This window comes from Polyodon spathula, chromosome 12, assembly GCF_017654505.1.
Source record: "Polyodon spathula isolate WHYD16114869_AA chromosome 12, ASM1765450v1, whole genome shotgun sequence".
Taxonomy (NCBI): domain Eukaryota; kingdom Metazoa; phylum Chordata; class Actinopteri; order Acipenseriformes; family Polyodontidae; genus Polyodon; species Polyodon spathula.
The window spans coordinates 11,468,091-11,540,179 of NC_054545.1; the positions used below are offsets into that span (position 1 = coordinate 11,468,091).

At 37.2% G+C, this 72,089-nt stretch overlaps 2 protein-coding genes across 2 annotated transcripts in view; one reads left to right on the forward strand and one right to left on the reverse strand.

Annotated features, from left to right (window-relative positions):
* Positions 1–7,635: 7,635 nt before the first annotated feature.
* Positions 7,636–41,473, reverse strand: LOC121324085 (neuroblast differentiation-associated protein AHNAK-like). The gene is made up of 7 exons (XM_041265548.1): positions 41,102–41,473; positions 30,361–30,413; positions 29,497–29,601; positions 29,222–29,341; positions 28,241–28,397; positions 27,854–28,026; positions 7,636–27,334 (listed from the first exon to the last, which is right to left on the reverse strand). Exons 4-7 carry the CDS (start codon positions 29,234–29,236, stop codon positions 8,636–8,638), a joined length of 19,044 nt encoding a protein of 6,347 aa, XP_041121482.1. The 5' UTR covers positions 29,237–29,341; positions 29,497–29,601; positions 30,361–30,413; positions 41,102–41,473; the 3' UTR covers positions 7,636–8,635.
* A 29,643-nt stretch (positions 41,474–71,116) lies between these two features.
* Positions 71,117–72,089, forward strand: part of LOC121324959 (uncharacterized protein CLBA1-like) — a 10,577-nt gene continuing 9,604 nt past the window's right edge. Inside the window, exon 1 of the mRNA XM_041267200.1 lies at positions 71,117–71,326. The gene's annotated coding sequence lies outside the window, so the exon portion shown is untranslated. The remainder of the gene's footprint in view (positions 71,327–72,089) is intronic.

Genomic DNA, 72,089 nt, shown 5'->3' on the forward strand with positions numbered 1-72,089 from the left:
TATATATATATATATATATATATATATATATATATATATATATATATATATATATACACACATATGTGTGTGTGTGTGTGTATGTGGCATGTAAATGTGACATACCCTTCAGCTGCATCCCTGCAGTAGTTAAACTGGTTAAAAATACACAAGGTGTAGGTACCTATGATTGGTTACTAATGTGTCAACCAATTCATTTCATAAGACCTGTTCTACAAGGAAACGAGTAAATGCTTTCTCTGCTTGACTGGAGCTGGTCTGACCGGTTAGGATTCTAGCATTTTAATGTCAATGGAAAGAGCTCAGCTGACTGGCTGGTTTAAGTTAGGCAGAATTATGGGATTGCTCAGAACCTCCAAACTTCAAATAGTCTATTTGTTTCTTTGAGAGGAAGAATGGGTGGTATTAACTAACCAGACTGCTTAACAATGAATGGCTATCAATTTAATACTCATTATCCTCTTAGGCTGAAAACAGCGAAACAGCCTCTTTACTATATATCAGCAGGAGAAAAATGCTTGGCAATTTCTGATTACCTCATGGGATGAGACTTGCTGTACCTGCTACTACAGACGTAAATCACCTGAAAGCGGTACTTTGAATGTTCTTTTGCCACCCCTGCTCCTCCACACTCCCCAAGCCATTCATAAACTTAAATAGCCATTAGAACTCTTGCAATTTAAAAAGGCAGTGTCCCACAATGAATTTCAATCATATATGATTATATGATGTCTACTACTGTACATACTTCCATAGTTTCATTTACTGTGTGCTCAAAAGACAGAGCTGGTTTCCATTCCAGTTTGTTATACACCACCCAAAGCTAACCTCTTAAAAACCTGCTTGCCATTTTGCCATTCCAGAAGAAGCCAAACATATGTGTTAGGAGAGAGCCTTCACCACAAAGACAATGGACTCACCATTAGTTTAAAATCAATGGCTTGTCTAGGTTACACATGTACCATTGTTTAGACGCGGGACAGAAGTAAACATATAGTTAACCTTCTTGAGTATACAGGATATCTTTTTTTTAACTATTTATTAAGTCATTTTTTTGGTTAGGAGTGGTTGGGAGTAAACCAGAATAAGTGTTTAAAACAACTCCTTTCCTGTTGTTCTTGTTGATCAGTTTCTAGCAGGCACAGATGTGCATGTTAAACATGAAATCAATCAATAGGTTTTAAAAGACACATCTGTGACTCTTTAGAGAATGACTGATCCATACCCTTATGATTATGAAGTCTATTATATTTATATAAACCCATAATTACAATTTAAGAAATTAAAATAAATTATCTGATGTTTTTCATACTTCTAAGCAACAAGAAGAAAACATTTTAAGTTAACTGTGAGATGTTGTACTCTTACCAAGTGGCTCTTTAAGTGGTAAAATCTCTGGGAATAAATAGTGGAATTAGCTGAAAAGTCCCCTCTCTTCTTTTATCACTGCCAAAGCTTAATTCCCTAAAAGCAGTAGGCCAGGCAAATTAAATACCGAAGCAATTTGTTGAAAGTACAACTGTTATGGAAAATGTTGGGTTTAATTGAAATGGATCTTATTCAACGTTCTGTGTTATTGATGTAGTGGTGATGTTTATGGTTTGCCTGCAGGGGTTACTTGCAAATGAGGCACGTCACCTTCATTTTCTACGGAAATTCATTCAAATAAGTACTTGTACGTGCTTTAGTAAGCACAGTAAAAAAAATAACATAAAAAAAAAAAATCCCCTAACTCTACATTGACTGAAATTTGACCAGTATTCTTGTGCTTCAAAGCTAAACCTACATGTACTTCTACACTGTAGGAGGTGTGAATAAACTGGCAGAGGATCCTGTTTACTGTAGGTGAGAGTTCATACAGGTGTGGAAAGCCAAAAGGCAGCACTGAAGTAACATTACCACCAGTTACACTCAAGGTTGTCAAACCATTTCAAAATAAAAGGTGGGGGTTACAAAATATAAAAACCAATTTGTTGAATGGAAGAGACTTGATTTATGGCAATCTCTTTGGCAGTTTAGATCTCTTGCCAAAGGGAAAGTTGCAGCTGCCAGGAATATAAGAACAGTTAGGAAATATATTTCACATGCCAAAAATAAATGAACAGATTCCATCTTCTGCTTGGGCTTTGTAATAAACAACACAACCAGACTTTTTATTTGCACATGTGTTTTTTTTAATGGATATACCATACTTTATCTCACTTATTTTACCTCAATGCAGTAACTTCTATAGGGGACTTCTTTAAGAAGCTGATACAATTAATCACACTAACAGATGGATGTGATGTGTGGTTATATACTATTGTCTTGGGAACCAAACCAGAGACCAGAATTACACTTTCACCTTTTTGCTTATCCCTACTCCTAAGCCTATTATATTGTTTCTGAATGAGGGTCAAAACTATTTTCTTGAATGTTTTTTTTGTTTATTGTGTGTGTGTGTGTGTGTGTGTGTGTGTGTGTGTGTGTGTGTGTGTGTGTGTGTGTGTGTGTGTGTGTGTGCAAGGTGATGGACTCAGACCCTGCTGGTTATTACAATAGTAAAATTGGGGGTCAACAGCCAGGAAAAGGAGATCCACCCCTTTCAGAGACACAATAGAAAACTCACTCCAATAAGCTACTCCCACTCCACCAGTTTGACAAGTACAAACAGATACTAATTGGACAGAATTACCTTCTGTAAGCTTGCAATGCTCACAACCTGACCAAATGACCACCAGATTAATAGCAATGGCACAAAAATAGAGTTTAATGGTAGGAGGCCTTGTTGTTAAATATGAGAATGATACTAACAATCTGCTGGGACTGTAGCCTGCTTTACTGCTATGTTACATTATTTGTCAGTTGAGTAGCTGTATTGGCAGTGTGGGTTATTAACATGCTATTGTCAGACCTAAATCTTTCACACTCAGTTACATCAGGTGAATTGAGATGACAGCACACATGTTAAATGCTGACTGTTTTGAAGGGTAATATTTTCAAATACACAGTAGACAATGGGACTGAAAAGAACAATTCCAAGTGATTTTACTTAGTGGCTCTGCTCTAATTACCTGTCAAATGAAAATATCTTAACTGTTCTTTGTGCAGGTACTGACCACCTGCACACACCAACCAGCATATTTGGTTATGTAGAGCCCTTTAGAACTGAAGCCATCAAAAGACAGTTCACAAGAAATCAATTGCAGTCCACACAGAGAAATCTATGTTATACCAGGTTTATAGCCCTACACTGCTCTCAGTTTTCATTTTCCATTTTTTTATTAAAATCTGTATGCCCTTGCAGCACCAAGGGAACAGCATACCTGAATTTAAGGAACATGTAGAACAAAAGCAATTAATCCTCTTCTTTGGGCCTGGTTAAAAAAAATAAAGTAATAAAAATACTGCTATTGCCTACATTCTACCTTTTCTTTATAGATGATTATTTTTTAATATTATGGTTTTATTGTGTAAGTGTATGCAAGAATACATGAAAATTAAACTATGTACTGGTATATATAATGCTGAATGTTAGATGTTGCAGCTCAATCATCTAACCTGGTGTAATGAATAAATGAAATACAATTCTAAAAAAACAATTTCAGCACTATTTCTAATAGTAATATAATACAAATACATAAATAAAATAGTAAATAACATACTTCCCCTACTGTAAATCAATATGACCTATATCCACAGTATATACATGTAGAAGTATAACTTTGGCCCCCCTTGTTACTGAAGTACTTTGCACCATGTTTACAATGTCATGGGGTCACACTTTCTATTCATAGGCCCTATGGAAATCTATAACAGATTTGTCGGAGATGCACTTCAAAAGTAGCGTGAGCATCTGCACTTCGATTGTTGTATTCAAGTACTGTATGAGTGAATTAGTATTGGACAGTTAGTCATGTAACTTCCCATATTATTTTTTAGAATTATATTGTAAAATGCTACAATTCTTCTTTATTGTTCTCATTTTGGACCTCATTTGCACAATTTTAACCCAACCACATTAATGGTAGTTAAAAAAAAAAAATATATATATATATATGTATCATTTTAGATGTAGGATCCGACAGGTGCGCAGGTGTATAAAATGTATTTTCAAAATAGCTTCCTCAGACCAGTAAATAACCCTTTTTTAATATAGGATGTTTAGGGTTTTTAGTGATGCAGACTTGAGCAGAATCATTTTCCTGATGTGTATAAGAGTGCAAGTTGTTGAACTTTAGATCACACCTCGAGTGTTGCTTATTAATTTGCCAGCAACCAGTCCACACCGTGGCAATGGAAAGTGTGAAGCGGCCCCGAGAAAAGTCACTCCTGTGGCTTCTGAGAAACATCCCACGAGAGGCGGGCACAGGCTGAAGATAACAAATGGTCTATTGTAAATTTTGGAGAGGACAGTCTGAGTATATAGGTCTGGTCCATCACCACCTAAATAAACAAAAGTAAGTTTAAATAAACAAAATGTTGTTGACAAGGAAACTTGCTGATACCCATAAACTTTAACAATATAATTAAATAAGAAACAGGCCAAATATACTGTATCATGCACTACAGAAAAAAAAAAAACAAAGCTTACCAATAATTTACCCTGAAGCGCATTTTAAGTATTAACAGGACAGGGAAATGTTTCTTCAGAAAAAAGGCCATGTTTGTTCATAATGAGTAATTTATTTATTTTAAACCTTTTGTCCTGCTGTCGACTGGTCATGTCACACTTCCGGGATTTTGTAATCGTCAAGCATGAATTTCACTGATTAAAAGGAGGACAACACAATAGTGATCTCAGACATTCATTCAGTGCAATGACCTCAGCCTGCTTTGCACCAGTGCAGGATAAGGAGTCAAGATTCATGATAAGCAGCACAGTTCTAAATGCACAGGGTGTGCCAGAAATTCCAGATACTAAAATGATTCAGTATTAGATGGCAAGCCACAGTTTTGCAATACTGCTCCTCAGCTGTATTGACTCAGTTTCATATGCATTAACTATAACCCTTGCGAATGAAGGTTAAGTATTTCCATTACAATTAACAAGAGTTTAATAATGCTAACCATCAAGAGTAAGAAAAAAAAAAGGATTTGGGAAAGACAAAGCATTGAGGGAAGTTTCCTGGTCTAGTTCTTGGGTTTAACAGTATTGTGAAGCTATTTTAGCATTAGACAACATATACACCTGTACACCTTCAATGTTAATCAAGCATTTTAAAAGGGAAACCATTATTGTTTAATTTACTTTTTTTTTAACCACTAATTACATTTACAGTTTGTAATTAAAGGTGGCTACAGGAATAACAAATTAAAAAAAACACAACTTTCAAATCTGTAAACTAAAGACACATGTAAATTACAATTTTGCTGTCAAAAAGAATACTTGAATATAAAATTACAGACACAGATACCCAATACAAAATGATTTGTTCTAAATTGATATATTAGAAGTTTAAATTAGCACACTACTATGTTCCTCTTAAACACATTTATGTAATTAAAACCACCATGCTGTGTAGAATTTACTGTAGTGAATACATGATATGCCAATATGGAAACCACTCACTGGTAATGTGTGAAGTCTATTGGAGTAGGTTTCATTGGATACACTAAGATTGTCCATGGGATGTATTTTTCCCCACACACATCCACAATTTGATGCTGCACTTTGTAGCATCCTGTACACAGTGCCATCTGCTGCTGCAGTCCATTATAAGTATTCCTAAGTTTATTTGCAGCAGGGTGACCTCTTGTGGTTTTCCAACCACAAAACCGAAAACTATTTTGGAATAGAAATATATATATATATATATATATATATATATATATATATATATATATATATATATATATATATATATATATATATATATATACACACACACACACACACACACTACATTTACAGGGCACTGCAGTTCTAAAAAAGGGGTATAAAATGGCACAGTTTTAATAATCATGATGAGGTATTTCAAAGGCGGTGCTACGTCATAGTAGCAGCCTAATGCAAGGTTCAAAAGCATAATCCTGATTCACCTTTTTCTAACCTAAACTGTGATTTACTGTGTGCATAGCCTAACCCTACCAGCACTGCATTCATTAAGAACACTGCATATTTGGAAAGGGTTTACTTCACTTAGAGTTTATAAATTGTAGTATTCTGGTTAGGACCCTCAGTGTGTCATTGGTGTCATCCAGAATATACTTTTACTACTGATGTACTACTCTATAATTATTTGTCTTCGGCTGGATATTCCTCTAGGCACACATACCTTCAGTTTTCATCCTTCCCCTGAAAATGATGCAACATGGTTTGTTTTAAGAAGAACTGAATACTCATCAGAAGACATTTTATGGTGTCTAAATCTACATTTAAAAAATAAATCTATAAAATGTACATTATGTAGTTTATTTTAAACGATCTAGACTGGCATGGATCTCCATAACACTGCAGTATGAATACAGCATGATTGAACAGGTACGTGTGTCTCCCAGGATCTCACCCCTCAAATCCTTTAACAGCTTCCAGAGGTCAATCAAGCCAAGAGATGCAACCTGTCTACCCCTGGAAGGTTGATGTAGCTGCAAATGAGGCACGGAGGTGGACAAGGCAAGAAACTTCACAATGGAGGGAAAGAGATAAGTCTCAGCTTAATACCACAGGGGCTGGCCTCCAGAATAACAGCAGTGTATAAAAAGTAGCAAGCGTGCTCTCTCCTGGACCTCACAGTCTTTTAAAAAAAATTACATTTAATGAAACACAAAAAATTGCCTAGCAGGAAACAATCAGCAGGGGTAATACAGAGTAAAAGGAAAAAGTTTAAATCAAAATGAAACAGCTATTTAAACCATTAATGTATTGGTTATGAAAGCAAAGCATGACAACAGAGCTAACGTTCACACAGCAGATGAACTACTACAACTCCCTCTAATACTACAACAACTACTCCTCCTCTATTTTTAAGGCTTTTCACGTGGTATATAAAATACTTTTTCTAGTAAACTAAGGTGAAACAGATGATGCCACTTACCTTTATATTGATGCTCTTAACTTTGCCCCAGAATGTCTTGACAACTTTTATAGACTTCTTCCTCCTTCAGTGGCGAGTCTAATCACATATCCTCCAATCCGTGTCTGACACATTCCCTACTGCATTAAGGGTATGACTTCTGGTATGGTGGCTCCACCCCCTTTCTGGATGGTCGAATTCCAGCTGACCTTGGAATGAACTGTCAAACCATCCAGTCCGAGGCACACTGTTCCTGTTATACCATGCACTCACAGGTCGGGAGGGAGATTGTTGACTAGGATTCATTCTCTCTCTGTCACATCAGTATATATGTAAAAATGCAATGCTAAACATTTCAGTACCATCATCAGCAGTACACAGTACAGTGTTTCAATCACCTAAGTGACTGCCCTAGAAAACAAAAATGTGGTGATAATTTAGAATAAAATCATAATATATTTTGTAATAATTCATATGTAAGTGTATTATGTGACAATATGATCTTTCAACTCTGCTGGCCTCATTTAGTGGACATGCTTTTATGCACTTATAAAAAAGAGCTGACAAGAAATTAATAGATTTATTAGGAATTCATAGACTTTAATATCTTTTTTTGTATCAATTTTACAAGCTATGCTGTTCTATAGTGATGCAACTTTGTAAACCTCTTAGCTCCCACATCTTGGGTTAACATACAAAACCAAACAAGTACGGTAATTGCATTTTCACAGAAAAAAACAGAGTATACCCAAATATAAGCCCATATACCTTGTTGTGCAATTATATGGTACATATATATATATTTATTCAGTTCTGAAATGAATAACTGTTACAGCTTAAAATGCATTCACATGGTCCACAGTCTTATGCAATAAGCCCACAGATTACTATTTTAGTTTTTTTTTAATATATATTTTATTGAATATTCATTTTCAAATATATTGATTGCATTAATACAGATAAAGCAGAAAAATAAACTTGTGATTCTATCAATAAAGTAAACCCAAGAAATAACGCATACAGTATATTTACACCAAATCTTTCCACACTTTATACATTTGAAAAGAATTTCATAGCCAGCCTCATAAACCATTGCTTTTGATTTTTTTAAATCCTCAAATAAAATTTGAATGTCATTTATCTAAACTGATTATATGAACTGAATCTTTTAACTCCATGATAATATACTGTATATTAATGTTTGTTTTTTTGTTTTTTGTTTTTTTTATTTATAAAAGTCTTAAGCCCTACACCGAATGAACTTCCTTACCTGTTGTGTTGTATTGTTCACAATACAATATTGCATGATTCATGTTAGGGTACAGGTCTTTACATGTTTGCAAGGAGTGTATGTTTAACATTATCATATGTGTAATTTATAGTGTAGTAGCTCAGGTCAGCGATATTGTACTAGATGTAGAACAGGTATAGCATTGTCAATCATACCTAATAAACAAACGTATAGTATGTGTTAATCTGGAGTATGTTAAATGTATATTACTAGACATTTTATAACATAGCTCTAGCCTTAAATACGTACACGTATGCAGAGATGAATCCATAAGACAATTTAACAGTAATAGAGATGCAATAAGTCCAAAGCAATGGCAGGTGGAAACAATAACATTTTAAACATGTGCCTACATCTCTTTGCTTGTAACACTCTTTTGAGATTCTTTTTTTACTGTTGCATCACTGCTTGATGCTGCTGTAGGCAGTTCTGAAGTTTCAAAGAACTTCATTTTTTCAGAGTGCATTGTGTCTTTTAACTTTTGGATTGACGAAATTGCCTCCGCTGATAGCACCTTTCCTGAAGCTGTACACCCTTGCTCTGACGGAATTCTTTTGGTTATCACAACTGTTTCCTTCTCCTCACCAAATCTTTGTTTCACAACATGCTTTTCAACTGAGACACGCTTTCCTGTGGGCACATTAAAACTTGTTTTAGTTGTTTCTTCAGACAACCAAGGTGCATAGCCCAGTTTCACAGTAACTTTTTCGACAGGTAATTTGCATTCTGTTTGAGATTTAGTGATAACTGTTGAATGTTCAATGGTAGGTGTGCCTTTTTGTGTGGAAGACTTAAAGGTTGTGATTTTTCCCGGTGTTGTTATATCCCCTTTCACAGTTGTGGCACTGGTCACAGCACACTGTTGGGATTCATCTCCTGATGAGGGAACAGCGTCGGTATTTATTTTTTCAGGTAATTTTGGTTCTAGTAGAATTAACTCTGTTCTGGCTGTTGATGTAATAATATCACTGGGAACCTTCACATCACGGTCAGCTAGCAAGATGTCTGGTTTTGTGTATCTCACTGTAACTTTTGAAGGAGTAGCAACTGATTCAATAACCATGCTGGAACCAACACCCTGCAGGCTTTCAGTTGATTTGACATCTCCTTGAACAACATCAACATCAGCAGAAAAGCTTCCACTTAACTCTTCAGTAGGGGTGTCAAGCTTCTCTTTATCAGAATCCTTTGTCTTTTTTGAAGGAGAGGAATGCCCTAGTTTTGGAAAAGTAAACCAACCACTTTTTTCACTTTTTGCCGTGGTTTCATTTTTTTCAGTAGTTTCAGAAGTCTTTAATTCATCAGCAGCACTTATTGTTTCTGTCTTGTTGCTTTCTTCAGAAGAATCAGTAAACTTCGGAAACCTAAACGTAAATTTACCAGACTTCTCCTTATTTTTTGTGCTGTGCTTATTTTTTGTGCTGTGCTGAGAAATTTGAACTATAGGTGTTCCAACAATCACCTCTCCAAGGACATTGGATGTACCATCATTTACCTCAACGTGAGCAGTTCTGGCTGCTGATCCTGGCAAAGTTACTTCCTCTATTTCTGGTGAAGAAGCATCAGGATCTAAACCAGGCAAATGAAATTCAAGATCTAGCCCTTTAAACAATTCTCCAAACCCTGGCAGGCGTATTTTGGATAATGTATGCTTCCCGCCTGAGTCCATTTTGATGTCTGATGTTTGATGAGAATCTTTTTTATCAGCCTCAACATTTTCTGGTAAAAGTTCACATGTCTTTAACTGTGGTCCTTTGGCGCCTGCATCTGATTTTGGCAAAGTTGTATCAAAGTCTGGTTTTGATATGCTGCACTCTATTTCAGAACCCTTGTCCTTTGAGAGTGGAACATCAATTTTAAAGTCACAGTCTGTGGTTTCTTCTTTTGCCTTATCAATTGGCTCTTGAATGTTCATTTTAAGGGATTCAGCTTCTGGTTTGCCTAATGAAACATCTATTTCAGGGACTGTGATTTCTGCATCTGTATTAGGAGTCCCTGATTTAACTATAGGACCAGGAAAACCAAACTTAGGCATTTTGAACATTGGTAGTTTAAATGGGCTATGAGACCCTTGAACATCAATCTCTTTGTCTTTAAGTGGAGTTTGCATTTTTTGATCTTTCATTTCCATCACATACCCTTTAACATCTAATTCCACTTTTGGAATCGATATATCTCCTTCAGGTAAATTCACATCTGAATCTAATTCAGTAAATTTGACATTTGTCTTTGAAAGTCCAAACTTGACTCCTTTATGTTTGATGTCACCCCCTAAAGCTGGTGCTTCGATATTTACATCCGGACCTTTAAGATCAACAGCAGGTTGAGTTAGTGACATATTTATCTCAGGTTTAGGCAGGTTCAGATCGATGTCAGTTCCACCTGATGTGAGCTGTGATCCTTTTAATTTGATGTCTGTTTTTTGCAAGCTTACACCAGCTTCAGTTTTAGGAGCCTTAACCCCAGATGGTGACACTGAAAATGTAGGCATTTTAAATCGTGGCATTTTGAATTTTCCTTTTCCTCCGTCTGTTTCAATTTTAGGAATGCCCACAGCTCCTTCTACAGATGGACCTTCAATATTTATCTCCGGTCCCTTAAGCTCAACTTCTGTTTTTGGTGCAGAGACATCATTTTCTCCTTTGGGCATAGTAAATTTAAAATCAGGACTTTTGACTTTGGGGAGAGAAATATTAAACTCTGGCATTTTGGGCGTTTTAAATTTGCTATCTTTCCCTTTTATGTCGACATTACCCGTGACACCAAAGGCTGATTCAGATGTTTTGATGTCTACATCTGGACCATCAAGATCAACAGCAGGTTGTGATGCAGACACATTTATTTCAGGTTTAGGAAGGTTAAGATCTATATCAGTTTCACCTGACGTTAGCTGTGGTCCTTTTAAGTCAATGTCTGTCTTTGGAATAGAGATGTCTGCTTTTGGTAACTTTACTTCGCCTTCTACTTTAGGAGTCTTCACCGCAGATGTTGACATGACAAATGTAGGCATTTTAAAGAGTGGCATTTTGAATTTTCCTTTTCCTCCCTCTGTTTCAATTTTAGGGATGTCCACAGCTGCTTCTACAGATGGACCTTCAAAATCTATCTCTGGTCCCTTAAGCTCAACTTCTGTTTTTGGTGCAGAGGCATCAATTTCTTTTTTGGGCAGATTGAATTTAATGTCAGGTCCTTTGACTTTGGGAAGAGAAATATCAAACTTTGGCATTTTGGGCATTACAAATTTACTATCTTTCCCTTCTACATCGACATTACCTGTGACACCAAAGGCTAATTCAGGTGTTTTGATGTCTATATCTGGACCTGTAAGATCAACAGCAGGTTGTGCTGCAGACACATTTATTTCAGGTTTAGGAAGGTTCAAATCCATGTCAGTTTCACCTGATGTTTGCTGTGGTCCTTTTAAGTCAAGGCCTGCCTTTGGAAAACAGATGTCTGCTTTTGGCAACTTTACTTCACCTTCTACTTTAGGAGTCTTCACCCCAGATGTTGACATGCCAAATGTAGGCATTTTAAAGTGTGGCATTTTGAATTTTCCTTTTCCTCCCTCTGTTTCAATTTTAGGGATGTCCACAGCTCCTTCTACAGATGGACCTTCAAAATCTATCTCTGGTCCCTTAAGCTCAACTTCTCTTTTTGGTGCAGAGGCATCAATTTCTTTTTTGGGCAGATTGAATTTAATGTCAGGTCCTTTGACTTTGGGAAGAGAAATATCAAACTTTGGCATTTTGGGCATTACAAATTTACTATCTTTCCCTTCTACATCGACATTACCCGTGACACCAAAGGCTAATTCAGGTGTTTTGATGTCTATATCTGGACCTGTAAGATCAACAGCAGGTTGTGCTGCAGACACATTTATTTCAGGTTTAGGAAGGTTCAAATCCATGTCAGTTTCACCTGATGTTTGCTGTGGTCCTTTTAAGTCAAGGCCTGCCTTTGGAAAACAGATGTCTGCTTTTGGCAACTTTACTTCACCTTCTACTTTAGGAGTCTTCACCCCAGATGTTGACATGCCAAATGTAGGCATTTTAAAGTGTGGCATTTTGAATTTTCCTTTTCCTCCGTCTGTTTCAATTTTAGGGATGTCCACAGCTCCTTCTGCAGATGGACCTTCAATATCTATCTCCGGTACCTTAAGCTCAACTTCTGTTTTTGGTGCAGAGGCATCAATTTCTCCTTTGGGCTGACTGAATTTAATGTCAGGACCTTTGACTTTGGGGATAGAAATATCAAACTCTGGCATTTTGGGCATTTTAAATTTGCTCTCTTTCCCTTCTACATCGACTTTTCCCTTGACATCAAAGGCTAATTCAGGTGTTTTGATGTCTATATCTGGACCTGTAAGATCAACAGCAGGTTGTGCTGCAGACACATTTATTTCAGGTTTAGGAAGGTTCAGATCTATATTAGTTTCACCTGATGTTAGCTGTGGTCCTTTTAAGTCAATGTCTGTCTTTGGAATAGAGATGTCTGCTTTTGGCAACTTTACTTCACCTTCTACTTTAGGAGTCTTCACCCCAGATGTTGACATGCCAAATGTAGGCATTTTAAAGTGTGGCATTTTGAATTTTCCTTTTCCTCCCTCTGTTTCAATTTTAGGGATGTCCACAGCTCCTTCTGCAGATGGACCTTCAATATCTATCTCCGGTACCTTAAGCTCAACTTTTGTTTTTGGTGCAGAGGCATCAATTTCTCCTTTGGGCAGACTGAATTTAATGTCAGGACCCTTAACTTTGGGAAGAGAAATATCAAAGTCTGGCAATTTAAATTTGCTCTCTTTCCCTTCTACATTGACTTTTCCCTTGACATCAAAGGCTAATTCAGGTGTTTTGATATCTATATCTGGACCTGTAAGATCAACAGCAGGTTGTGATGCAGACACATTTATTTCAGGTTTAGGAAGGTTCAGATCTATATTAGTTTCACCTGATGTTTGCTGTGGTCCTTTTAAGTCAATGTCTGTCTTTGGAATAGAGATGTCTTTTTTTGGCAACTTTACTTCCCCTTCTACTTTAGGAGTCTTCACCCCAGATGTTGACATGCCAAATGTAGGCATTTTAAAGTGTGGCATTTTGAATTTTCCTTTTCCTCCCTCTGTTTCAATTTTAGGGATGTCCACAGCTCCTTCTACAGATGGACCGTCAATATCTATCTCTGGTCCCTTAAGCTCAACTTCTGCTTTTGGTGCAGAGGCATCAATTTCTCCTTTGGGCAGACTGAATTTAACGTCAGGACCTTTGACTTTGGGGATAGAAATATCAAACTCTGGCATTTTGGGCATTTTAAATTTGCTCTCTTTCCCTTCTACATCGACTTTTCCCTTGACATCAAAGGCTACTTCAGGTGTTTTGATGTCTATATCTGGACCTGTAAGATCAACAGCAGGTTGTGCTGCAGACACATTTATTTCAGGTTTAGGAAGGTTAAGATCTACATCAGTTTCACCTGATGTTAGCTGTGGTCCTTTTAAGTCAATGTCTGTCTTTGGAATAGAGATGACTACTTTTGGCAACTTTACTTCCCCGTCTGCTTTAGGAGTCTTCACCCCAGATGCTGACATGCCAAATGTAGGCATTTTAAAGTGTGGCATTTTGAATTTTCCTTTTCCTCCCTCTGTTTCAATTTTAGGGATGTCCACAGCTCCTTCTACAGATGGACCATCAATATCTATCTCTGGTCCCTTAAGCTCAACTTCTGCTTTTGGTGCAGAGGCATCAATTTCTCCTTTGGGCAGACTGAATTTAATGTCAGGACCCTTAACTTTGGGAAGAGAAATATCAAAGTCTGGCAATTTAAATTTGCTCTCTTTCCCTTCTACATTGACTTTTCCCTTGACATCAAAGGCTAATTCAGGTGTTTTGATGTCTATATCTGGACCTGTAAGATCAACAGCAGGTTGTGCTGCAGACACATTTATTTCAGGTTTAGGAAGGTTCAGATCTATATTAGTTTCACCTGATGTTTGCTGTGGTCCTTTTAAGTCAATGTCTGTCTTTGGAATAGAGATGTCTTTTTTTGGCAACTTTACTTCCCCTTCTACTTTAGGAGTCTTCACCCCAGATGTTGACATGCCAAATGTAGGCATTTTAAAGTGTGGCATTTTGAATTTTCCTTTTCCTCCCTCTGTTTCAATTTTAGGGATGTCCACAGCTCCTTCTACAGATGGACCGTCAATATCTATCTCTGGTCCCATAAGCTCAACTTCTGCTTTTGGTGCAGAGACATCGAATTCTCCTTGGGGCAGACTGAATTTAACGTCAGGACCTTTGACTTTGGGGATAGAAATATCAAACTCTGGCATTTTGGGCATTTTAAATTTGCTCTCTTTCCCTTCTACATCGACTTTTCCCTTGACATCAAAGGCTACTTCAGGTGTTTTGATGTCTATATCTGGACCTGTAAGATCAACAGCAGGTTGTGATGCAGACACATTTATTTCAGGTTTAGGAAGGTTAAGATCTACATCAGTTTCACCTGATGTTAGCTGTGGTCCTTTTAAGTCAATGTCTGTCTTTGGAATAGAGATGTCTGCTTTTGGCAACTTTACTTCACCTTCTACTTTAGGAGTCTTCACCTCAGATGTTGACATGCCAAATGTAGGCATTTTAAAGTGTGGCATTTTGAATTTTCCTTTTCCTCCCTCTGTTTCAATTTTAGGGATGTCCACAGCTCCTTCTACAGATGGACCATCAATATCTATCTCTGGTCCCTTAAGCTCAACTTCTGCTTTTGGTGCAGAGGCATCAATTTCTCCTTTGGGCAGACTGAATTTAATGTCAGGACCTTTGACTTTGGGGAGAGAAATATCAAACTCTGGCATTTTGGGCATTTTAAATTTGCTCTCTTTCCCTTCTACATTGACTTTTCCCTTGACATCAAAGGCTAATTCAGGTGTTTTGATGTCTATATCTGGACCTGTAAGATCAACAGCAGGTTGTGCTGCAGACACATTTATTTCAGGTTTAGGAAGGTTAAGATCTATATCAGTTTCACCTGATGTTAGCTGTGGTTCTTTTAAGTCAATGTCTGTCTTTGGAATAGAGATGTCTGCTTTTGGCAACTTTACTTCACCTTCTACTTTAGGAGTCTTCACCCCAGATGTTGACATGCCAAATGTAGGCATTTTAAAGTGTGGCATTTTGAATTTTCCTTTTCCTCCCTCTGTTTCAATTTTAGGGATGTCCACAGCTCCTTCTACAGATGGACCTTCAATATCTATCTCCGGTACCTTAAGCTCAACTTCTGTTTTTGGTGCAGAGACATCGATTTCTCCTTTGGGCAGACTGAATTTAACGTCAGGACCTTTGACTTTGGGGATAGAAATATCAAACTCTGGCATTTTGGGCATTTTAAATTTGCTCTCTTTCCCTTCTACATCGACTTTTCCCTTGACATCAAAGGCTACTTCAGGTGTTTTGATGTCTATATCTGGACCTGTAAGATCAACAGCAGGTTGTGATGCAGACACATTTATTTCAGGTTTAGGAAGGTTAAGATCTACATCAGTTTCACCTGATGTTAGCTGTGGTCCTTTTAAGTCAATGTCTGTCTTTGGAATAGAGATGTCTGCTTTTGGCAACTTTACTTCACCTTCTACTTTAGGAGTCTTCACCCCAGATGTTGACATGCCAAATGTAGGCATTTTAAAGTGTGGCATTTTGAATTTTCCTTTTCCTCCCTCTGTTTCAATTTTAGGGATGTCCACAGCTCCTTCTACAAATGGACCTTCAATATCTATTTCTGGTCCCTTAAGCTCAACTTTTGTTTTTGGTGCAGAGGCATCAATTTCTCCTTTGGGCAGACTGAATTTAACGTCAGGACCTTTGACTTTGGGGATAGAAATATCAAACTCTGGCATTTTGGGCATTTTAAATTTGCTCTCTTTCCCTTCTACATCGACTTTTCCCTTGACATCAAAGGCTACTTCAGGTGTTTTGATGTCTATATCTGGACCTGTAAGATCAACAGCAGGTTGTGATGCAGACACATTTATTTCAGGTTTAGGAAGGTTCAGATCTATATTAGTTTCACCTGATGTTAGCTGTGGTCCTTTTAAGTCAATGTCTGTCTTTGGAATAGAGATGTCTGCTTTTGGCAACTTTACTTCACCTTCTACTTTAGGAGTCTTCACCCCAGATGTTGACATGCCAAATGTAGGCATTTTAAAGTGTGGCATTTTGAATTTTCCTTTTCCTCCCTCTGTTTCAATTTTAGGGATGTCCACAGCTCCTTCTACAGATGGACCTTCAATATCTATCTCCGGTCCCTTAAGCTCAACTTCTGTTTTTGGTGCAGAGACATCAATTTCTCCTTTGGGCAGACTGAATTTAACGTCAGGACCTTTGACTTTGGGGATAGAAATATCAAACTCTGGCATTTTGGGCATTTTAAATTTGCTCTCTTTCCCTTCTACATCGACTTTTCCCTTGACATCAAAGGCTACTTCAGGTGTTTTGATGTCTATATCTGGACCTGTAAGATCAACAGCAGGTTGTGATGCAGACACATTTATTTCAGGTTTAGGAAGGTTCAGATCTATATCAGTTTCACCTGATGTTAGCTGTGGTCCTTTTAAGTCAATGTCTGTCTTTGGAATAGAGATGTCTGCTTTTGGCAACTTTACTTCACCTTCTACTTTAGGAGTCTTCACCCCAGATGTTGACATGCCAAATGTAGGCATTTTAAAGTGTGGCATTTTGAATTTTCCTTTTCCTCCCTCTGTTTCAATTTTAGGGATGTCCACAGCTCCTTCTACAGATGGACCGTCAATATCTATCTCTGGTCCCTTAAGCTCAACTTCTGTTTTTGGTGCAGAGGCATCAATTTCTCCTTTGGGCAGACTGAATTTAACGTCAGGACCTTTGACTTTGGGGATAGAAATATCAAACTCTGGCATTTTGGGCATTTTAAATTTGCTCTCTTTCCCTTCTACATCGACTTTTCCCTTGACATCAAAGGCTACTTCAGGTGTTTTGATGTCTATATCTGGACCTGTAAGATCAACAGCAGGTTGTGATGCAGACACATTTATTTCAGGTTTAGGAAGGTTCAGATCTATATCAGTTTCACCTGATGTTAGCTGTGGTCCTTTTAAGTCAATGTCTGTCTTTGGAATAGAGATGTCTGCTTTTGGCAACTTTACTTCACCTTCTACTTTAGGAGTCTTCACCCCAGATGTTGACATGCCAAATGTAGGCATTTTAAAGTGTGGCATTTTGAATTTTCCTTTTCCTCCCTCTGTTTCAATTTTAGGGATGTCCACAGCTCCTTCTACAGATGGACCTTCAATATCTATCTCCGGTACCTTAAGCTCAACTTTTGTTTTTGGTGCAGAGGCATCAATTTCTCCTTTGGGCAGACTGAATTTAACGTCAGGACCTTTGACTTTGGGGATAGAAATATCAAACTCTGGCATTTTGGGCATTTTAAATTTGCTCTCTTTCCCTTCTACATCGACTTTTCCCTTGACATCAAAGGCTACTTCAGGTGTTTTGATGTCTATATCTGGACCTGTAAGATCAACAGCAGGTTGTGATGCAGACACATTTATTTCAGGTTTAGGAAGGTTCAGATCTATATCAGTTTCACCTGATGTTAGCTGTGGTCCTTTTAAGTCAATGTCTGTCTTTGGAATAGAGATGTCTGCTTTTGGCAACTTTACTTCACCTTCTACTTTAGGAGTCTTCACCCCAGATGTTGACATGCCAAATGTAGGCATTTTAAAGTGTGGCATTTTGAATTTTCCTTTTCCTCCCTCTGTTTCAATTTTAGGGATGTCCACAGCTCCTTCTACAGATGGACCTTCAATATCTATCTCCGGTACCTTAAGCTCAACTTCTGTTTTTGGTGCAGAGACATCGATTTCTCCTTTGGGCAGACTGAATTTAACGTCAGGACCTTTGACTTTGGGGATAGAAATATCAAACTCTGGCATTTTGGGCATTTTAAATTTGCTCTCTTTCCCTTCTACATCGACTTTTCCCTTGACATCAAAGGCTACTTCAGGTGTTTTGATGTCTATATCTGGACCTGTAAGATCAACAGCAGGTTGTGATGCAGACACATTTATTTCAGGTTTAGGAAGGTTCAGATCTATATCAGTTTCACCTGATGTTAGCTGTGGTCCTTTTAAGTCAATGTCTGTCTTTGGAATAGAGATGTCTGCTTTTGGCAACTTTACTTCACCTTCTACTTTAGGAGTCTTCACGCCAGATGTTGACATGCCAAATGTAGGCATTTTAAAGTGTGGCATTTTGAATTTTCCTTTTCCTCCCTCTGTTTCAATTTTAGGGATGTCCACAGCTCCTTCTACAGATGGACCTTCAATATCTATCTCCGGTCCCTTAAGCTCAACTTCTGTTTTTGGTGCAGAGACATCAATTTCTCCTTTGGGCAGACTGAATTTAACGTCAGGACCTTTGACTTTGGGGATAGAAATATCAAACTCTGGCATTTTGGGCATTTTAAATTTGCTCTCTTTCCCTTCTACATCGACTTTTCCCTTGACATCAAAGGCTAATTCAGGTGTTTTGATGTCTATATCTGGACCTGTAAGATCAACAGCAGGTTGTGTGGCAGACACATTTATTTCAGGTTTAGGAAGGTTCAGATCTATATTAGTTTCACCTGATGTTAGCTGTGGTCCTTTTAAGTCAATGTCTGTCTTTGGAATAGAGATGTCTGCTTTTGGCAACTTTACTTCGCCTTCTACTTTAGGAGTCTTCACCCCAGATGTTGACATGCCAAATGTAGGCATTTTAAAGTGTGGCATTTTGAATTTTCCTTTTCCTCCCTCTGTTTCAATTTTAGGGATGTCCACAGCTCCTTCTACAGATGGACCTTCAATATCTATCTCTGGTCCCTTAAGCTCAACTTCTGTTTTTGGTGCAGAGGCATCAATTTCTCCTTTGGGCAGACTGAATTTAACGTCAGGACCTTTGACTTTGGGGATAGAAATATCAAACTCTGGCATTTTGGGCATTTTAAATTTGCTCTCTTTCCCTTCTACATCGACTTTTCCCTTGACATCAAAGGCTAATTCAGGTGTTTTGATGTCTATATCTGGACCTGTAAGATCAACAGCAGGTTGTGATGCAGACACATTTATTTCAGGTTTAGGAAGGTTCAGATCTATATCAGTTTCACCTGATGTTAGCTGTGGTCCTTTTAAGTCAATGTCTGTCTTTGGAATAGAGATGTCTGCTTTTGGCAACTTTACTTCACCTTCTACTTTAGGAGTCTTCACCCCAGATGTTGACATGCCAAATGTAGGCATTTTAAAGTGTGGCATTTTGAATTTTCCTTTTCCTCCCTCTGTTTCAATTTTAGGGATGTCCACAGCTCCTTCTACAGATGGACCTTCAATATCTATCTCCGGTACCTTAAGCTCAACTTCTGTTTTTGGTGCAGAGACATCAATTTCTCCTTTGGGCAGACTGAATTTAATGTCAGGACCTTTGACTTTGGGGATAGAAATATCAAACTCTGGCATTTTGGGCATTTTAAATTTGCTCTCTTTCCCTTCTACATCGACTTTTCCCTTGACATCAAAGGCTAATTCAGGTGTTTTGATGTCTATATCTGGACCTGTAAGATCAACAGCAGGTTGTGATGCAGACACATTTATTTCAGGTTTAGGAAGGTTCAGATCTATATCAGTTTCACCTGATGTTAGCTGTGGTCCTTTTAAGTCAATGTCTGTCTTTGGAATAGAGATGTCTGCTTTTGGCAACTTTACTTCACCTTCTACTTTAGGAGTCTTCACCCCAGATGTTGACATGCCAAATGTAGGCATTTTAAAGTGTGGCATTTTGAATTTTCCTTTTCCTCCCTCTGTTTCAATTTTAGGGATGTCCACAGCTCCTTCTACAGATGGACCTTCAATATCTATCTCCGGTACCTTAAGCTCAACTTCTGTTTTTGGTGCAGAGACATCAATTTCTCCTTTGGGCAGACTGAATTTAACATCAGGACCTTTGACTTTGGGGATAGAAATATCAAACTCTGGCATTTTGGGCATTTTAAATTTGCTCTCTTTCCCTTCTACATCGACTTTTCCCTTGACATCAAAGGCTAATTCAGGTGTTTTGATGTCTATATCTGGACCTGTAAGATCAACAGCAGGTTGTGATGCAGACACATTTATTTCAGGTTTAGGAAGGTTCAGATCTATATCAGTTTCACCTGATGTTAGCTGTGGTCCTTTTAAGTCAATGTCTGTCTTTGGAATAGAGATGTCTGCTTTTGGCAACTTTACTTCGCCTTCTACTTTAGGAGTCTTCACCCCAGATGTTGACATGCCAAATGTAGGCATTTTAAAGTGTGGCATTTTGAATTTTCCTTTTCCTCCCTCTGTTTCAATTTTAGGGATGTCCACAGCTCCTTCTACAAATGGACCTTCAATATCTATCTCTGGTCCCTTAAGCTCAACTTCTGTTTTTGGTGCAGAGGCATCAATTTCTCCTTTGGGCAGACTGAATTTAACGTCAGGACCTTTGACTTTGGGGATAGAAATATCAAACTCTGGCATTTTGGGCATTTTAAATTTGCTCTCTTTCCCTTCTACATCGACTTTTCCCTTGACATCAAAGGCTAATTCAGGTGTTTTGATGTCTATATCTGGACCTGTAAGATCAACAGCAGGTTGTGATGCAGACACATTTATTTCAGGTTTAGGAAGGTTCAGATCTATATCAGTTTCACCTGATGTTAGCTGTGGTCCTTTTAAGTCAATGTCTGTCTTTGGAATAGAGATGTCTGCTTTTGGCAACTTTACTTCACCTTCTACTTTAGGAGTCTTCACCCCAGATGTTGACATGCCAAATGTAGGCATTTTAAAGTGTGGCATTTTGAATTTTCCTTTTCCTCCCTCTGTTTCAATTTTAGGGATGTCCACAGCTCCTTCTACAGATGGACCTTCAATATCTATCTCCGGTACCTTAAGCTCAACTTCTGTTTTTGGTGCAGAGACATCAATTTCTCCTTTGGGCAGACTGAATTTAACGTCAGGACCTTTGACTTTGGGGATAGAAATATCAAACTCTGGCATTTTGGGCATTTTAAATTTGCTCTCTTTCCCTTCTACATCGACTTTTCCCTTGACATCAAAGGCTAATTCAGGTGTTTTGATGTCTATATCTGGACCTGTAAGATCAACAGCAGGTTGTGTGGCAGACACATTTATTTCAGGTTTAGGAAGGTTCAGATCTATATTAGTTTCACCTGATGTTAGCTGTGGTCCTTTTAAGTCAATGTCTGTCTTTGGAATAGAGATGTCTGCTTTTGGCAACTTTACTTCACCTTCTACTTTAGGAGTCTTCACCCCAGATGTTGACATGCCAAATGTAGGCATTTTAAAGTGTGGCATTTTGAATTTTCCTTTTCCTCCCTCTGTTTCAATTTTAGGGATGTCCACAGCTCCTTCTACAGATGGACCTTCAATATCTATCTCCGGTACCTTAAGCTCAACTTCTGTTTTTGGTGCAGAGACATCGATTTCTCCTTTGGGCAGACTGAATTTAACGTCAGGACCTTTGACTTTGGGGATAGAAATATCAAACTCTGGCATTTTGGGCATTTTAAATTTGCTCTCTTTCCCTTCTACATCGACTTTTCCCTTGACATCAAAGGCTACTTCAGGTGTTTTGATGTCTATATCTGGACCTGTAAGATCAACAGCAGGTTGTGATGCAGACACATTTATTTCAGGTTTAGGAAGGTTCAGATCTATATCAGTTTCACCTGATGTTAGCTGTGGTCCTTTTAAGTCAATGTCTGTCTTTGGAATAGAGATGTCTGCTTTTGGCAACTTTACTTCACCTTCTACTTTAGGAGTCTTCACCCCAGATGTTGACATGCCAAATGTAGGCATTTTAAAGTGTGGCATTTTGAATTTTCCTTTTCCTCCCTCTGTTTCAATTTTAGGGATGTCCACAGCTCCTTCTACAAATGGACCTTCAATATCTATTTCTGGTCCCTTAAGCTCAACTTTTGTTTTTGGTGCAGAGGCATCAATTTCTCCTTTGGGCAGACTGAATTTAACGTCAGGACCTTTGACTTTGGGGATAGAAATATCAAACTCTGGCATTTTGGGCATTTTTAATTTGCTCTCTTTCCCTTCTACATCGACTTTTCCCTTGACATCAAAGGCTAATTCAGGTGTTTTGATGTCTATATCTGGACCTGTAAGATCAACAGCAGGTTGTGTGGCAGACACATTTATTTCAGGTTTAGGAAGGTTCAGATCTATATTAGTTTCACCTGATGTTAGCTGTGGTCCTTTTAAGTCAATGTCTGTCTTTGGAATAGAGATGTCTGCTTTTGGCAACTTTACTTCGCCTTCTACTTTAGGAGTCTTCACCCCAGATGTTGACATGCCAAATGTAGGCATTTTAAAGTGTGGCATTTTGAATTTTCCTTTTCCTCCCTCTGTTTCAATTTTAGGGATGTCCACAGCTCCTTCTACAAATGGACCTTCAATATCTATCTCTGGTCCCTTAAGCTCAACTTCTGTTTTTGGTGCAGAGACATCGATTTCTCCTTTGGGCAGACTGAATTTAACGTCAGGACCTTTGACTTTGGGGATAGAAATATCAAACTCTGGCATTTTGGGCATTTTAAATTTGCTCTCCTTCCCTTCTACATCGGCTTTTCCCTTGACATCAAAGGCTAATTCAGGTGTTTTAATGTCTATATCTGGACCTGTAAGATCAACAGCAGGTTGTGATGCAGACACATTTATTTCAGGTTTAGGAATGTTCAGATCTATATCAGTTTCACATGACGTTAGCTGTGGTTCTTTTAAGTCAATGTCTGTCTTTGGAAGAGAGATGTCTGCTTTTGGCAACTTTACTTCACCTTCTACTTTAGGAGTCTTCACCCCAGAGGTTGACATGCCAAATGTAGGCATTTTAAAGTGTGGCATTTTGAATTTTCCTTTAGCTCCGTCTGTTTCAATTTTAGGGACGTCCACAGCTCCTTCTACAGATGGACCGTCAATATCTATCTCTGGTCCCTTAATCTCATCTTTTGTTTTTGGTGCAGAGATATCGATTTCTCCTTTGGGCCGACTGAATTTAACATCAGGACCTTTGACTTTGGGGAGGGAAATGTCAAACTCTGGCATTTTGGGCATTTTAAACTTGCTTTCTTTCCCTTCTACATCTTTAAGCTCTGGTCCCTTTATATCAATGTCTGCCTTTGGAAGAGAGATTTCTGCTTTTGACAAGCTCAGTTCACCTTCTATTTTTGGAGCCTTGACCCCAGTTGTTGAAATTCCAAATTTAGGTATTTTCATTTGTGGCATTTTGAATTTTCCTTTCCCAGCCTCTTTTTCAATTGTAGGAAAGTCCACAGCTCCCTCAAGAGATGGAGCTTCAAATTCCACATCAGGAGCCTTGATTTCAACACTTTCAGGTAATGAAATATCAGCCTCTGATTTGGGCAGACTGAATTTAATGTCAGGACCTTTGACCTTGGGGAGTGAAACATCAAAGTCTGGCATTTTGGGCAATTTAAACTTGCTTTCTTTCCCTTCTACATAGATTCCTTTACCCTTCATATCAATGTCTAACTCGGGTGCTTTCATGTCCACATCTGGACCTTTAAGTTCAACATCAGCTTGTACTGCAGACACCTTTATCTGTGGCTTAGGTAGGTTCAGATCAATGCCAGTTCCACTTGTTTTAAGCTGTGGTCCCTGTATATCAATGTCTGCCTTTGGAAGAGAGATTTCTGCTTTTGGCAAGCTCAGTTCACCTTCTATTTTTGGAGCCTTGACCCCAGTTGTTGAAATTCCAAATTTAGGTATTTTCATTTGTGGCATCTTGAATTTTCCTTTCCCAGCCTCTTTTTCAACTGTAGGAAAGTCCACAGCTCCCTCAGGAGATGGAGCTTCAAATTCCACATCAGGAGCCTTGATTTCAACACTTTCAGGTAATGAAATATCAGCCTCTGATTTGGGCAGACTGAATTTAATGTCAGGACCTTTGACCTTGGGGAGTGAAACATCAAAGTCTGGCATTTTGGGCAATTTAAACTTGCTTTCTTTCCCTTCTACATGGATTCTTTTACCCTTCATATCAATGTCTAACTCAGGTGCTTTCATGTCCACATCTGGACCTTTAAGTTCAACATCAGCTTGTACTGCAGACACCTTTATCTGTGGCTTAGGTAGGTTCAGATCAATGCCAGTTTCACTTGTTTTAAGCTGTGGTCCCTGTATATCAATGTCTGCCTTTGGAAGAGAGATTTCTGCTTTTGACAAGCTCAGTTCACCTTCTATTTTTGGAGCCTTGACCCCAGTTGTTGAAATTCCAAATTTAGGTATTTTCATTTGTGGCATCTTGAATTTTCCTTTCCCAGCCTCTTTTTCAATTGTAGGAAAGTCCACAGCTCCCTCAAGAGATGGAGCTTCAAATTCCACATCAGGAGCCTTGATTTCAACACTTTCAGGTAATGAAATATCAGCCTCTGATTTGGGCAGACTGAATTTAATGTCAGGACCTTTGACCTTGGGGAGTGAAACATCAAAGTCTGGCATTTTGGGCAATTTAAACTTGCTTTCTTTCCCTTCTACATGGATTCCTTTACCCTTCATATCAATGTCTAACTCAGGTGCTTTCATGTCCACATCTGGACCTTTAAGTTCAACATCAGCTTGTACTGCAGACACCTTTATCTGTGACTTAGGTAGGTTCAGATCAATGCCAGTTCCACTTGTTTTAAGCTGTGGTCCCTGTATATCAATGTCTGCCTTTGGAAGAGAGATTTCTGCTTTTGGCAAGCTCAGTTCACCTTCTATTTTTGGAGCCTTGACCCCAGTTGTTGAAATTCCAAATTTAGGTATTTTCATTTGTGGCATCTTGAATTTTCCTTTCCCAGCCTCTTTTTCAATTGTAGGAAAGTCCACAGCTCCCTCAAGAGATGGAGCTTCAAATTCCACATCAGGAGCCTTGATTTCAACACTTTCAGGTAATGAAATATCAGCCTCTGATTTGGGCAGACTGAATTTAATGTCAGGACCTTTGACCTTGGGGAGTGAAACATCAAAGTCTGGCATTTTGGGCAATTTAAACTTGCTTTCTTTCCCTTCTACATGGATTCTTTTACCCTTCATATCAATGTCTAACTCAGGTGCTTTCATGTCCACATCTGGACCTTTAAGTTCAACATCAGCTTGTACTGCAGACACCTTTATCTGTGGCTTAGGTAGGTTCAGATCAATGCCAGTTCCACTTGTTTTAAGCTGTGGTCCCTGTATATCAATGTCTGCCTTTGGAAGAGAGATTTCTGCTTTTGACAAGCTCAGTTCACCTTCTATTTTTGGAGCCTTGACCCCAGTTGTTGAAATTCCAAATTTAGGTATTTTCATTTGTGGCATCTTGAATTTTCCTTTCCCAGCCTCTTTTTCAATTGTAGGAAAGTCCACAGCTCCCTCAAGAGATGGAGCTTCAAATTCCACATCAGGAGCCTTGATTTCAACACTTTCAGGTAATGAAATATCAGCCTCTGATTTGGGCAGACTGAATTTAATGTCAGGACCTTTGACCTTGGGGAGTGAAACATCAAAGTCTGGAATTTTGGGCAATTTAAACTTCTTTTCTTTCCCTTCTACATCGACTTTTCCCTTGACATCAAAGGCTACTTCAGGTGTTTTGATGTCTATATCTGGACCTTTAAGATCAACACCAGGTTGTGATGCTGAAACATTTATCTGTGGCTTGGTAAGCTGTGGTCCCTGTATATCAATGCCTGCCTTTGGAAGAGAGATTTCTGCTTTTGGTAAGCTCAATCCGCCTTCTATTTTTGGAACCCTTACCCCAGATGTTGGAAGAGAAATGTCTACTTTTTCAGTGTTGATATCAACATCAAACTTAGGAGCATGTTCTTCATTTAGTATGATTTGTCTCTCTGTATTTGGCATGCTCATTTCTAACTGTTGACCTCTAATGTCTGTTCCTGGTATTTGGGGAATATTGCTTTGTCTAGCTTCCTTGCTTTCTTTGCTTTCCAGATCATAATCGAAATAAGGTCCCTTGATATCCTCTGGTGTGAGTATTGGTTCTTGTTTGCCTGTTTTAGGGTGAGAGTTTGGCTTGTCAGCAGCTATATTTTCTCTTCGATGTTGTTCTTTTGGCATCCGAATATTTCCTTTTTCTGCATGAATTGCAGCAGTAGATACTCCTAATTTTGCCTCATAACATTTTATTAACGTTTTAGTTGTACGAAAAGAGTGGGACTCCTCAGTTTTGGGCTTAGTAAATTGAATCTCTGGATCCCTGGCTTGGATTTTTTCTTTTCCCATGATATTTACCTTTAGTTCTGATCTGAGATTAGGCTTTTCTATCTTTTTTTCTGGTGTTCTTTTAGTTTTAAGTTCATCTCTGGGTTCTACATCTGTATCCAGCTTTGGTCCACACATGTAAATATTAGTTGTTTTAAGCATTTTATCCAATTCATAGAGTTCAGTTTTGTGTTGGATGATTTCAACTTCAGGGCCTGTGACATTTGAAAATGAATATTCATTTCTTATTCTTGCAGTGTCACTTCTTTGATCTGAATCATAGCCACAAATATGTGTTGTTTCACTTTTTCTGATGTCAGCATCTTCTAAGGATTGCACTTCGGACATATCATCCTCAGGATATCTGCATATCAATTCCAAATGTTCCGAAGTTTCTGGTACGGTTTCTTTATCGTGTTGATCCTCTGATTTGCTCCTTAGGCCCCTCATTCCTAGGCTTGGCTGCTTCAGTTTCTGCTTTTTCTTAGTTTTTAGAGGTTCCTGAGACTTATTAGGAGACTCATTGTCACTGTTAGAAAGACTGATATCTAGCTTTTTATGCTCCTCTGCTTCTGAAGTGCTGTGGGACCTTTTGAACTGCATCATTTTTTCTTTGGTAAATGATGAGAATTTAGGCCATGATATCCTGGCATCTTGTCTTCTAACTGTTTTTGGTCTGCCCCTTACCACAGTTGTTTCTTCAGGGTCCTCAAACGTGCCTTTTAGTGTTTTGTCTGTTTCCCCCTACAGGAGTCAAATATCATGAAAATAGACATCAATAGCATAACAAAAAACGAAAGCTACATTTTGTTTTGCCTTTTAAACATCAACAACTTCTAAACCAATTGTTTCTATGCATACCTTTGTGTAAGGTTTTAAATTTGGTAAATATCTGTTTTAGTTTAGCTGTAGTTGTTTAACAAAAGATGTGACAATTGAAAAACCAAACATATTCTCACCTTGGTAATTTCCCTGGGGTAATCTGTTGGCATTACGGTGGTATTCTGTTGGCATTAGTACTTGTTTTGTACTAAATTTTAAAATGACAAATAGCTCACTGACAAATCTGAATTTATGGTAAGTCACTGTCAAGTTGACTATTTCTTGATAATGGATAGCGGAATAGTTTAAAACTGACAGTACTGGTTACAGTACACCAATTAAAAAAAGGAGAAGAAAAAAAATGGAGAAGGTCATTCTAAAAGCTATATGGTAGTTACCAGCAACATTTTTCGATTATTTTAATGACCAGATTAAACTTACTTGAGCAAAATCCTGCTGTTGCACAGTCGCTGAACTGTCAGTGTCTGTTATAACAGGGGTCTTGCGTTTCAGACAGAATTGCGTTTTATAGGGCCCAGCATGTTCCAGGATCTTAAGGGCATCTTCATATTTGACATCATCAAAATATATCGTAGCACTGAGTATTTGATCACCTAAATTTGAAATAAAAATTAAAAATATTAATAAGCATGAACCTTGAAGGAACAAAGTGGTGAAGTAAACTGTTGTAATTAACAAATGACATAATTCATGTTTTTACTTTTTTATTTATTTCTTTTTTTTACAGGAAAGCGGACTGTGAAAATGTTAAATTACTTGTAACAGTAAAATAATTGATTTTACAGATGAAAGATACAAAACATGCACCTTCTCTCATGCTCGGAACCTTTGATTCGGGCGTATCCTTCCTAATTTGCTCGACGAATATACCCTCCTTTCCTCCTCCACTTACAACTATTGCCTTGGCACATGCTCCAGCTTCGGTTCGTACAATTTCATCTGACTCATCTGTAGGCCTAAATTCCTGGAAAACAAGAGGGGGAGAAAAGAAATGACATGAAATGTAAAATATATTCTGTTGTCTGTTAAACTGGCTACCAAATTAGTTTCAACAGTAGTGCAGTAAAAAAAGTCACCTTTGTATTTAAAAAAAAACTGTCCCCTTTGTCAGGACTGATAATAACCATGGCTTTTAGTCAAGATATATCAATATTTAAAATGCAATGCTACAGAGAAACGGATGCATTCTTCCTCAAATCCTGGAGTCAGGAAGCAGAAGAAACATTTATCCATAGATTGTATTTAAAACACCAGCATCTCCCAAATTAAAGTATGGAAAACAAGAAAAGAACCAACATATTTTCAACACAAGAAAACAGGAGAGCAATGATATGGTTGCTGGTTCAATCAATTTTAAAGCATTGGTTAATACATAAATAATACAAGATAAAGAAGATGGATATTGTTTGTCTGGTAGGTAGCATGTGATTTCTGGTGCTGGCAGAGAGAGAGAGATGTTAGGTGTTATGATATTTATAGTACAAAAAGGTAACATAGATTCGCTCTCTCCAAAAAAAAAAAAAAAAAAAAACAAAACAGCTGGACTAATCAGTAAAAATCTCCTTATCAGCATTCTGAGGCAGTCTGTAACTTAAAATATGCACACAATTTATTTTTTAAAAGTATGGGCAGCATTTTCAATAAAGCTACAATTATTATACAACCTTTTATTATTATGCGTCTAGGCTTATCACATAGTACACTACACAAGTGTTTTTCTTTTCTTTTTTTTTTTTTTTTTTTTTTAAAGAAAACTATCATGCTGATGACCTGTGGTGTTACACTTACCTCTGTTTGACTCATTTTTGCAGAGAAGTGCTTTTCAAAGAATGCTCCAAGTCCACTTTTTCTTTTTCCTTTTTTATAGTCTGTACTTTGCTGACATGTAGAATCTATTTCCTCCTCAACCTGAAGATGAGAAACATAAGCACTGTTTTTCAAGTTCACTGTCTCCTAAAGGGAAATAGTTGCAGTAATTGCGTTATTGTAATGTGATTTTTTTCCCCATTGTTACTGCTTTTCATTCAGGGTTTGCATTTAGGATTGTAAACATTGCATGATACCTGTTTGTCTCTGTATTCCTCTTTGATTGTGTATTCATATACTGGCGAGGAGCCTTGAGGACGAGGTCTTTCCCCTTCTATGAATTCTGGTGATTCTTCATTAACCTGCAAGCCATACAGGTTATGTCTTTTAAACAGAACAATATAATAAAGACAATCCTGAGACAATGTGTTGTTTATTCATGTGTGGTTTAAGTAATATCTTTATGCAGTAAATTAACTCTAACCAAAATACATAAAAGCCTGCTGTTTGGTTTTGGCTGTAGTATTTATAGTTAACAACCCCAAACCATTTATGCCTGGCTCTTTTTTGCTAGTTTATATTTATGGAAATGCAATACAGATTTAAAAAAATAACATTACAGTACCTGATTGAAACAAAATCCTCAGCAGTATGGTTTTTGTCAGTCAGTGGAATGCATATGTTTTTTTTGTTTTAGTTCACAAATCTGGTCTTGCACTTTATATAATGTACATTTTTTTATCATAATATTTGCTGGGCCTAGTTCATATGACTTTAAGGAATGATTTGTTAAGGATTTGTTTTAAAGATTCAATCTTTTCCAACTGCTTTAGAGAGGTTTTATTAGTTTATAGTCATTTTTCAAAGTGCTGTTTGAAGCAAATGTGTATTAACACTCTTCAAAAACAGTCCTTAAAGTTGTGTGGCTTTATGTGTGTTCTGTATCATTCTTTGTTGTGTCTGCTTAGATTAATTTCCAGGCTTACAATCTGAGGTTGAACGGTTAGTTTTACTGTTCACTTTTAGTTTTAGGGGAATCAACCAGCCTTTTCAAATTTTATGGATTTAGGAATAACTGATGGTTAGGTATTTGTTTTGTTTATTAGTGTTTTTTCACTTACAGATTCATTTTCTTCTTTGTCCAGTTCAGGTCCCTTCAGCTCTCTTCCAGACCCTTTCAAAAAATGAAACAAATTATATTAATAATTTGGTAGTTCATATTTTACCTAACTGTTTAGTGTTGGAGATCAATAGGTCAATATTATTTTAATTTAAAGTGATGCCCCAGACAATTATTGCAATATCCAAAAGATTGTGCCTTTAGATGTGACATGTGAAAACAGTATGAAGTGGATCCCTCCTCCAATATCATGGGATGGCTCTGACCAGGTCTATCAAATTTCCTATTGGATCTGTTACTTTCCTATATTAGTAAATATTCCAATTCTTCGTGCTACCAGCAAGATTCTAAGTGGACAAATGTTTTGACTAGTATCTTCTTCACTACACTTTTTTGATTGCTGTCTGATTTCACAGACTCTGATCAGCATTAGTCTTGGATTACTTTACCAAGATTAATGCTAATCGGTTCTTTGAAACCAGCCATGAGTGATTATATTTGCAAAAATAAAAGCTCTGCCTTGGATGAAATAAGCTGTGTGAAGTCCCTCTATCCAAACGTTGCTTTATTTTTAACTTTGTTCTTTTTAAATAATAATAATAATAATAATAATAATAATAATAATAATAATAATAAAGAATGGAAATGTGATCTACGGTCTGTTTTATGGTGTGGTACCTCTGTTTTCATCAATTTAGAACTGGTTAGATACAACAATGGTTAGAATTACTGCTGCACTAAAACCACAGAGAATCAAATAGAGCACTGTAAATGACTGTAAATGCTTCCTCCTGTAATGAAGTAGTTTCATGCGCCTTTGCTTTTGTATTTGCTTCAAAATAAGTCCTAGTGTTATTATTAGAGCAGACACTAGAGGGGGCTAAAATCAGTGCAGGATCAGGACACACAAACAACAATCTGGTAGAACTTGCAGATTCAATATCAGAAATATGAAACTGCTACTGCACAGGGGATGGCATTTAATGATCAGTTTTGTTGTTTAAACACAAACTACAATGCCATTCTGAGCCTATAATATGGGACCGGGCACCTAGGTTAAAAGCCAGTTCAACATTATATACGCCAATAAGGAATTTCTTGACACGTTCTAAGACTACAAATAAGAGTAAGAATAAATCATGGAGCTCAATGAAAAGGGTTTGGCCTCAAAGTTGTGTTTAGAAAGCTAGAACCAAGTCATACTGCAGGAAGGTTCCTAAATCTGGTTGTGCTGTTGAGCTTGATTTTGAAATTGTGTAAAGAAAGTGGGACTGTTTTTCCGCATTCATGCAGAGAGTAGTAGGAGTGGGCACAATAAGGCCTCTGTGCTATACTGTACAGCTGAAGCATATCTAAGCCCTTATCAAGCTGTTACAACATGCTGCTGACTTGTGGGCCTGTAAATGCTATTTTTAATGTTAGTACAAAAGCTCTCGTTGGAGTCTAATATGGTGGTTCTGGGTCCTGTTACTCCCATGTTGAGTTGTTAGGATTATTCTCTTTGAGCTGCTTGAGCTTGTCTGGAGTAACTCAAGTACCAGTACTGAACAGCCTTCATCTTTCCAGTCAACTGATTATTTTTATATAGAGAGAAAGAGAGACAGTGAGAGTAGGTGGGCTGACAGAGTTGAAAGGCCACATTGTCACATGATTAATTATCGAAACAGTGGCAGATCTAAATACCGCTGACCTTTAACTGTATTAATCCTGCTGTGTTTTTTTTTTTCCCCTACAAGGGTAATATGTTGGCCCATTATTAACAGTACTACAGTGCAATACAAATATAGTGAAATGCTAAAAATCAAGTTAATTGATTTTAGGGCAACTGTTTGGATTAATAAAGTAGACCCCTTTATCTATGTGTTAAAATATAAACCTCAGATAATTATTTATTGAAACGAACAGTGTAACGCAGCTGAGGAAATGCTGTACTCTTCCAACACAATTGTTGTTTTCCATTGTCATGAAGACAGATTAATAAGACCTGACTGCTGACACAATAAAACATAAAACAGATACAATAACTCTGCATTGGACTAGTGCAGCATATCCTTGAAAGAAACCCTGGGGGGGGGGGGCATTCCACCAATCTCGTAAATATACTTGTCATGTGACCTGTGATAATATTGATTATGAGGATTTACTTACAATCATATCTGCAGGAGGAAAGTCAACGAAAGTATTTAAGAAATCAGCTTTAAGGTGGAGATTTTAGTCTGCAGTAAGACCCTGCATTAACTGCACAGACTGTTCAATAATCTTTATTAATAATCATGCTGTACATGTACACTAATTGTGCCAAGTTTTTGTGTGAAGTTTCACACCCTGTATGTATTTAACTTGGCACATATCTGCTAAGTTAAATATGCCACATATTTCTTAAGGATGAACTTGTAAAAAAAAAAAAAAAAAAAAAAAAAAAAAAAAAAACATGAAAGACTTTAACTTGTTTATTTAATCATATTTATTTTTTCTACTGTATTACCCAAAACATCCTACACACATGTTTAAATGTTGATATTATTATCAGTTTTCAACAGCATTGGCTGTTACTTAATCTCATTGAAAGAATAACTAATAAATACCTCAAACTAGGTGTAAAATAAGGTAGCTTCACCATCCAGTTTGCATTTTTTTATTGCATTGCTTTTTTGGTTATGCCATATCTCCTTGCAACATAACAGAATAGGTGTTGCAAGTGCTGAAAAAAAAACCCAGCAACTTAAAACCGGAGGTTACAGCATAGCTCTTGTCAAGGATGTTACTTTAAAGTGCCACAAGTCTACTGTAACTGCAATGCAGCTGCACTATAACTACATCGTAAATGTAATTTAAGATTCCCATAATTATATTGTACCCACAAGACCATAACTGCACAGTTTAATTGCAGTACATTCATGTGATTTCATAGAGGGTCAAATTATCTCCATCCCTTCCCTGGCTTATTTTCTGTCAATAATCAGTCCACTGCTCTCCTTTTTGAATGGCATGCTTTTAACCAGTAACATGATTTACACTGCTGGGGTGAAATGACCAAGGAGGTTTGGCAGCAACAGACTTCCTAGATAGCAAGGCAAGCAAACTTAAGACAGTGTAATACCTGATGTCTATTTTAAAATTAAATACATATTTGACATAATATGTGTTTCTTTAAAACTGCACATTTGATACATATGAAGCTAATGAAAGAACAATTCCTTTAGATAGCTGGAACAAGGTCAGGTGGGAAAGCATCGAAAGACCTACAAGTGACCCCAACGTTCCTGGACTGTATTTAACCAATTTGTTATCTGCAGAAATGTGATACCTAGTTACCATTTCTAAAGTAGGCAAAATGAGTTATAAGATTGCATTTTCTTACTATTAGTGCAGGCTTCTTGTCATGCGCTCACTTGTATGCATGCAAAGAGAGTAAGAGTTGTTTTCCTTTTTAAATCTAGAAATCTGTAAGTTCTTTCAAAAGCATATGCTGGATTAGTGGGCAAGCACAAGACATTCCAGCCTAAAAATAATTAGGGGATCAGAGGACTCGCATGGCTCCATTTCATCAACCTGAAACAGAACCCACTACTGCAGAACCACTACAAGAATGGCCTTGAGGGATTTGAAACTCCATTAAAGGGACACAAAAAAAAGACAACAAAAAAAAAACTATTTCCTGTTTCATTAATAATAACCGAGAAAAGAATGACGTCCCAACTTAATGCATCAGTCCAGAGAGGTGATTCTTCAAATACTGTATAAATATTTAATTCACAAGACCCCAAATTAGATTCTATCTAGATCAACAAACTATTTTAGAAATGTGAAAGTGCAAGGTAAAGAATAATGCAGCACATGTCTACCACAGCTGTTGATCGTAATATCACACTGTACTGATTCAGACCAAGATTAGGTTCATACAGTATATAGTTTGGAGGCCAAAGCATTATTATTATTATTATTATTATTATTATTATTATTATTATTATTATTATTAGGTCTACTTTTGAAGTTCATGAACATGCTGTACAGTACGTGATAAAGAGTGACAGATGATCTGCATATTTTGTAGAATAATTTCGAATCCAAATACAACTAAATGTGTCAGAATGATTACACGGTGATATTTAACATTTAGGGTAATAATTTAGGTATTAACTAAGAAAAGTTCTATTCATATTTATATTTATTTCATGAACCCAATTTTGCAAAGTGTTGCTTTCAAGTAGCATTCCATTTTGTCATTTCAATGTTACCGTTACATGCCCATAAACTAGTTAGGCTTCCAAACCTAACAAAAATGCCTGAAAAAAAAGTGTGTGTCTATCTACATTTTCCTAATATTTACTACTGTTAGTTACCTGTTTAACGTCCCAATGCGTGTATTCTGTATGATCACATTGTTAAGTATAATCACTAACTCACTTCAGAAAAATTAAAAGAAATGTTTACTGGAATAGGAAGCATGGTGAATACTATTCTAAACAGAAATAACAATAGATAGGAATACAGAGCACACATAATAGGATAGTAAACAGGTAAGAAATTAAATATTGAGAAATGTAGATCATATAAAGAATCCCTTTACATTGTTTGATATTCAAAGATGAACCCTAGCTTTTGGCAGAAGGTTTCTTATTTCCTTCCCATTGAAGCACTTCATGCTCAAGCTATTAAAAAGAGTGTTAAAAGACTGTTTAAGCACAAACAAGCTTTTAATCATGTCATCTATTCTCATAATGCATTGTTAATTGTTTTCTTGCAATCCTGCGCCTCTGTAAATAGGATGCTGCTGCAAGAGCAGATACTAGAGGAGCCACTCCTGATGAAACACTTTAAATGAAAAAAGAAATAAACACAAAATTCATGTTCTGTTGCAGAGGCCAGTTTTTTTCTATTTACAGGGTTTATTTGCATTCTGCATGTCACTGCTAAGTGCTTTGGTGAGTGCTAGACATACAAATCACCAATTATGCATGCAAAATGTAAAATGACGCCATTACAGTTCACTAAAAGAGAGCCTGTTTCTTTGAAAACAGTCATAACTGTATAAAACTAAACAGTCCCACCAATGGGGAAATGTCCAACACAATTTTAACAGCTTCCTGAAATACAATCTGTAGCAACTTTTGAACTGAATTCATATACAGCTGGAACTGGTAAGTTAGCCACACCCAACTGAGACTGTGTGTTACCAGCTAACGCCTGCAGATTTTGCTTGGAATTACACCAACTATTCCTCATCCAGCAAGAAAACAATGAACGATGAAAAGACTTATTCTAAGCACGGCCCACATTTGTACATCGAGTTATCAGTTGGTCATGGGCACAGAAGCCAGAATAATGTTGGTGCCTCAATGACTGTGATTTATTGTTTGGCTGGAAAACAGCACATTAAATAGCCACATATGTCAGATATGCATATTTGAACAACAGCCACTGGGTGTCACACTTAAGAACCAAATTTATATTCGGTCCCACAATTGTGTGACAAGGTTTCTCTGTGTATCTGGATCTGAAGCCATTCTCTTCTGCTGTCATTTGAATTCCACCCTGTGACAGGATAGTGTCACGGCCCAACTATTCCGGCAGGAAGAGAGACTCAGAGACAGAAGCTGCAATGAAGCGTAGTTGTGCACATGTATTAAACAAAAAAAAAACAAAAAATAAAAAAAGGGAACAAATAAATAGTCACAAGGGCCAAAACCAAAAGGTTTAAACTAAAAGCAGAAATGTGCACAAATACTGCCTGTCTCTCAAACACCAACTCCCAACAAAGGCTTTCTCCCTGCTTATAAATATGTGGCCACTCCCCAATTAGCACCTGTGATTGCTGGCAGGAACAGATTTAACCTTATCTCTGCCCATCTTATATTCCACTACCTTACGTTCTTTTGGGCACTCCCTGAAGAGGTGCCCAAACTCTGTACAGGTGGTGCAGATTGGAGCTACTTTTGCCTCCAGCCAGTGTTGCTGGTTGTTCCAGTTTCCCAGAACGATTTATTATTATATTTTCAATGCAGTTCCTTTCTGAGTCTCTAGGGGGCGCTATCCCCCTCTGGCATCACATGTGATAGGATAATGTCATGGCCCAAGCTGTTACCGGCTGGAAGAGAGACTCAGAGACAAAAACTGCAGTGAAACACTGTTGCACAAATGTATTTAAAAAAAACAAACAAAAATAAATAAATAAATAAAAAGAAAACTAATAAACAGGCACAAGGGCCAAAACTAAAAGGTTTAAACTGTTGCCAGGCTGGGCAATCGCCTTCATTGAACAGATTCTAAAGCACAGTACAAAACCACAAGTCCTAACTCACCAAAAACTCCCTTCTCTCAGACACCAAACACCCAACAAAGGCTTTCTCCCTGCTTTCATACATGTGGCCACTTCCCAATTAGCACCACTTACCTAATTAGAGAATGGCCACACCTGTGATTGCTGGCAGGGACAGATCTAACCCCATCCCTGCCAACCTTACATTCTCACACACGCACACGCACACGCACACGCAAACACAGACACACCCATAGCCACAATGTGGATCTCTGTGTAAAATTAGTTCTAGTGGTTCTGTCAGTTGAGAGTCATAGTTCAACAGCTTTCTGTTCTGTACATTACCAGGTGTTTTGGTGGACTTTGCTGCTTTTGCTAGCATACAATTAATTGAGTGTTAGAGTATCTGCTTAATTTCAAATCGGCCAGCGAGTTCATTAATGGTCAAAATAAAATACAATGCCGGGAAACATAATTAGAACCACACCCATAAAAAAAGAGTATTTCCACCACATGCCTTGGAAATGTTCCTCTCAGGAAACAGATGCAGGTGCAAAAGCAAAACTATTGTTAGTTCTATGGAACCATGTATCGGAACTCACAATAAGAGATTCTAGATGACATTGTGATACAATGCTCCTTTAATAGTCTTGGTTATAACGGTTCCTCATGAATGCAAAGCATTTACACCTTTTAGAACATGTAATTAGGGATTAGGGTGTACTTAAAGGTGTAGCTACAGTATGTGCACCTGTCTGAGTGTTTGCCAGTTTATTTGGCATTGTAAGAATGACAGCTTACAGCTGTTGTCAGGGGTGTAACAGATCAGTAAACTTTGTTTACATGATATATCTTATCATAATAAAGGTGTGTACAGTGATACGTGTCAAGAAGTACCGGAGTCTCACCAAATAATGAATTCATGTGATTTCCATTTGCTTTTCTGAATGAAGTTGTTTCTTTTAACAAAGTAGTCATTGTTAATGATCTGTTTATCTTATTACACACTGTACAAAGCAGCCCAGAGCAGAGCAGTTGCATACACGCTCGATGTGGCAGAACTAACATGCCTTTACATTCACTCCACTATTGACATCTCCGCTACCTGCCACTACAGCTAAAGGCACGGATGTGTATTATGCATTAGTTTACATTTAAACTTGAGCTGCTTAAAGTATCCTTTTAGTGATGTCAAATACACCACATTAGTACTTCCAAATATTAGTCTGCTATGTGTTGACTGATCAAAATTTGCCACAAGGAGAAGATAGAATTTTTTAGAATAAAACAGTTGGATACACTGTTAGAGATGTTAGTTTTCATAAACTTTGTACACAGTGGATGACATTTTAATTCACCCAAAAAACAGTAGTATTTGCATCCACCTCTCCCATTTATACAACTACTGTGCTGTCCATTAACTCAGGAACAGGTCCTGGAGTTCTATTACAGGTTTAACAGGTATAATCAAAAAGTACTTTGAATTGGTTCAATGTAATAATTAAGGACATGGTTGGAACAAAACCGCTTCTTATGCATAACTGATGCCTCCCCAGTGACCAGCTACAGTAATACCCAGCACTAGCATTGTGGTACGCACTTTTGGAACTGTGCCTCTAGTACTACATGGGTTTAACATTATGTAAAATATATGTGTACCCATTATCCATCCCCACAGCGAAACTTATTTGCTGGAATAATAAGAAACACTTTCACAGATGCATTTTATTGCAATTAGGTAATCTGTCTACAATTTGTCCAACTTGTTTCACAGGAAACACAGAGCTCTTAAAACAGACTCTTGAATTCAGAGTCTATTAGAAAGAACTGCTCTCAGAATGACCTCACTTTGCATGTATGTAAGGCTGTGCCTACATTTTGCAGAGGCATTTTCCTTATAACAATTTGTAAAGCATTTCTCTGAGCAAGTCAATCTGTTGCACATGAAATGCTTGCATCCTCCTCAACACACTCATCTGAATCCCTTCACTTGCAAGGGCAGACCCTTCACTTGCAAGGGCAGACCCTTCACTTGCAAGGGCAGACCACAAATCAAACTTCTCTGTTAGTTTCAACAAGAATATGTACACTAAAACCTGGCATCAATCACTTACTGTAAGTAATAAAGTGCACTTCTTACACAACTAATTAACAATTACTAAAACAATCTAATAATTAGTCACAGTACTGACAATTCAATGTGAAAACAAATACAAATCCCCTTAATACTTCCTGTTTACAATACCCTATACTGCATATAAAAAGCTGCCCATTTAGATGATTTTAAATCACAAAAGCAGGCCATTGATATTGCTGATAATTTTCAAATTCTACAATTAAGCACACGGTTTCCAACAAACATCTAGACTGGAAGTGCCAAGGTTACCCGGCCCTGGAAGTGCCAAGGTTTCCAGCCCCTACTTTAAATGCTAAACCTGCTAGGATTACTAGTATGTTAGTTGTGTTACTATAGATATAAAAAGGTCAGAAACATGTTTTCATCCTACAGTATTTTTATATAGTGCAATTGTCCTTTCCACATTAGATATGAAACAACTTTGAAACATAACACTGCAAAAGGACATTTGGATAATGTAATTGGACATGTTTAGTAGACAATATTAAACCTCAGTCCAATTATCCACCTACAGAGGCAATTACAATTACAGGTAGGTTATTACCATTGTGTTACCAAATGTTACAAAACTAAACTTACAACCCAACCTGTGCAGTACAACTCCAATACCTGTGGGAACAGGATTTCTCTTATTAGTGATCTAAGTTCCACACCCTTGGCAAGCACAACACAATTCATAAAAAGCACAGATACAAACAACATAGGTAATGCAAATCTCTGAGGAGTGTCTTAAAGATACTAATACAAATACACTGTTACTTGCTTATATATCAGATAGAAAAGGAATGTATTTTGACATTCTGTATTGTATACTTTCATAGATTATTCTCATATCCTTGGTATTTCACAGTGTAGCATACTAAATTCCACAGTTCTGATATTTTCTATTGTCTGCTACAGCTGGCATATTGCTGCTAGAGTACATTCTGTTGGAAGTTTCTTCTTGTAGCTTAAACAACATTCACACATCAAGTCCTTATTGGTTTTGCCGTTGATGTTTTTGTTTCAGACTCCATATCCTGTTCCTGTCATAATTGTGTAAATTCAAGGGAAGTTCTTCTTCCCTAAACAACCTGAGCCCCCGTGTTCAACAGAGCAGGGGGTCCAGTTACCTGCAATCCAGGGAGTGAACTGTGGTACGAAAATTGGGCTCTCACTACATAATAATGTAATAACTGCAAACCAGTCAAACTAACTAGTTAGTCTAACGCACTCATGAAGGAATTTAAATGAAAGGCTGGGTGATACAATACATTGTACACATTTTGACTCAGAGGAGAATGTTAAATACAAATTGTGGCACACCTGCCCTGTTTATATAGGTTTACTTCAATTAGTTGCACTATTTACACAGACCATTAAAGCACATTAGTACCCTGAACACATTGTATAAAACATGTTTAATACTGTACTGTTAGCAGACCACTGCATTATATACAATGACAACACAACGGATTTGCAATACAAAAATACACTGTGGTTGCAATAATCACGGGGACACTAATCCAATGCATTACCAGTGTGTTTTGGTTCAGTGATGCCAATGGCTTGTTGAAATATAATTACCACCATGGCTAACAATGATTTATACTCTTCTGCTGAGTAAAAATAAATGTAAACTGGCTATCTAAAACCATTGATGAAAAAAAGAAAAAAGATCAATAAGAAGAAGAGTTTAAAGTAAAAAGTAACCAAACCTTTCATATAAGCATCCTTCAAAGCAATTGTAGCAGATGAAGCACAGTCAAACCTGTATTTAACAGCACCTGTATAAAAGACCATCTGCATAAATAATCTCTTTATATAGTATTAATCCATGATTATCCATGAAATAGATAGATAGATAGATAGATAGATAGATAGATAGATAGATAGATAGATAGATAGATAGATAGATAATCTTAATAGTACTTTTGGTGTAGTCACCCTAGAGGGAAGGTGTGTCAGTTATGTCTTTAAAGACCATCTCCAGCTGTCACAATTCAATGCAGATCGCCTCTCTCAAGCAAAATGTAAGATTGCTATTATACAAAAAATATACACAGAAAATACAACTGCAAACACCATCAAGCTTTTCAACTAACCAGTGGAAAAACCATTTCCAAACAACCAGGACTTATTTGTTGTCATATAAGCAGTCTCTTGTGAGAACTGAAAATAGTTTACCATTTAGATCTTTGCTTTCATGTACTTGTCTTTCACATACTTTCAAAGGAGAAGGAGTTATTAAGGAAAAATAACAACACCAGTTTTCATTTCCAAAAAATGTCCAGGAAAACATGTGCAATATAGTTCATTATATGACTGTTCAAACTTTACACACTGTAAAGTAAGTAAAAAACTTACCAGGAGTGAAAATCTGTAGCAACTGTCCCTGAAGTTGAAACCCGATGTCTGGAGTCCTTGCCCTGTTCACCAGAGTCCGAATGGTACAGTAACTCAGCAGGACTTGGGTGAAAAAATGTTCTTCTATGTAAAGCTGAAGGTGGATGGTCTGTCCAGGACAAATAGGGAATGGATACCCCACCTCTTGGCTGCTCGCCCTGTGCCAAACTAATAGACCCTGAAACCAAAGAGCTGATCACACATACTACTACAAGAGCAGCAACAGCTGAACCTCTTTATTTAGTTAGTCTCCTACTTCAACAGCTTTTATTCTCTCCCTCAGTGCTGCAGAGCTGTGACTAAGCATACTCTGTCCCACAACAGGATCCTTAGTCTCTCCTAGTGCTTTCTTTCCTCCCTCACAATAGACACTTCTATGGGTGGAGTTTTTTTCTTTCTTATATTTCGATATCACCAAGAACTGTAAACAAACCTCCCTTTTTTTTATATCTCCAATCCCATTCTCAACGCCTTAGCACTCAAGCAGGTACTGTTTATATTATCGTGAGTCAACCTGCATGGGGTGTATATTTATATTGCTAGCTGAAGTATGTTATGTTAACGACAACACTTATGGACCTGTAGGTTGGGGGGGGGGGGGGGGGGGGGATTCAGATACTTTTGCAATGGAAGAGAACAAGGATTTACTTCCATAAATGGTTGAATAAAAAAATGACATATCTTTTCTGGGATCTGAAACTTGTTTTTCTTAGTCACCAGCTCGAAAACCACTGGTCTAGATAACAGAGGGCTCTAATTGTCTGAAAAGGATTCCAGCCCTAGAAATTGTCTCAGTAACACTAATATATATTACATTTTTTAAAATATAATAATAAGTCTCAATAGCCTCTTTTCATATGGTTTCTTAATAGTTTGTAAGCAAAGACCTAAAGCATGTCTACAGTTCTTTTTATAGGCACAGCTGACCTTGCGGTACCAGCCTTTAACACTACTGTGTCTCTTTCATAAAAGCTTAATAAGTTGCTGCAACATTATGTCCAGTCTGTTTCTTTTAGCATTCAGTATTAATGTTCTACTTATGGATTCTGACCCTTTAAAGCATATTAGGCTATATTATGCTAGTAAAATAATGTTGTAAATATGACCTTGTTTGTGTTTTAGGATAAGGGTCTGTTCATGTCATTATATATCTCGATATATATATATTCATATCATATATATATTATATATATCATATATAGTATATATATAATACGATGTGTGTGTGTATAAGTATATTATATATATATATATATATATACGTTTGTATCTATACAGTTCACACATTATATATTCAATATTTGCACATGACAATGAGGAACAAACTGTATAAACTCCTTGATAAATATTTTCTATTTATAGTTTTAGTGTAAGATAATTTAATGTTTATCTGGGTTGAGTAGTTCTCTTATTAATAATATTTAATTGACATGTGTGGCAAAGTGCCCGCCCCTATGTGTATTTTGTGTTATCTGTTGTGTGTTAATGTTGGTGTATAGTCATTGGTACATGGGATATAAACGGGTCTGTGTAACATGAGTGTTTAAAATGTATATTTGTATTTAGGCACAAGGATTGCACATCACTTCACGTGCAAGTAAAAAGTAATATGTGAACACTGGGAATTGCACTCTATTAATTCAAGTGCAGTTGTACCGAGACTCCAATTGAATGATTGATTAGCAATCGAGTCTCGGTACAGCTGCATAAAAGCAACATGTTTTCACCCACTCGGGGTTGTGTGTTCGGTGAGTGGAGAATGGGATTGGAGATAAAGAGAATAAAACTAATAACAACGTAAAGTGAAAGAAGCTCACCGTGTTTTGTTTAGTCCGTTTTGTTTGTCTATTTATTTTGGCAAATGTGCCGTGTCCTGTTTTTGTATTATTACAACCGTTTATTTTCTGTCTGTTTGTTTATTTAGTAAATGCTGAGCGAAAGCATGCACTCAGCTCCACCCCTCTGTCATTTTATTTCCTACTTCTGGTCTGACGTCACCCACTCAGGCCGTCTTTGTGACAAGATGTTACAAAGATCGAGGATTTACTAGGAATGCACATAAACACACAGACACAAGGAATGTTTAATGAACAGTAGTATTTTATTAAGAACACAAATAACAAACAGAAATCAGAAAAGTCAGAAAGTAAATCTCTTAGTCTCTAAGCACCAAACACTCTCACTGCACTCATGCTGGCTAGCAGGCAATTGAAATATGACACAGCCTGTCTCCTCACACACAAACAGCAGCCACTGCAGCAGCTCAAGCAAGCTATGATGTAGCTAGTACCTTGCTCACACACATACACACCCACATCCAAGCACAGCCTCAACTGAAACAATACAGAAATCTTAGAATATATCACATTAAGCTTATTAATGGTATATAGATTAAGGATATGGCAAGTTTACTTTTAAAGAAATTCTTCATACAACAAGATGAGGTAGATTACTTATAGTTACTTCATCAAGTTTCACTAAAAGTTATTTCACACACAAAGCACGCAAACGAAATAATTAACAGTTCAGTTCTATATGAATGTGTTACAATGAATTAAATTTAGTTCCATGAAAGGAAAATGCAACTGGAATTATACTCAATGGTTCCATGAAGCTTAGACTTTTGGTCCGCTGGTTTGGAAATTCGAAATCTGTTGAAGTGTCCAGTACAAAAGGTTCTCCTCTCATCAACGAAGTCTTCAATCCCACTTTGATCAAACTCAGCAACAAAGCTTTCAATTCTCGATAGAATCAACACACAGCTGCAACAAAGTCTTCAGTCCTGCAGCCGGGCCTAAGTTTTGTTGCTTGTGGTCGTTGACTCGCTTGCAGCTTGCTTCCTCGTCTTGGATCCATTTCAGGCAGAGTCCCCTCTTGGGTGCTGTGGCAGAGCAAAGCTCTACCCTTTTTAAATTGGCAGGGATGGGGTTAACAATCAATCAGCGCCCAGCCACCTGACATAAAAGGAGGCCTCTGCTTCTCATTTAGGGGGAGGGAGTTGAGGAAGCAGGTTGGTGTTTGTGGTTGTTTGTTAGTTTTCAAACCTTATTTTTTTGTAAGTTTTGTTTTTGCTTTATTTGTGTCCAAAGATCTTTGTTTTGCCCTTGTGCACTTTATTTTTGTGTTTTTTTTTTTATAATAAAATTAGGATTTTTTGAACTGCAGTCTGTCTCTGGGCCTCTTTCCACTCGTCAGCCTGTCACAGGTGCGTTTCAGGCAGAGTCCAATCTTGGGTGCGTTTTAGGCAGAGTCCCGTCTTGGGTGTGTTTTTAGGTAGTCCTGGAGTTGCAGCTTTACTTAGCAGAGTGACATCACCTTGTTTAGCATTCGATGTCGAAATGTTTAGTTTTTCTTGGATATTTATAGTCTTTTCACTAGTAGCTACTTTCATGAGATCACTTGTGTATCTTGCATCTTTAAACTCCCAGTCCTTTGATGTTTTAATGTCCTTTTCCACTGGGACATCACTAGTTTATGTCTTTCTTGCGTCAAAACGATTGTTGTTGCACGTGTCAATTATCTGTATTTAATTCAACAGTCCGCTCAGCCTAATCCAGTTCAGGCACCACCTAGCCCTAGTTACCTCACTCAGTAGGTCACAAAGTTTAGTATGTCTGCAAAAAAGAGTCCCTCTTCTCAAGACATAGCAGTTTCATTAATTAATCCAATTACATTTCCAATACACATTCATGTATTAATATCTTATTCAGGGAATATGTCCCACACTATATAGGCCTTGTTCAGGGGTTATAATACAGTTTGATTGAAAGGAAGTGTTAACCATATTAGCTTGCCAATCACTTTCATTATTTACAACATGGCTGAAAAAACAAGCCCACAAAATGAGTGGCTCACCTAGTAAAAGGCACTGCCATGTGGAGTGCGAGTCATGCAAGTGGGAGTTTCCTGGTCATGTCAAGTTGTCGATTTTGGTTGGGGACCAACAGGGAACATATGCCTTTGCATTCACAGGGGATTGGGAAGATAATTGGCTGGGGTCATGTGACCTGGTCAGTGCCAGGTGTGGCCAGGCGAAGAACAGCCTGCTGATGAGGTTTGGCTGTAAAGAGGTGACTACGGTGATTGCTACTGGTCTAAACAAACACAGGTGTGGTTTAAAGCACCAGAAACATGCATTTTGAGCTTTCTTTGCAATTTACTCTTGTGTGTCTGTATGTGTATTCAAGCAAGACCAATTGCATACTTAATTTGTTAAATTAGTGTACACCTCTGTCTATAAGCACTATTACATCTACATGTTGGAGCAAGTCACAAGTATTTACAGCAGACTAATTTCGATAGCTATAAAGATTTAATTGTGAGTACACGTACACACAAGTCATGTGCATTTGATTATGTACAATGTAATGACAAACCAGTATCCTAAACTCCACTAAATGGGTACTTCAACTGTTAACACTTAATCAAAAAAGCCATAGCCTGGAGCTCAATGAACAGATTAAAAGATTCATGCAAAAAATAGGATACTGAAAGGTTTACACACCCTGTGACTGTTACAGACGTTTTCATGATTAAAATGATATGCAGCATGTGATAAGGTATTATTGGTATGCTTATTTTTCAAACAAAATAGTTTTTTTTTTTAGTCTGCCCACATATCTTAATGTGTTTTCAGTGTATCAAGACCATTGGGGAGATGATTGTATTCCATTTTATCATATTCAGTTAGTTGATATATCTTTTTGGTAATTAATCGCTGACTGTGATGACTCTTATCTTAAAATATTTGGGTGCATCAATCAGTCAACTAAACATAGCTTATTTGACCGCTACTAAAACATTTTGAAAGAGGGTATTGTTTTAGATTTGGTCACTGTTCACTGGTTAGTATGTGCAATGCCTTATATCCTGGAGAATGTCGCGAGGACTTGAGCTCTTCTGGTGCTAGCCTAGTAGGGGCCCACTTAAGGGCTGTGAGGTCCCTGACAATTTTGCCTCCCTAACCCACGACAATCACCATGGAATCCTCAGCAAAGAACATCAACTGTATACAGCTGCGATGTAGACCTATATTCCCCTGACTGTAGGACTCACCCTGCACACCACACAGCCAAGCCTTTACCAGGGGTGCCTCCCAAGGTCTTGGATTTATTTATCTGTAGAGCTCGAAAATTCTTCATAACATAATCATGAAATAGACATCCAGATGTTTATCCAATTAAAAACATTTGCAATTTGTGTGTGGTATATTACTTGAATTACAGATGCCTAATTTAAGCATTTGAGCCCGAAGGAGCAGGCTTAATCACTTGGTATTGCCCGCCTAATGCAGTTACATGCCTGAGACAAAGGATAACGTATGGATACTTTAAACAAAATTTTAAAAATTAAGTTTTTCATATAGTTTTATCCTGATTTTATAAAGAACTAGTTTTTGTTGCTAAGCATTTGCCTCAGTATTCCATGAGTAATGCATTTTCTCAAAAAACATCTGAGGTCTATTCAGGCTGTTTGGTCTAATGTTCACAGGTTCATTTGCCCCTTTTAAGCAGACCCACACAGAAATTGAAGTTTAGCGTGGTTGCACACTTTTATTAGTCACGAAACAAAATTACAAAACAAAACTCCCACATGGAGTATTAAACGATACTTAGTTTTTTCAACTAACTATAACTGGACAGCTAAGCCGTTTATCAGTAACAAACACACACAATACAATACATCACACACACCACCACACACACACCACACCACACTCCACCACACAACACACATTTATCTGGTAGGGACAGAAATTAACCACCAACACATTTTTAAACGGTGGTATGTATAAATTACGGTGATATATATATTATATATATATATCTATATTATATATATATATATATATATATATATATATATATATATAGTTTTTGTGTGTTATTGATTAAACAGAATACTTTGATATTGAACTATTTACTGTCACAATATGTAATAGCCTTCTTGATCTTCTTTTTAAAAGTTGTTTCCTTATAAATTGCCAGCTTCTTCTTCAAAGAAAACACAGTCACGTGGGACTGTTGCATTCTAACAGGGATAGCCAATGAATGGGCATCACCATATTCACAGCGCTGACTGCAAGGTGGGTGAGGTGGAATCAGCAGGATAAAAGCATTTATCTTTTACCTCTCTAGGGTATTGTAGCCTAGGCTGTGCTGAATCTCTCCATTGCTAGGGCTTTCAAAATCACCAACCATCAAATTCCAATATTTTTGACGAATTGTCATTGCTTTAGATTTGGGACAAATCCAGAATAATCTGTGTGGTTCAGGTTTTGGCACTGTGCACACCCAGTGTTTGTGCTGAATATTTTTAAAGCAGCTCAGGCCAGTTCTATTTTTACTGTAATAAATGTATAATTGCAAATGCATACCTACCACTGTAGTAATACCCTATTATGCAGGTTTATCCAACATACATCTATAACTTTGTGGTGCCCATGTCTGTGTCACAATTGATATAATGCTTAGACATCTTTCTAAATTATTATTTTTTAAGTCTAGCATCACAAGCCAGAATTTATCATAATTCATAATGCGTTGCTGGACAGGGGACAAAAAAAAAGTCCGTTTTGTACAAGACATGGAATCTAGTTACATAAATAAAAGTAGATTTTCTGATTTAAAACAGTGCTTGGGCATTACGGGGTTAAAGAACAAAGCAACAGTTTATTAAAATAATATCTAATTATTTAATCTGTACAGACAGATAGACAGATGAGACGGTGGAACATATCTTTGCACCCATTGTATTAATTCGAATGACAATCCCATTATTTCTAGTAGGCTGGTATCATGCAGCTCAGTCCCTAATCAAGTACTTCACATTAACAAGGAAAAAGTTATTGAAAAAGGTCAATTCCACCTCTGAAACAAATTACGGTACAAACTGTTGAACTCTTATGTACATACTATCTTGCTGTTGAAATACAAGAAATATATGTAAAGTTTGATCACAGCTTTGCAGCAATAGTTTCTAAAATCTATATGTTTAAACAAACAATATTCTAGAGTATCAAATACTGCTTGGTGAGTAAGAAAAAGCAAACACACTTATATCAGCATAGACAAGTAATTAAAATCTCCAATCCTTTTTTCTTTAATGAACACTGAACATCCCAAAAGAAAGAAGAAAAAAAAAACCGTGGCTATATTAAAAATAATAATAATAGCAAGCCACACCCAAACATGAAAGCAATGAATTAGACAAGTTAATGATGCTTTAAATTACCATTGGCAATGAAGCTCCTGAAGTTATATATGCTGCCTATATAGCACAGAACACTGCTAGATCATCACTAATGAATCAACTAAGGCAATAGCAAATAAATTCTAGCATGCAGTTTTACATTTAATTTTTTTTCATTTAAAAGTATCATTATTCTGTATGGAGATTATTTAGAAAGTGCAGTATGACTTCTGGCTTTGCCTAACCCCTCCATATTCTCTCTTTGTGATCTGGTGAAGCGGACACGCCCTGGATGCTGCAGACTCTGAGGGAGTTGGCAATGCAGTTACACAGAGCAGCTGCACAGCATGACATAAGTAGCATAAGAAAAAGGTAAAATCGCACCAGTGACTGGAGCCCCTGTCCAGTTGGGAAACGGCAGGTGAAAACAGTCGCACATCTTGGGGGTTCAGTCTGCCTCTCCTCACAGGAACACTGTCTGTTGTTTCCTGATGCAGAGATCGAGAGCTTGAAAATGGTCCGACGAGAACGAGAGATGAGGGGGGAGCAGAGCACAGAGAAATGTTTGCAGCCAGGCTCAAGAAACAGTGCAGCTAGAATGAGGCAGTCTGCTGACACGGTCTCCTGTCTCTCCCCGATCAGTAAATACTTGTCCCTGGACACAAACCAAATTACTGCCTTACGAATCCATCCTGCCCAACTGATCAGGGTAGGAAGCAAAGGACGTCCAGGTCGTTGCTGAGAGATGCATCCAAAACTTACATTTTACAGTTTTAGTGATGTAATGGAATATGATACCTCTCAGTGTATCATTGTGGGTATCTGTAAAAGGACAGAGGATACTTCTGTGAGATAGATATACTGATTGATAGATAGATAGATAGATAGATAGATAGATTTTAAAATAACCTTTATCAAATTTTGTTGAACAATCATATAAAACATTATAATTCACAATCATAATCAACAATAGTCTTACAAAAATTACTATTTTTTTATTTATATACTGTATATATATAGATATATATAGATATATATAGATATATATATATATATATAATATATATATATATATATAGATATATATAGATATATAGATACACACACACACACAATACAATTCCATCCTCAGCTCCCCCTCCACAACAGAGCAAACCATCCCCTCTATTCCCCATACTTCCTGGAACACTTCAATTGTTTATAATATGCAAGTTCCATCTTTAGTCTGGATGCCATGATCACATCACAAGCAATCACATCCCCTGTCAGAACATCAGTTACGTTATTTTTCCTGCTTTCAATGATTGCTAGTTTGGCTTGACCCACTAAAAAGTTTGCCAAGTGGTACTTATTCTTTGACCTTTTGAAGTACCCCCAAAATAAACAGAGTTTCACAATATCTACCAAAAGCCCAAACAGTGGCTGCAGTCTGGGGCAGTACATACAGCAATGACAAACACAGTCTCTCTTTGCAAACAGTAGGGACATTTGTCTTCAACTCCTGGCTTAATAATCGCCTAAAGGAGTTTGTGGGTACGATAGTGTGTAGCACTCTCCATTGTAAATCCCCAACTTTTTTCTGACGTGTTGGCTTATACAGTGCCCTCCAAACCGGAACTATAGCTTCCTCTACACCCATCCTCTCCCTCCAGTGCGTGTGGCAATTCTCTAAGGGCTTTGTAGTGGGTGACTTTCATACAAAGCCTATATAAACCATTTTCTCTGAAGAACAGAAACAAAAACTCCAGAGAGGCCCAAAGCACAGGAGATGCCCTGGTTCTTCCCAGCTCTGGTCTACAGCTGGCCCAGCCTGCAACTTGAACACTGGAACCTCTATTTCTAGAGGAGCATTCCCAGACAGAAACTCAGTCAGGATCCCCAAACCTGCCCCTGCTAACACTGCTCACAGCTGCATTAAAAGCAAGCTGATAAACCTCACTGATCTGATCCACAACTCAGAGGCCAGAGATTCAGTACTCTTCCACTCTTAGTAACCCCCATGTTAACCAACAAGACAAAAAAAAAACTATTAGACTCTAAAATGGGACATATCAGAGTAGGATTGTAAATTAAGGGCTCCTCTAGGAGCAAATACAGCCCTACAGACGGGTTCTTCCTCACTGCCATCGTGTGCCAGGTAAGCAGCATCTGACGATAAAACACAGGTAAACAGGACAAGGCCAGTTTGCTGGTGTTCATTACCAACAGCTGTCTGTCAAATTACAGCCCTCCCACCCTGTGAACAAAATCAAAAGCAATTTCCCTCCATGGCAGAGGACCAGGAGCGTACAGTAACTAAAAGCAGTCTAAAAGCAGCCATCCTACTAGTAAGATCAATCATGCCCTGTCCTCCTTCCTCTAATGGTAAATAGAGCACACTTTGTGTCACTTAGTGCAGCCCTTGCCGAAAGGAATACAGCAACATTCTCTGGATTTGCTTTAAAAAAAGATGGTGGGGGATCCACGCACATTAACCTATGCCAAAGCATTGAAGCAACCAGATTATTAATTATCAGAACTCTATCTCTATAGCAGAGCTTTAACAAAAGCCACTCCAACTCTGCAATCTCCCCTTCACCTGATCTAACATTCCCTCCCAGTTCTCTAGTGCTGTACCCTCTCCTCCCAGGAACACTCCGAGATGCCGAAACACCCTCTTGTTCCAATGCAGCTCCCCCGGTAAATTGGGTGGCCTGGTACCCTCCCAATCACCCGTCAAAAAAGCATTGCTTTTAGCTTAATTAACACAAGCAGATGACACTTTCTCAAAGATATTCTGGAAGTAACTCAAAACCTTAATATTGTGATTATTTGTCACAATCACTGCTATGTCATCTGCATAGGCCACTACTTTAAATGACCGATTTGGTATATTTGGAATAGAGAGGCCATGTAAGACCTGCCTGAGTTTCTCAATAAGGGGCTCAATGGAGAGGGAATATAACATCCCAGACAGAGAGTACGCTTGGCAGATGCCTCTTTGCACCTGGAAAGGAGAGCTCAATTTACCATTTACCTTCAGCACACTGAACATGTTATTGTAGAGCAACTGAATTTAAGGCAAAATTAGGGCTAAAACCAAATTCTCCAAAAACATTAAATACATATTTAGGGTCTACCTGATCAAACCCTTTTTCTTGATCCAGGGAAATTAGACCAGCTTTAAAATCAAAAAGCTTGGAAGCTGCTATTAGATCCCGAATTAAAAACACATTATCAAAAATAATCTGGTGGGTACACAATATGATATGGTCCATAACAGTTCTCAGGCAGTTTGCCAATGCTTTAGACAGGATTTTATAATTAAAACAAAGGAGGCTTACAGGACACCAGTTCTTCAAATTACATATATCTCATTTTTCTGGTAACAAAGTCAACACTGCACACTTACTGCTTAAAGCCAGCTCTTTTTGCTGTATAGTTTACTTGAAGACTTCAAAAAAGTGTCTCCCCACATAGACCAAAGCACCTTAAAGAACTTTCAGTCCATCAATACCTGGTGTTTTACCATAATTGAGTCCCGCTAAAGCCTCACTGAGTTCTTAAAAAGTGAATCCTTCCTCGAGCCCCTTCTTATCCTCTTCAGGAACCTGGGCCAGACCCTCAAGGAACTGTTGGGCCTCTTGGGACTCCTCTACAGCCTTCGCCGTGTACATGTAGAAAGCTACAGCATGCTTCCGGATCGCCTGAGGCTCCCTTGGCTCCTGCCCAGTTGAGGTCTTTAAACAATGAATCAGCTTGCACTGAACTGCCTTTTTCTCCAACGCAAAAAGGTATTGAGTTGAGACATCCACCTGTGAAAGATTTTGAAACCTGGAGTGCACCAGCAGCACCTGTACCCGTGCATCCAACAGATCATTCAGGGTTTTCTTGGGTTTTCAAGCTTTCAAACAGCTTGTTGTCATAGCCAGACAGCTCCTCCAGCTCTTTCATGACGATAGCAGTGCTCTGTGTGGCGTGTTCAGTGTACTGTTGACAAAGCAACTTCACCTGCACTTTTGCCACATCCCACCACAGCCTTAATGAAGAAAAGGCTTGTTTTTGCCCCCTCCACCCCCCCCTCCCAAAAAAAAAAAAGTAAAACATTTAAAAAAGTGTGCATCTTGTAACAGTTTTATGTTAAAATGCCAATATGATTTATACACTCCTGGTGAGGGAATAATCATTTTCAAATTGACCATATTATGGACTGAAAAACCAAACTGGAAGAATAGATAGATTTGCAACTAAATTTAACTGATGTTTAAAACTATAAAATCTGGCCAATCTGGCCAATGATACCAGCCCAGGAGACTCGTTTGCCCATGTGTACTGTCTGTCATTAAGGTGCAGATTCCTCCAAGTATCCACTGTTCATGTAGTCTTAACAAAACAAGGAGCTCCCTTTCTGAGCTGGGGTGAGGCTCAGAGCAGTACCTATCTAATTGTTCATTTTTAAGTGCAGTTGAAATCCCCAACCGACACAACAATCTCCTCAGACTGATGCTGAGCCAGCACTCCATTCAGGATTTTTAAAAAGAAAAACTCCCTCTCTCTCTTCTGTCATTTGGAGCATAAATGTTAATAAAAGTTAAGGTTGTATTTCACACCCATATCTGAACTGTTAATAATCATCCCTTAATTACTTCTATTACTTTAAAGGAATCTGGAGTAACACACTTTGCAAATAAAATGGCTCTCCTGCACTAAAATTAGAGCCATGGCTGAGAAAGACTGCCCCCTCCCACTCACTGATCCAGTCTGTCTTATGTGTGTCTCCTGGAGAAAACTGACACTGGCTCTTTTTTCTTAACTAGATACTCAAAAAGAGATGCTGTTTTTACTGTATCTCTACATCCATTCACATTCAGAGTCCCCGAACTAAGGTTTTGCATTGAAAGATTATAGAGAAAAGTATAAGGACACAGAATTAGAAAAAAAACAGGAAAGTAAACAGGAAAAAGAAAAAGTACTTGAAGGTGTTTAAACATTATCATTGTGTTTTTAGAGTAGTGAGTACTTTACTCATCACATTCTTCAATCTATCTCTCGCTTTTTTCTATCCCTAAAGATTCAGCATTGCTCATCACCTGCTGAGCCAAGCTCAGAAACAGCTTGAGATCAGGAAAGTGATCTACCACACTAATCCCCCTCCTTCCTTTAATCATTTAAAAAAAAAGCTTGAATACTCTCAGCGCTGTACCCTCTTCTCAATTGCTGACTAGGTGACAGCTCATAAGTGAAAGAGGAGTCTGTGTCATTGCCTTCCTTATCACTTGCCGTGCTGTCTTCAATCACACTATTCTCAGCGCTCTGGCTTCCTAGTCGAACACCGGTCCCTCTCTCTGTGCTTTCGGGAAAGTGCTCACGTTTTGCAGCACCATGGTGCTTCAATGCCTCTTTCCTCTTTGAATAATTTGAATTCTCCTAATTTGAATTATCCCATATCCTTATTTACTTCCCCTGTCTATCTCTTCCGCTGAAACTACCACTCCCTGATTTCTGCTCTAAGGAATACCTTGTTCCTCCAGCACTTCATCTTTCTGTACAGCAGTCCTAACCTGCGCTCCTAGCTCCGCCTGCTCACTCTCTTCCACTGTGGCTGAGATTTTCTTATTCGCCGGTTCCCCAGCCTCAGCCCCGTCAATCCCCTTTGTCTCAAGCATAACCACAGTCCCCTGTGACTCATTGTCATTGCTATTTTCCCTTTCAGCTCCCAAATCCTCTGCCATATTCCTTGCTTGCCCAACTCCCTGACCGATGGTCTCTGCAGTACCTTCCGCGGGACTGCTCTCTCCTGAGGTTCCTTCTTCCGCATTGCTGTTTTCCCCATCACCTCGCCTTCAATTTTTTGCCTTATGCCCTTCATGACCACATTTAAAAGATTTCATTAATTCAGGGGACGCTTAATTAATTCATTCCCATTTACTCGAAATTTTAGTACAATGTTGAGATCTCCATTAATATCATTCAGCAACATATAGAGCTGTCTCCTGAAAGAAATGACATGTTTCAATTCAGGAGATTTACAGCCTAAAGGGACCATTGAAACTCTCTCTAACAATGAGCTCATTACTCAAAAACAAATAGGGGTTACAAGTGGCAAAAGAGAAACAAGAGCATTGTCTATCACTAATCCTTCCTGAACTATTCTCTGCACTCTTCTTCATTCGTAAACACAACGACAGCTTTATTCATTCATGAAGCTGACCTGATATTTGCACCTCCTACAGCTTTACTCCATTCAACAACACATGTTTCAACAGATACATGGGAATCTAATATAACTTTTATTCCATGTCTCAGAGTCACATTTTCAAAATTAGGACTTGATCCACTAGGGACCCCCTTGGGATTGACGGCCTTCAGTTTTAAAACCAAGTTCTTAATCCAATTTTTATAACTATGACATAAGAATAAAGGATGAAAAATGAAAGGAAAAATAAAATCAGGGGCAAATCCCTCACTCACCTTGCACTCCGCACTCTGCACTCTTGAAACACGCTGCAAGCACTCCCAACAGACACAGCGACAGACAGCGATAGACAGATAGATAGATAGACAGATAGATAGATAGATAGATAGATAGATAGATAGATAGATAGATAGATAGATAGATAGATAGATAGATAGATAGATAGATAGATAGATTTACACTATGTAACACATTTTTTGTTCCTGGGTAGTAAGTGTATTTCCTAATTGCTTATGCCTCAAAAGTATAGAAAATGGCTATTATTCCCCACAAACTTTGCTTTTGTAACCAGGACAGGTAAATTTCAAAATATCACTACTTCCAATGAGAAAACGGGCAAATGTGTGTCTTTTCGTTCACATAAAGTCAGAAAAAAACAACATATGAATCCAAATTAACATGTATTTATACTACAGTAATACAAAAATGACTACAAAAGATTTAGAAGCGAGTAGTTTTTCGAGATTTACGATTATACTGTAAATTTACAGTATAATCGTAAATCTTGAAAACTACTCACTTCTAAATCTTTTGTAGTCATTTTTGTATTACTTTAGAATAAATACATGTTAATTTGGATTCATATGTTGTTTTTTTCTGACTTTATGTGAACGAAAAGACATAAAAGCGCCCGTTTTCCATGCCGACCTCTAGTTGTTAAAAGCCAAACCCTCAGCAGGGAGGCCAGTTAATTTAATACACCACAAGAATATGACGTGACTTATCCGGTTTCTACAAACTTGTACAGGATCTCTGTCTGCTTCCATGCCATGGTTGATTTATTAAGCCAGGGTTTATCATTAATACAAGCAATCATGTTGAAAATGATATTGCAGGGGTACGAACATACAGCACAACAGACAGCTGCAGTAAGTAATGAGTTCTAACTACTATACTGTGTAAGAAAACTTATGATAATTCTGCTCATAATAATATACTAGCCACTTAAGTGCAATAGCCTGAAATATTAAGAAGCAGCACGTCCAGACATCAGGGAGCTGTCTTGCCAGCATTATGTAACAGTAGTGCATGGTAACTTGATGAGGTAAATGCTGGGAAATCACTCAGTAAACATGTTGAGGGGATGTACTTCATACCTTGCATCGCCAATATCAATATAGCATGAGAAACACAGGAAAGATGAACCTGACCATTTCCTGTAAGTTCAAAAATAATAAAAACCCATTAAAACAATGACAATTAAATGCACTGTATTTATAAAATGTCAACTCTCCATATCTCAGTGCACTTTGTAGTCTCACTGTAGTATGAAGCTGTCAACAGAAGCCGAAACATATCATCGTCCTTATTATTCAAAAAGAAAAATCTACAATAAATAGAGCAAATCGGTTAGTTTGAATAAGGAAATACTGATAACTTTGTTTGAAGAGTTTAGAACGAAATTAGTTTTTCTTTTAAAGATGCCACTATTTCTATAATCTTCATGGCACTGTGCTGGGGTACCTTCAGAAGGCTGAGGGTCCAAGTCATATGCAGATGATATTAAGAAAATACAACTGAATTATGTTTTTATTTATGTATTTCTTTTTGAAATCTAGTACTATAGTTTATATAAAATACATTTGTTTTGTGGTATTGTGTCATAAATCTATAATATAAACCGTAAATATGTGAGATATACACAATACGCCAAGTTAAAGAGGACATATATACCTTTTATACAGTTCAAGTGTATGTGTAGTTCAAAAGCACCTGGGTGTTTCCTAAAACCCACACAGTGCAATTGCAAAATATGTTGACTCTTATTATCAGAGTATTCAAAGGCCGCTGCCTTATTTATATATGGGAGTTTTCTCTCAATACCTCTTGACTCATCACACAATTTCTTTCCATTGTGACTTCAGATCCACGATACACTTCTGAAAAGGGAAACTCAACTGAATTAGTTTTGCCTGTAAAATATTTTATACGGTGGTCAATATTAAATAATAAAAGGTATTCTATAACTAAATTATATGGTAACCCATACAAGATATACTATAGTACCATCCAAAAACACTATTAATATAGTAGAACAGTGCATTATATTAAAGTATGCTGTAGTGCTTTTGGATGTGGCATTAAATAGCATATGGCTGAAAATGTACTATTACATCACATGCCATTAATTTGAATGATTTGCTTTTTCTATTTTATTAAACAAAGAGGCCACAGATATAATAGCTTTAAAGTATACCTTATTTTTTTGAAGACAAGATACAAAGATGGAACACTCTCAGGGAAAAGGGCCATTTGTCATTTTAGTCTATGCACTTGAAAAGTAAGATTTCTTAAAAAAAAAAAAAAAGTAAAAAAATTCTTCAAGCATAACTGAGTGAGACCAAACAAGTTCAGCTAAACTGAAGATTATAAATAAAGAAACCTAGGGCTGTAATTTTTTAAAAGCAAACAAAAAGATGCACTAGATATTTTTGGATGCACACATCTCTGAAAATCGACTGTCTGGATTTAACAAGCCTGAATCTGCTGTGATCTGACATTCACTCTGCGAATTGTTATTCAGCATCAGTGTTCAAGCTGCTAGGATGAGGGGGCATTAAGAGCTGTCTTCGTGTCACTGAACTGTTCCATCAAATCAATTTTAAAATTAAAAAACTCCTAGACAAGAGAGGCAAAAAAATATGCCTCAAAAACCCAGGATGATAAATTGCGTTGTTTTCTTATTAAGAAAACTAGCCTTCTATTTGATAAGGGGGTTTGCAACAAAAGTTAAGGACAACATGAGGTATTCTCTGGTTTTTGGGGTTTTTTTTAGTATAATGGAAAGAGTTTTTAAAAAAAAGTTCACAGTTATTACCATATTGCCAAATGCTACCTTCTATGAAATTCTACTTGTCCTATGATTTTTTTAATTATTTTTTTTACCTCCAATTCTACTGCAGTAAAACTCTTGGCCACCTATTTTGTTTATATTTTACTCTGTAAAATTCAGTGTGACTTTTATTATTTGCTCTGGTTATGTCCAAGACATTCATTTTTCCTAATGGTACAGAATTGGAACAAACCCTTTGATGTATTTAAACTTCCGTGTATTCAAAATGCAGGCTAGAAGGCTTGATACAGGGCCAACTTGAAACTAAACAGGGCTCTGTGTGGTCGTTCTGAAAACAGAAAGGAAAGTGCAGACTTAATTAACAGTGCAGACAGAGCTCTCATTGAGACCAGGGAGAGGCAGCTCAGGGGCTTCAGAAGCATGTTTTCTGTCTGTAAAGCTTGTCAAGTTGTGCCATCTAATAAAAGCAACAGTTTGCTGCACTGTCTAGATCGGCACAGAAGCAGAAGTAAAATGCCATTCAAAACAACAGGGATTGCAGTGGTGAAACCGTAGTTTCCCCATAAAGTTCGGAACTGTATAAATAGCAGTAGTTGCTCTAGCCCAGGGGTGTCCAATCACGGTCTTGGAAGGCTATTCCACTCCAGGCTTAACAAGTAAAAGGATATAATTAACTACTTCAGGGACTAATTGGTTCAAATCTATTTAGAACAGGGTTGGAACAAAGACACTGGAGTGGAAGGGCCAACTATGGACCCTAGGGATAATAGAGAACTGTTTCTAACCCAGATAATCCCAATTTTCTGCAATGGAAATGGTTAATGTCTTTCTGCTGTGAAGTTTCTGGTCCCATTATTTTGGAATATTCTTTAAAGAACTTCTTGATGACCCGGATTGTGAAGTCTTGCTCTGTTGAGAGAGAGAGAGAGAGGTGAAACTCATTTCGTCTTGTGAGTGATGGTCTGCATGGAATGAGTTAATGGGATTTCAGATGCAGTTATTGGTGAGTCACTGGAAAGAATGCTCAGGCACCACCCAGAGTTTTAATCTCATTTTGGAAAGTAGTCAGAATGGAGGGAGGGAGCACCAGCAGGACCTTGTGTTTACAAGTCACCTCGCCAGAGACACCCAAGATATACAGTATAAAAAGTACTTGATAAGGAAGCATTATCGTGGATTGTGGAAAGTTTGTGGCTGTTAAAATGCAGTATAATGAACAGTTATGAGAGATCCATTATTCAATGTGTACACTATTATGTGAAATATAAATAAAACTGTTATTGTCACATAAATAGTAAACAACATTGTGGTTAATTTGTAGCTGTATCCTGCGAGGATAAGCCGCTACTTTTTCTTAGAGCATTTAACAGCACTGGGGGATAAATCATGAATGCTTCTACCTATCTGTGCTCATAAGTGGCCAGGTGGATTTTCTGTTTCTGTAAATTCTCTTAAAACAAAAACAAAAAACAGCTGGGTCTTCATAGTAAATTTATTTTCTGACATGTTTGCTTTATTTTATATTCACAACAAATGGTAGAAATTGCACTTTTGAATTAAATAAATAAATAAATAAACGTTCACTTGTAATTATTCAGACACCTACCGTATAGCCACTTTAAAACTGGATTTAATTGAAAACTGTATCTCCTATGAACACCCCAACAAGTTCATTTCAATGGGATTTTCTGGCTTAGTGTGCGTGAGGCACAAGGCAGTCATGCGACTTGCCCAAGAACTCACAGCTTACCATTCAATTTAAACCCAGGATCACCTGGCTCACAGGCCTTTGCTTGAGTCATTATTAGATTCAAAGTGCCAGCCTACTTGATATGTCTAATCTGATATTATGTAGCCTCTACCCTTGTGACTTCGAGGGAGTTCAAAGAATCGGATGACTTGTGATGTTATCTGATCTCAAAGCTGCTGAATTTCATGCACCTCTACTAGCAATTCATTGTCTATATTTGTGTCTATTGAGCCAGAGGCCCAAAGGAATAATAAGAGGACTTTTTTATGTAACTAATGTTTATTAAGAAAAACATTTTCCCTCTTTGTGTCTAATGCCATGTGTAAAAATGCCATGCTGATTTTAATGGCATATGGAATCTGTTCCTGGCTAGCTGCACGGCATACTAATAATAGATAACACTTTTCTGTGTTTTAGAGAATTATTATAGTAGCGCATCTATTATTAGACTTCTATTTTCCAAAATAATGTGTCCTTTGCAGTGGATAAAGCTATAGAGCAGTACAGGTCTCTGTTTGTCTTCCATTGGGCCACTTAAGGGACTGCACATCAATCAACTGCATCATTGGTTTCAGGAGAAAGTTTTGTCTATACTTATTAACGCTCATACATGTGGAACTCCACTATAGGATGGACTTCTGACATCCTGTGTAGTATTGTACAAATAAAAATAGAATTGTGATACCTTACCATTATCATGCTGGTGTAATCGGCCAATCAGTGGAAGGAAACCACTTGAGCCAGATGATTGAGATGAAGCAATCGATGCAACGTTTATTCTTGCATCACCCTGACATACAATAAGGGATGGCGCCTTTCCTGATTAACAGAAATATGAACTGATATTCTTGCAATGTTGGAGCTGCTACAGTAACACGCTGACTATACCCTTGTACTCTATCCCTGCCAATCCTTAAAGCACTTAGAAATCAGTCACACAACTATAACGCAAACTGTATTCCCGTACATTTTTAATCCAGCTTTCTATTATATGTAACTTACACAAGTGTATTACTGTAAACAGATGTCTCTTTAAGTCTATCTGAAACATTTGTGTTTGACATTCTGAACAAAAATGTGCTGCAGAAGAAAATATTGTTCCTACACACAAAATTAAGGGAAAAAAGAGCTCTTTCAAGCTTTTAAACAACTGACTTTTGTAACCAAAAAAAGTCTGTTGTGGCCGGGGCTCCTTTGTACTCCACCACCGCCTAGTCCTTCACAAAGGATTTTCTAGCTGTCAGACACTGAAGGATTTGACTTTGTCATAACAGGCAAAGCAACAATTTAGCCTAGTCACATTCTCAATTAATTCTACATAGCATAACATGTTACTTAAAATACACACGTTCCTGATCGTATGGCTTTTTTAATGCCAGAAGCAGGGCTCTTAACCCTTCAACTGCAACATTTGCACAAACCCAGAATATATTTACAGGTTTTCTAATATGTTGTGTATGATTGTGATTGGACCCCAGCTACCCTATCACAGGTGCAAGGTCTATTCACCCTGTCACAATTATATTGAGAACACCTTAGCAGACCTCAGCAATGACAACACAATGGATTCGTACAAACTTGTGTGTTACTAGATGCATACACACGCTTTCAGAACTACTTACAGTCCTAAATTGGGTAAAGTAAGAAACTTAGCTTAAGTTTAATGTTTACATGCAGAAATTATCCTAATTTGCAACCCTCATAACAATTGTCATTACTTTGATACTGCCATTATCGAATTATCTAGAATAACAATGCTATGATTAAAAGGACAATGACATCTACAATGGTATTAGACATTGGTAGAATGTACCATTCATATTTTGCAAACCGATGGTATTACAGTGTTATGAACCAATACACACACAGGTACCATACAGAACCAGAGTGGTGTGTTTTTAGGCTTTTGTTTGTTTATTTTGGATGTTTTGTTGAAGCACTGTAAATAATAAACACTCAGGTACCATCCTGTTGAACTTGCATTCGGGGAAGTTTGACTTGTAAAAGGTCAGGACAGTGTAAAAGGTCCAAAGATGTGACAAACAAAACAAACCTTTCCAGAGTACAATGATGCTGTATCCTAGAGAGGTCTCAAACCTCTCTGTAAACGAGGACTTGGATGGAGAAATTTCATTGCATCAAATATGATATCCCAGAACCTGGGAATAGATAGATGTATGAGCAAACAAAGCAACTGATGTGGTGCACGCGATAAAACCTGCTGGAACATGTACCGTTTAACAAAAATATATCTTTTTTTTTTCTTTTTTGTAAATAATTTTGTGTATCAAAAATAAAAAAAGGTTTTGTGTTCTGACTATCACATACTGTTAGGTTACTGGAAAATATACAAAGATGGCAAAGTATTTTATAAAGTGAAAATGTCTGCCCTTCCCAGAGAAGTGAGCATAAAAACAGTCCAGTCATTGTTATTGATCTGTGTACCTTGCATGTTAATTGATTAGATCTGTGCAGCTCTGTCATTCTCATAATCCAGCACTACAAGTGTAGCAGCTGAATGAAGCAGGGGGCGAGTTCTCATTAACCGACCACCAATCACTCAACCTTGAAAAGTGTAAATCATTCAGAAATGTATATTCATTTGTATACATTTTCTAACAATGCCTTTCACGTACTGATGTGCAAGTTCTGCAGTTACTAAACCCTTATGACAGTGTTATGTAAGCAAGATCACTCATCTTTGCTGCTTACTTATCAATCCCTCACTGGTTATCCCCTCCTTACTTTGCTGTCCTGGGTGCCAGAAGCTCAGATCAAGGCTGACCTCATGGTTGTGCCAGTATTCAGATCCACCACTGCTTACATCCAGAGTGATCCCAGTCATGCTGTTATATTATATCTATATCTATATCTATATATATATATATATATATATATATATATATATATATATATATATATTATATGAAGTGTGGGGCATTGTGGTCGAGGGCCGATATTTTGGGCCACGGATTATTCACAGTCTGTACCCGTTTTAAGGAAATGTAGTCCTGCCGGTCTGGCGCAGCAGGACTTCAATTCCCAGGAGGCCATGTTAGATGGCATAATTGGACGAGGTGATTGTGTAATTGACTGAACAGCTGCCATCAGTTAAACAATTGGGAGCCTTTTAAAAAGGGCAGGGTCAACCTGTTGGTTCAGGAGAGTTGGAGTGAGCTGGGTGAAGTAAAAGATAGGACTTGAGTCCTGGTATTTGGAACCGGTATGCAGCTTAGCTGCACAGACTGTTAGTTAGGGAAACTTGCTGTTATAGTTAGTACTCTGTTAAGGAGTTAGGTTTTTGTTTGTTTATTTTGGATGTTTTGTCGAAGCACTGTAAATAATAAACACACAGGTACCATCCTGTTTAACTTGCATTCTGGGAAGTTTGACTTGTAAAAGGTCAGGACAGTGTAAAAGGTCCAAAGATGTGACAAACACACCAAACCTTTCCAGAGTTGTCACATATATATATATATATATATATATATATATATATATATATATATATATATATATATATATATATTCATTCATTTGGGTACACACAATATAACCTCTCCTGTCCCCTCTTTTCTATGCCTTATTGTTCTATACAGAGATCACAAAAGGTTTCACTTTTTGTTGGGGAAAAGAAAGGAGTTTTCATGATCACTTCTGGCCAAGTTTAATCATTCTTTTTGTAGTTTATAATAACATTAATTGTAAGACTTAAAATGTAAAGTCAAACTACAATTGAATCATATGCCTCTACCATGGTCACATAACCAATAATTTACATGGCACTGCATTCAAAGGTAAGATTTATTGTGAGAATTTGGTTTTAGGCCATTTCTGACACAATTGGATACCAAAGCTCCACACCTGTAACAACCATTAATGGGCAAAAAAAAAATTACATTATAGAGTAGTATTACATTATCGGTTAGTTAATACATTAATGGTTGTTACACACGCCTCATATCATCCCGGATTGATTACCCATGTTTTTGCTAGGAGTCTCAGGTCTTACATTTCTAAACAGCAATTCAGTCCAAATTATGAATCCCAGGTGTTGAGTTCAGTGCCTTACACTCTCCACTTGAGTACTCAGCACTCCGGCTGAAATACGAGGAAAACGTGTCTTTTACCACTCTAGTTATTCCTAGCTGTCCACAGCAACATTTACCTGCAGCTTTTATCTGCCCAGCTCATGCATTTGGCTGACAATGCGTATACATGAAAGCTCAGTTTGTGCTATATTTGTAATGCAGACAATAATATCACATTGTATAAATATGTGCTAGCTGCTTTACTAAACACATTTCATAACTGTATGTATTCCATTAAAGGCTTGCTGAATCATCTGTATTCACATTATACAAGTCTGTTTGGGTAAACCTGTCATGTGTGTATATTATTTAAGCATACCATTGGTTTTAATGTTTTACTTCACTTTGAGTGTATATAACTTTTGTTTAGTTATTATATTATCCATATTTCATCAATCAATCAATCTATTTTATATAGCGCCTTTCATAGTGGACCACCATCATAAAGCTCTTTACAAGATGCAGTAAATACTTTAAAAACAGAGAAGTGCATAATACATGATATACAGTAAAAAAAAAAAAAAGCCTAATACATTACAGTGAAATATGCATAATACATGATATAATAGCAGAATACATGAAATAGTAGCAACAACACAGCAGCTAATAACAGATATTAGGCTTAAAGAGCATGGAAAGCAAGAGATAGCAAGGCTGTCTTGAGAGTTGATTTAAAGCGAGCGGCGGAGATTAATATTAGCAGTGATTAAGAAATGGTCAGATATCTGAGACAGAGAGATTAGAGAGGTCAAGACCCTTGGTGATGACCAGATCCAGGGTTTTAAGTGATCGTTATTTAAGACTACATATTAAATAGTTTGACTAATAGTGTTTATAATTGCATGTGTTTGTACAATATACAGGGTTGGACAAAATATTAGATATACATGCCATGTGTAGCACACACTTACACATGTCTTCAAACCAGGAATGGCAATCTGATAGCCTCAGGCTACAATTTATTGTTCAGAGACTTAAGGTGCTGAATTTGCAGACTTGCCCATTTTATTATTATCACAAGCTTTCTCTTTGTCGTGTGTTATTGTGGTTCTGCCACTGGCACAAAGACAGGTCAGAAAGGAAAAAAAAAACAGTGTTTGTTCAGTCTCACTTGACAGAAATGACACACAAGTCGCTCCAAAGTACACAGCTTTGTACTATTCTCTTTTTCTATATTTTTTGTTAAATGACGAGAACCACTGGGTGAAAGACATTGAGTACTAAAATGTTGTCATTTGTTAAATTTTTTCCCTTTAAATTGATGTTAGAGTTCAAGGCCAATTTCCTTTGCCATCACTTGAAACACCATTGCTATAAAGGGTGACCCCTGCTGGGAGAGATGGGATTACCTTCCAGTAGATTAAATACCATAATCCTGTAGACAGGAGTCTTAAGAGGCTAGGCTATTTGTATTCCACCTTATAACAAGAATGCAAGTACTGACAGAATTGCATTATGCATTAACCATGACCATACTGCCTTATAACTGTTTCTGCGGTATAAAAGGTCCAGTCTATAACAGAGAACTGTACCATGAATTTATAGTTTTTCTAAATGCTTTGACTAGGCCTAGTAAAAGTAGAAATGGAGCGGTGGAGTTTAATTGTCTGGAAAGCACAGTGCAAAGGTTGCTGTCTTTACAAGATCTACACAATGCACAGTACAAGTGCAAAAAAATGACATCTTTTCAAGGGTTCTTGCAAACAGATTAACCAAGTTATGTAGAATGTGGTAAATAACATATTTAGATTTATTTGAAATGTACACTTTAGATGTCATGTATGTATCAACAATATGTTTTGTTATCATATGTGACAAGCAAACCTAAATGTTATTTTTGGGTTGAAATAGAGTAGCTGAGATTAAAACAGAGCCCAAAATGTGGCGATATACTCCCATCAACACGAAGGTTCCCATATACTCCATCAACGTACTGTAATGAAGGTTATAAGAATCCCAAGAATATGATTCAAGAGCTGCTTGCTCATTTTCATGTCTTCTGATAGTTTTACCATTAGCTCTGTGACTGATGAATTGTGAAATATTGCCAGTGTAGAGAAAGAGATGCATGTTTTACACAGTGCCAAATGTCTATTTTGTTAAATTGCTTACAGTGAACGACTCCATCGTTGATGATGTAATTATGTCTGTCAGCTTAGGTTTACCTCATTGAGAACTGCTGTAAATCAAATAATCCAAATTCAGCCACATTTATAAACTTTATTATGTGAACTCATTATCAGGGATTTAATTATCTCAAAAAGTCAAAGGTCTACTCATAATTACAGATACAATACTGGTGCATTGTTTTAAAGCTGTTTTTTACTTAGCCTGATGCAAACACTGACCCTACCTACAAGTTAAAGGGATAGCATGTATTGTAAAAAATGATCTTAGCCAAGTCAAGTTTGCAAAGTTCATGATAGTTATGTTTTCCCTATTCTTTTACAATATATGTAAAATACCTATCTGATAAATACTAACGCTCCCATGCTTTCCTATGCTTTACTATACGTTTTCTACATTTTACGTTGTTGTGCCACAGTCAGCTTTTATGGTTCTTAAGAAAAATACCTGGTTAAATTAATTGTGTGAATTAAACCAATTTAATATGTTTTAGAGGTTTCCCTGTAATTAGTACTGTAGCTGATATCAATTTGCTGCATCAATTAAACTACAGTACAAATATATGGTGCTTGACAGTGACAAAGTCATTTACCTTGATTCATAATTGATGGTACAATATTAGTGTTTGCTGAATTCAAACCACTGGGACTTTGAGTTTTGTAATTGGTTTTAGTTAAAAGTACCAAGCATAGGAGCTTACTTTGCCATTACTTAGGCAGAAGGAAAACTGGAGGTAGACACATATATTCCGAATTCTGTTTGATATTGGAATCAGGATGGGGATGAGATTAAACACAAACCAGTTTCATGGTGCAGATGGAAACACGGCATTACTTAGGGAGGTAGTAAACTGGCACAGTATAGCACACAGTATCCGTCCTGTACAGTACTGTATATACAGGGGTGTGCCTATTATATCTCAAATCAGTATTGTTAGCACTACCTGTTATATAATCCCCAGCTCTATTCCATTACATGATCACATGATGGTAACTATTTCATTTTATTTTGTTGAGATAAGCTTGCCCTCCCTGCATAAATATCATCGCTAGGCAATATGACTCAATCATGAAAAGACATGTTTAATTAATATAGAATCTGGCTATCTATTTAAGGATTGTGCAATCTTTGGAATTGTAAGGATTAAGCACTGAATTATACAAGGTGCTTCTATGGAAGTTGTTTATATAAATCAAGACAGTTTTTTTTTTTTTTTTTAATGTATAAAGCAGTCGTGATAATTTCGCCCCATAATATTTGAATTTGTATATATATTGACAAAGTATCTGAAGCTCTGGCACCTTTGAGGAAAACACTGCTCTGTAAATATCTGTTTTCAGCCCGCACAAATGGCTAAGCGGTGGAAAAACAGAACCAAGGAATTATGAGTAAGTGTAAAATTGCAGACCTGTGTATCATTAAATAATGAATATTCTTATATTATACAGTGTAAAATACCTGCTAGGGATTACCAGTTCTAGTGCATAGCACATACTTTTTGTATTGATTTAATATGATTGTATTAAAGACGTGACTACTGTATGTGTAAGAGTTTGCTAGTCGTGTCTGCTTTAATTACTTTATAAAATATATATCTGTCTAGGATCTAAATCCACTGCTTGTGTGCATGTGTGTGTTTTACTGATTAAAATGGAAAACTATTTCTGTGAGCCTAAGTGTCCATTATACAAAGGTAAATTGTTACGTGCATATAGACTGCAGTTTAAAAATTAAAGCATGCTGTTTTCCACGTGATTTTCAAACAGCAGCTATAGCTTAATTATTGTGATCCTGAATTGTAGCTAAGCTGCCCATCGCTGTTTTAGTTTATTTCTAAAGCACCAAGAACTTTTAAAATTATGTTCATATCTTGCTATATTTTTGACAAATTGTTTGGAGCTACAACCAAAACAATCTAATAAAACCGTCACTGCAGCAATACAAGACAACCCTCACTTCACTTTACAAACTTGCATCACAATTGTCTTTTAGCTTCACACAACTAAATAATGAATGGTGGGAAAAAAAAACAGTTGAACTGAACTAACTGAAAGACTGTGTTCTTGCACCAATGAGTTCTAAAAATAACTGTGAACAAGAATCCCCTTTTACACCAGTCCACCTAAAGTCACCTATATACATAGTACAGTGAAACTATAATTGAACTAAAATGAACAGATAATTCGAGACTGTATGGTGCTTTAAGCAGATAGGTGTTTTTTCTGGGTGCCTTTGTCATTTACTTGCATTGAACAAAAAAGAAAAAATGTGGGGTTATAGGCAGATGAGCAGGTGTTACACCTTCCTTCAGATGACCATAAAGATTTCTTAACTGTATGCATAAAATATATCTAAAGGCAATTTTGCACGGGTCTTGAAAAACATCTCAAGGAACTAAAAGGCCCATTGTTCCAGATATTTACATTATTTTGCAGATCAGGACTAATAAAGAAATACAACGAGTCTCTTAGTGAAGCACTGCAGCATAAACAGAGATGCAATCTGTGTTCTGTCTTCCGGCATTATTGTTTTCAAAAGAAAGATTTCGCATTAAGTCTTTATTAAAAGGTTGAAACCATAATCAAAATGAAACTAGCATGAACCGGCATTACCAGTGTACACAACATGACATTAGATAATGCATGCTGTGCACAAATGAATGTTTTGCATCTTTGCATCATGATGTTTCATCAATCCGGCATAGGTAAAACAGCTTTGCCCTAAACTCAATAACAGGCTGTATATTCGCTGTCAGGCATTTCTACTGTTACTGTTGCTGCTTTTGTAAACTTCTCAGGGCATGTCAGAAAGTGGTAGTCAGCAATTAAATGGTTTCTCTTCCAGCTGTATTCAGTTCCAATTGAATGAGCTTCCTTTTCTTGGCGTTATTTCTTCTTGAGCTGCCATTAAAATTGTGACCTTTCCTGATGCTAATCTGATTAAAGTGGGGATAAAGCTTCTTTATTTATGCTCAAAATCCAAGGCTCTTGGGCTCAAACCTAAACAACGTGAAATAAGAACAGTTTAGCTGCACTGTCGTCATTTAGAAAGATAACTTTGTGGGGACTATTTACTGTAGCATTATTCTGATTCAGATTTTTAGTCAATTGAAGATGAAATAGCTAGTTCATACCATTTTTCCATTTTCATAATATCACATTTCTTACATGATTTATATCATATTATGGGTGTTTTCCAGCATTCTCGATTGTCGTTAATGTCATGCTTACTATTCCAGAAATCAAGCTACATTTCTGAAGTGAGTTGATTTTAGAAAGGATCAAAACACCCCTACAAGACAATAACAAAACTTTAAAATACTGGAAATGATTCCTTTTACTGAACCCCTTCTGCCAGTCATTCTTAATATTTGCAGATTTTTCCTTGACTGGCAACACAGAACCACCTCATCAAAAACCCCAGTAATGCCACAAGATTAAGAAACCTTGTAAAAGAATACAAACATGACAAGAAGAATTTAAATCCTGTGACCCTGACTGGACAGGGTGTCTATTTGGGCATGGGCTCCACTAACAGTACAGAGACACTAGACACACACTGCCAGTTCATTTTTGCACTAGATCCAAGCTTCAAGACATGAGGTTGAAGTGTAACTTCCATCCCTGCAGTCACATGGGCCTGAGGTAGTAATGAACAGATGGTGACCCCTGCTTTTCAGTATGTGAAATTGCAAGGGCATATGTTTAATACAAAACCCAAGGAACAAAATACTGAATTTAAACGTGAAACTGTAGTGTCACACAATTATGTTCAGTTGTACAGAGAAATACCTTGGAGTCTGTTTACTGCATTCTTACGTAGCTTAAACGTGTGTCCAAACTTTTAGATTTTAAATGATGGTGCACAATATGCATTTAAAATAAATGAATACACTCTATTAGGTCTAGCTAGTATTATTTCATAAGAAGGCAAATCTTGCTGAAAGTCCAGTTTCAATTTCCCACAGGCGTACAGCTCATTTTTATCCACATATATTACTTTATGCCGCAGTCATGTTTAAACACTAGAGGGCAGTGCAGCTCTGTTCTGTATCGTGTCACACAACTAACTTCTCCACACTTTTTTCTTGTGTTAGGTCAAACCCTGGATCTACCTTTTTTTGATTTGACTCATTTTAATAGTGATCTGATTTTGGTCATTTCTGCCAAATAATGATTTGGCGGTATGCATTGAATGACCCACCTTAATTTAAATTATTAGTGGGAGTGGAAAAGGTTAAACAGATCAAACCAATCATTCTAAGGACTATTGCACACTTCTGCTTGGTTTAAGGTCTGTTTCACCAATATAAACTAAAAGTATGACGGCAACATTTCCTGCTTGTGTGTCAAAGGTCTTTTACATGTTTGGCTAATACCAGTTTATTATAGCAAGGGCAGTATGAGAGGGGTTTCTGCTGGGAGGAAATAACTGAAATGTGATATTTACATATACTCACCTTAGAGAATATTAGATATCTATTGTGTAGGCATCCATTGGGTTTGTAGAATGCGTTCTCTGTGTTGTATATTTATGGGCTATAGTGGGAGTGTTAATGTACACAGCTGTGTAAGAAAGGCAGTGCTTTTTCAAGGGATGTTGAGAGATCTTGAGTAATTTAGCAAGGGGGACTTCTTAGACCTCAGAGGGCTAACATTTCTAGGCTAGTTTACAGAGGGCATGTGTGGAGACCTCTTCTGGTGAAAGAAGATACTATGTTACGTGTTTTTCTTTTTTTTTCACTACCTGCGCCTGTTAATGCAGCAGACAGTTCTTTATTTAAGCATATATTTAATAAACAACGTTGGGAAGACAAAAAAAAAAAAAAAAAAAACGTTATTATAAAATGAAACCACGCATCCAAAAGCGGGGCAGTAAAACATTTTGTAATAATAGGGTACGGCATTCTTTTAAACCTATCATCGAGTAAGCATAATGGAACGATGCAGTCGAATAGTAAGTAGGCCTACACAGAAAACCCCAAATTCAGGAAAGGTACGTAAGGATAAACACACAATAAAAGCAGGCAAGCAATGTGAATCACTACGAACTACACTCTCTATGTCGTAACAACCGTGTAATTTACAATGCATACATTTCTTCTTCGTTTTTTTTTTTATTCTAGATTTTAAAATCTAGAGAAAATCTGTAGAATCTAATTTAATTATATAGATATATTATAATATATAGATTATATATATATATATATATATATATTATATATTATATATATATATATATAATAGATATATATATATATATATATATATTATAAAATAAAAATAAACGTTATTTGCATAACAGTTACTATGCTCTAGAGTCAATTTTTTATTATTATTAGTTTACTAGAGAGGTTCCAAGGGTTCTAAGATCCAGGTTATATGAACAATAAAACCGTGGCATAAAGAAAAAAAAAAAAAAAAAAAAAAAAAAAAACTTGTTTTTTAAACGACTGTTTGATTGTAGTTTGGGTCAGTCTTTAAAATCACAACTCATTTAAAAAAAAAAAAAAAAAAAAAAAAAAAAAAAGCAGTGGAATACAGTATTTTGCCACGTAAAAAATGAGTATATCTACCAGCAATTCTCCCATGTACCTGTATCAGGTAACGAAGTCTCAAGCTCCACCTGTTCGTGACCTCCGGTGTTAAATCGTCAGGGTGTGTCCAAAAACAAACAGAAAGAGGAAGCTGAAGCTGACAGTATTTCGAACTGTTATGGTCGTCAATGTATTTTTAAATGTGGCTGTACTCTTGGATTGGAAGCTGACCTCGTATGTAAGGTATTTGTATATGTGTTCTTACGGTGATAATTTATTGAAGAAAACAAAACCGTTCTACCAAACATGTTAATTACCATAGCGAGATTGTATGTGAACACTTTGCTTCTGTTGTCTTCATTGAGAAAGGATTGAGGTTAACGCTCTCCAGTATCAAATATTAGTTTAGATAAACAAATGTTATCTGCATTCTACATTTAGTAGAACTGAAGAATATTATACGTGTGTCTGCTAAAATTAAACCACTCATTTTCCGAAATATAATAGAGAGAGAGAGAGAGAGAGAAGAAAGAGAAAGAGACAGAGACAGAGACAGAGACAGAGACAGACGGACGTGTGTCATATGAATAATGTCAGCGGAATCTTTTGTTTCACAAACAGCACACCTCAGCCTTTTCAAAACCTAAATGAAATCTGACGTTTGTAGCTTACAGTAAAAAAAAAAAAAAAAAAATCATGTGTTAAAAGTGCAAGTGTGACTGCTGCTAGGTAATGCATGCAGTTTGATAGTAAAACCTAGTAAAGTTCGAGAATACATACTTTGTTCCAGCTCATTATTTTAAGGGAATCCACATAAATCTAGCTGGGGCTATATCAAAGTTTATTTTTATAAACTGTTTAACATAAGCATTACCTTTTAATATATTTAACCTTTTCAGATTGCTGACTTCATAATCTCAGTGTTATGGAAACATATAAACATAGGATCACCTATTGTATATCCCCAGTGTAGATACAGGTTTGTTACAACCAGGTGAGGAAGCAA

Bases quoted from the DNA above. Each gene is read 5' to 3' on its own strand.
- LOC121324085 (XM_041265548.1), bottom strand. The intron at 28,027-28,240 runs GTGCATGTTTTG...TTTCAAATTTAG, and splicing joins GGTTCCGAGCATGAGAGAAG to GTGATCAAATACTCAGTGCT. The intron at 27,335-27,853 runs GTAAGTTTAATC...TGACTCCTGTAG, and splicing joins AACAGCAGGATTTTGCTCAA to GGGGAAACAGACAAAACACT.